Here is a 72,089-nt window from a genome sequence, read left to right as displayed (position 1 = left end):
CTCCATGTAGTCAGGTTTTTTTTCATTTTTCACATGGTTGATCTCTAATTTCACGCCATTGTGGTCGAGAAGATACTTGAACTAATTTCCATACTCTTAAATATGTTGAGGTTAGTTTTGTGCCCCAGTAGGTGGTCAATCCTTGAGAATGTTCTGTGTACACTTGAAAAGAATATATGTTCTGATTTTTTGGGATGTAATGTCCTGCAAATGTCAATTAAAAAGCCTAACTTGTTATTCTGTCACTTAGTATCTCTTTTGCTTATTGATTTTCTGACTTATCGATTAATGTGAGTGGGTTGTTAAAGTCTCCTATTACCATTTTCCCATTAATTTAATTTTTCCTCTTATGTCTGTTAGTATTTTTTGTATGTACTTGAGTGTTCCTATATTAGGGGCATATATATTGATGAATGTAATATTCTCTTCTTAAAAAGATGCTTTAATTATTGACTAGTGTTCTTCTTTGTCCTTCTTCATGGCCTTTGCTTTAAAATCTATTTGCTCTAAAAAGAGTATTGCAACTCCTGCTTCCCTGTCTTGTCCATTGTCATGAACTCTCTTTTCCCATCCCTTCACTTTCAATTTATATGTGTCCTTTATCCTAAGATCTCTCTTGTAGGACACATATTGTAGGGTCTTGTTTTTTTTAATCCAGTCTGCCACTCTATGTCTTTTGATTAGAGCATTCAGTCCATTGACATTTAAGGTAATCATTGATAAATTTGTATTTTTTGCATTTTAAACCTTATTTTCTATATGATTCTATGTTTTTCCTTTGTTTTCCTTTCCCTTTTTTTGGTTGATTTCCTTTTATTTTACACTTGTGTCATCTTCCTTTTAGTTTTTGGGCATATATTGTTTGATTTGTGGTTGTTTTTCAAATATGTTAACCCCTTCCACTATCTGCTTGCTTTAGACTGACATTCATGTAGAGTCAAACACATTCTAAAAAAAGTTTAGATTTTCTTACTTTCCTTCCCCACATTTTATGACTTTGATACTTTTTTTAACATATTATATTTATCCTTTTGCTGTTCCTTGCGTTTATCATTGCCTTTGCAAATAGTTTTTTTTTCCCCCTTTTTAGATCCAAATACTGGCTTATCTATTTACTTTCCCATTGTGATATCCTCCATCCTATTTATTCTTACTTCTTTTTTATTTAGAGGAGCCCTTTCAGTATTGCTTTTAGAATGGGTTTAGTAGCACTGTATTCTTTTAGTTTTTGTTGGAGAAGTTCTTTATTTATCCCTCTATTTTAAATTATATTCTTGCTGGGTAGAGAGAATTCTAGACTGTAAATTTTTCCCTTTTAGAACTTTGAATACACCTTGCCACTCTCTTCTGGCTTGTAGTGTTTATATAGAAAGATCAGCTGATAGCCTTATGGGGACTCTCTTATAATTAACTCCTTGTTTTTCTCCTGCTTTATTTAGAATCCTCTCTTTAACTTTTGCATGTTTATTATAATATGTCTTGGTGTGGGCCTGTTTGGGTTCAACTTGTTTGGGGCCCTCTGTGCTTCCTGTATCTTGCTATCTGTTTCCTTTAGATTTATAAAGTTTTCAGACATAATTTCTTCAATTATATTTTAAATCCCTTTTCTTTTTCTTCTTCTTCTGGAATATCTATTGATTGGCCCACTTTATATTATCTTATAGATCTCTTATATTGCTTTCATGTTTTCTCATTTGTTTTTCTGTCTGCTTTCCTGATTGGGTGATTTCTATTATTCTGTCTTCCAAATCACTTATTCTTTCCCTTGCATTATTCATTCTGTTCTTCAGAGTCTTTAACTCAGATTTTCTGCAAATGAATTTTCTAATTTTTCTTTGCCCCTCCTTATATTTTCTAGTTCCTTTCTAAAGTAATCTGCATTACTGTTCACATCTGCTCTTAATTCCTGCATATTCACTCTTAATGCCTTTGATATTTTCACTGTCTCCATTTTGAACTTGGTGTCTGTTATACTGCAGAGGTCTGTTTTATTGTTTGCTGCCTCAGGTGAGTTCTCCTGCTCTTTAAACTTAGAATGGTCCCTGAGTTTCTTTATTTTGCTTATATTTTTCTTATTCTGTGAGTTTAAGGAAAACAACTACTGTAGTCTTGGAGGGCTATTTATGTGTGACAGTGCTGTGCTGCTGGGTATTTTGTGAGGGCTTATTTTTTAATTTTGGCGTGAGAGGTGCTTTTGGTTTGGATGCTTGCTGTCTCTTTCCTCAGTGTGTGCAGGCTGTTATTCCCTTGATAGGGTGCTGCATATGCTTCCAGGGAGATAAGGGCAGTGGATGGGGCTAGTAGCCAGTGCCTGGTTGCTGGGCCCTTGACAGTGCTGAAGACTCATGGGAAGGTGGCACAGGCTGCACATAGTTGCAGGGCCCTGCCAAGTGACAGTGCCCTCAGACAGGTTTAGGTGGTGCCTAGAGCATTTGGCAGAGGCAGTGGCAGTGGCAGGGCATGTGATTCCCAGAGGAGTGATAGCAACATCAGTTGGTACTTGATTGCAATGCCCTCCTCTGTGCCAGCCTCTGAAGTGACTGGGCTGGCAGGTGGTGCCTATTCACGGACCCCTAATGGTGCTGGGCCAAACCTACCTCTGGAGACAGAAATGACTGTGGTGGTTTGCCCTGCCTCCTGTAGAGGTGCTCCATTGCTTTTAGCCTGTGCAAGAGGTGCCTCATTATCTGTAGTCCTGCCTTTCAAGAGTTTGTGAATGCACAGAGAAAGATATTCCTATGGCTATCTGCCCCTCCTCCTCTCAACCTCCCCAACAATGGCATGTTGCTTCTCCTGTGGGTCCAGATCTCCTCCTAGGTTCTTTTTTTGGCTCTGGCACTCAACTCCCCAGACTTTGACACACCACGCCCTAACCCCTCAAGCTCACTCCACAGAGCAAACCCTAGTCCTCTCCCTGGGACTGATCTCCAAGCCTGAGTTCTCAGCATCCAGCCCTCTCCCAAGCCTCTCAGTCTGCAGTGTCCTGCAAGGTGGTACGGTGGTCTGTGAAGCTGTCTCTCTGTTTTGCCCTCCTCAGTCCTGCTGCAGTGCTTTTCTCTGAGGCTTTGAGGTCCCTCCATCTCTGCTGATCTCCCCACCAGTTAGGTGGTTTCCTAGGATTGGGTTCCTTTCTCATTTGTGGCTTCCTCTCAGGTGTGCTAGTCCCATCCTTATTCTTTTCTGTCTCTCTCTCCTTTTTTTTTCCTTTTGTTCTATCCAGTTATGTGGAGTGTTTCTTGCCTTTTTTGGAGGTTTAAAGTCTTCTGCCAGTGTTCAGTAGATGTTCTGTTTGAACCATTCTACATTTGTATTTTTTTATGTTGTGTTTGTGGGAGAATGTGACTGCCAAGTCTTACTCCTCTACCATCTCGATCCCACCTCACAATTGCTTTTTAAATTCATTTTTTCTTTGTTTTCATGTCTTTTCTTTGTTCATTTTGTTTTTATTTATTTGTATTCAGGCTGTGTAAGTAGGGAAGTCTAGCAATCTCTGAAGATGATGTGACAATCTCAAATTTATGCTTGAGCAATCTCCCATCATTTAACAAGATTCTCAGATTATTTATATGCATATTCAAATTTCAGTTACATATATTTTTGAAATGAGTAAAGTGACAAAATGACCTTAGAAGATTTAAAGACTGACATTCTGATTTTACAGTTTAATTTATTGATTTGGACCTATATAAGGCATCTCAGTATTAAAGAATTGACAGTCAGGTCAAGGAATTAGCTACATTAATTTTACCATTTACTTTCTCTTAATTGAGATAATGGTTAAATGACTGGTATCCAATTTTCTCCCATGGTGTTTTGAGTTTTATAATATACTTTTCAGAGATTATTCTAAAAGAGTTATTATTTTTATGATTAACATACTTTCATGCTACAGATATTATTTCAGTGTTTTAAATATTATATACTCCTGGGTGTCTCTGGATAAAAATTTCAAAATAGTACAAGTTAACAAATTTTTTGTGTTTTCTAACATATTTGGGGAAGAATGCAGTTAAAGATAAGAAACCTCTATTTTCAGTGTTACATAGGCACACTATTGCAGAGACCACACTTCAGAACAAATTGCAAAAAATACCATGATTTAGGAATATACAAGTCTAACAAAAGCATAACATGATTTCTTTTTTTTATAAAAGGTTAATACATAATATTAATATCTTGAATTTAACAGATTCATCATCATCTATTTTTATGAAAACTAAAACCAAACCAAAATCTTACTTTATGTATGACAAAATTATAATCCATTGCACTTGGAAGTTTTAATCTTTCTACTACCCACTGTTTTCTCTTCTGAAATATTTTCAAACTCTAAAACTTCTTGTCTTTTTACTTCATTGCAAAGTATCAAGTGTTTCATTTCTCAATCATCAAGGTGAATAATACTAGGGCGTGCACCGAGCTTAGGACACTAAATTTCAATTCAGAACTTTCTTTAAATTAAATATGTAAGTCAACCAAAAGAACCACCAGTTCACCTAAAAACTTTTCAGAGGAAGTCAAATGATTTAAAAAAAATAGCAGGAGAGAATCAATTTTAGTACAGTAATGTGGACTATCCTTTGATATCAGTTTCCCAAACTGACACAGACTTATCTAATTCACCTCAGACCTATCAACCAACTAGTTCTAGTCTTTCACTTTTCTCATAATTTAATCATAAGTTGAATTAATAAAAGTAGGTTAATCTTATGACTGACAGTTAAAATGGATTTCTTTTAAGATTATCTTCATACAGCCTTTTAGAATTAGATATAAATCAATGATTTAAATATAGGAAAAATTAACAAAGTGGGAAGCCTAAAAAAAGAAAGAAAATGGCCAGGAAGTAAAAACAATTCAGTACAGAATAGGTACTATTATGTCATATTAAATTTTGGAAGTGCTTTTTGAAATTATAATTTACATTTTAATATTATACACTTTCAAAGAAATAATGTCAATTTTATTATATCGGAATGTATTTAGTACATACTTAAATACAGTTTTCCCAATGCTGGCATGACTGGTTCAAAGAATTCTTGAGACTTCCTAAATATACAAAGAGGGATTTGAAAGGCCATTCTTAGGACTTCTATTACTTATATAAATCATAATGGAAAACATCTCCTAATTTTCAAGCATTAATTAACCAAGGCCTCAAATATCAACTTCTCTTAAAAGCGTATAAACAGTAAGTATTCTAGTATTGAAGGTTATGTAACTTACATGTAACACAGAGAACTCAGAGCAGATATTCATATTTGAGTCTTACTGCCCTGTTAAATTTCTTTAGTGTGGGTATCCCTTGTCCTATCTTTGAATAAAAACTCATGTAGGTTCTTAAAAATTTTCAACTCACTCTCAAATAATAGGTCACTTTGAATGACAAAATGTAGTCTATGTTCAGTAGTTAGAAGTGAACTTTTGAGTGTTCTTTCTGGCCAAGGTAGAGTAAGAGAAACCAAATTTACCTTGACACCTGAATCAAAAAAGCAACTGGGAAAAATATATAAAACAATGGTTTTTAAGACACTGTGAATCAAGCAATGAAGGACAGCAATATTTGAGAGAAAGGAACAGATGAGGTGAGAGGAAAAAATAAAGTTCAATTCATACTAACACTATACACAAAGATTAACTCATTTGAATCATGATTTAAATGTAAAAAATAAAACTATAAAGCTTCCGGGGGAAAAAAAAAAAAGATGAAAATCTTTGTGCCCTTGACTTAGACAAAGATTTCTTGGATACAATACCAAAACCTGGATCAAAAAAACATCAAATTGATTATTTGAATTTTATCACAATTAAAAACTTCTTTTCTTAAAAAGGCACTTTTCACTCTTTCAAAGGTGAAAAGAGTGGTGTTTAAAAGTTAAAGGAGTGGCTTTTAACTGTTAAAAGAGTGAAAAGATAAGCCAAAGAAAGACAATACTTATGATTCACGTAGCTGACAAAAGACTTATGTACAGAATATATATACTACTCTCAAAAATCAATAAGAAACTTAAAAAGAAATGAGCAGTAATTGGTACAACCACTATGGAAAACAGTATGGAGGTTCCTCAGAAAACTAAATATGGAACTACCATATGATCCAGCAATCCTACTCCTGGGTATATATCCAAACAAAACTATAACTCAAAAAGATACATGTACTCCTATGTTCATTGCATCACCACTCACAATAGCCAGGACGTGAAAATAACCTAAATGTACAGTGACACAGGAATGGATTAAGATGTGGTACATACATACTATGGAATACTACTCAGCCTTAAAAGAGAATGAAATAATGCAACTTGCAGCAACATGGATGCAACTAGAGACTATCATACTAAGTGAAGTAAGTGAGAAAGAGGAGGACATATCACTTATACGTGGAATCTAAAATACGGCACAAATGAACCTATCCACAAAACAGAAACAGACTTATAGACATAGAGAACAGACTTGTGGTTGCTAAGGGGGAGGTGGAGGGAGTGGGATGGACTGGGAGTTTGAGGTTAGTAGATGCAAACTATTACACATAAAATGGATAAGCAATGAAGTCTTGCTGTATAGTGCAGGGAACTACATCCAATCACTTGTGATAGAATATGATGGAAGATAATATGAGAAAAAGGATGTGTATATATATATGACTGGGTCAATTTGCTGTACAGCAGAATTTTACAGAACATTGTAAATAACTATAATTTAAAAACTTAAAAAACAAAATAAAATAAAATATGGTATAAGGAACCTATCTACAAAACAGAAAAAGACTCACAGACATGGAAACCAGACTTGTGATTGCCAAGGGAGAGGGAGGAAGTAGGATGACTGGGAGTTTGGGGTTAATAGATGCAAACCATTACATATAGAATGGATAGACAATAAGGTCCTGCTGTATAGCACAGAGAACTACATCAAATAGACCATGATGGAAAATAGCATATATATTAAAAAAGAATGTATACATATATACACATATATATGTGTGTATGTGTGTGTGTGTGTGTGTGTATATATATACATGAGTCACTTTGCTGTACAGCTGAAATTGGTACATTGTAAATCAACATAATAAAATGGAAAAAATAAAGTTTTGCAGTGAAGACCTGCAAAATAATATATCACAAGAAGCAAAAAAAGAAATGAGTAAAGATTTGAATATACATTTACTCCACCATGCAAGATATACAGATGGCAAATAAAATCATGAAAAACACTATGATAAAGAAGATTTAAGGATATAGGTTCAGTTCATGAAAAGATGGTCAACATCTTGACTAGGAAACTGCAACTAAAACCACAGTCAGATACCACCATACACATATTTGAACAGACAGCATTTAAAAGACAGACAATAGCAAGTGCTACGAATGAGGTAGAGCAACTGGAATTCTCAAACACCACCAGTAGGAATGTAAAATGGTAAAACCACTTTGGAAAACAGTTTGGCAGTTTACTAAAAAGTTAAACATAAACTTTCCATATGATCCAGCCATTTCACTTTTAAATATTTCCCCAAGAAACGTGAATGCGGTGACTTGTACACAGATTTTCTGGGCATCTTTATCTGCAATAATTCCAAAGTGAAAACAATCTAAATATACATCAGCAGGCTAATGGATAAATAAATTATGCTATAGTCATACAATGTAATACTATTTAGCAACAAAATGAGTAAACTGAGGATACATGTGATAACATGGACAAGTCTCAATCACATTGAGTGAAAAAAGACTAAACAAAAACAGAGTTCATACTGTATTATTATATTATTTATATTTCTAGAAAGTGCAAACTAATCTGAAGTGACCAAAAGCAGAGCAGTGTTTGCCTGAAATAGAAAGGGAGAGAGAGAGAAAATGGAGGGATACAAAGAGGCATGAGAAAACTTTTCAGCATTATGGATATGTTCAATATCTTGAGTATAGTGATGGTTTCATGGGTGTGCACATATGTTAATAAATTATAGACTTTCCACATATACACCTGATTGGATGTTAATTTTTTTGGCACACCCCCTCAAAATTCTGCAGAATGTGGAATTTCCTGCGCCAGGAATTGAACCAGCACCACAGCAGGGTTTCAAGCTGCTGCAATGATGATCCTTAACCTGCTGTGCCAAAAGAGAACTCCAGACTAGATGTCAGATATATCTCAATAAGACTGCTGAAACCAAAAGTGACAATTTTAGGATGTGTTTCTGGTTTCAAGTCACAATGTTCTAAACACTCCATTTCTTTCAAACATATTCGACACTGTAATCTTAATTTAAGGAAATATGCTTCATCTTGCAACAAATAGCTAGCTAGGGTTGACTGCCTTTGAGGAAAAGGATGTAGGGAGCTTCTTTTTTTCTCACTCAATAGCTATCTTTCGGGATAGGACTGGGAAGAGATATATTAAAAGTTAGGGTTTGATTACCACTATCATGTAATGGATTGGTGATCTCTGGGTCTGATAGAAATTTAAAGCTAACTTTTTCACTCAATGACATTTCTGTAGGTTCTCTTGAGTTGAAATGTCCAATATGGTATTTGTCCCATATGAAGCTACTGTGTACTTGAAATGTCTATACTATGAGAATAAATACACACTGATTTCAAAGGCACAGAATGAAAAAATAATGCAAACTATCTCACTGATATTTTTTTATGTTGACTATATTCTTGGAATAAAATATATTAAATATCTTAAATTATATTTTCAATGGAAAAATAGAAAATAACCTTAATTAGGAGTTCCCGTCGCGGCTCAGTGGTTAACGAATCTGACTAGAAACCATGAGGTTGTGGGTTCAGTCCCTAGCCTCGCTCAGTGTGTTAAGGATCCAGTGTTGCTGTGAGCTGTGGTGTAGGTTGCAGACATGGCTCAAATCCTGTATTGCTGTGGCTCTGTCGTAGGCTGGTGTCTACAGCTCCGATTAGGCCCATAGTCTGGGAACCTCCATATGCCATGGGTGGGGCCCTAGAAAAGACAAAAAAAAGAAAAGAAAAAGAAAATAACCTAAATTAGTAAATGTTTTTAAGAGTAATTTCAGGAGTTCCCTTTGTGGCTCAGCAGTTAATGAACCCAACTAGTATACATGAGGACGCGGATTTGATCCCTGACCTTGCTCAGTGGGTTAAGGATACGGTGTTGCCATGAGCTGTGGTATAGGTCACAGACATGGCTTGAATACTGCATTGCTGTGGCTGTGGCGTAGGCTGGCAGCTGTAGCTCCAATTCGACCCCTAGCCTGGGAACTTCCATATGCCCCAGGTGCAACCCTAAAAAAAAAAAAGAATAATTTCACTTCATTCTTTTCTATTTTTAAAAATGTGGGTAATAGAAAGTTTAAAATTCCATACGTGGTTCACATTATAATGGACAGTGCTGCTGAAGAGCATCCCCTCTTAAGCTTCCTGATATAACTTCCTTGGAATTGGCAGTGTTCTTCCTTTAGCTGATTACTTCAGATACACTCTGGGCTAATGTCCCAATGATACACCCCCATCATTACACGTACTGCCAGAGTCCCTTCACACTGGAAGGCAAAAACTACACTGACATTCCCTCTGTGGATTTCTCAACTGGAACTTGTGATGGATACTGTGATACACTGCTCAGAGTCCCCTTCAGGAAAGAAAGATTTAATCCCCCTCTTAGTGGGAGGGTTACTCTCAGCTACTCGCCCTCTTTGCAGATATTTTAACTATTGTCACATTTCCTTCCATGGGCAACCAGTGTCCAAAGATTGATTAACATAGGAATACAAGGGACCTGCCCTTTTACACTGTCTCAGGTAAACTCTGAAGAGCTATTCAGCCTTGCAGCTCAACTTTTCCCTCAGCCTTCCCTTCTATAGGTATTCATCCCACCTGTACTCACTGAAAACATTTTTCACAAGCTAGCTAAACTCTGTTCCAGAGTTTGCTTCCTGCGAAGGCAACAGGCAACAGTGCAGCATGTTAACTCAAGAAAAACAAATATAGATTCCTTCCACCAAAAAAAAAAAAAAAAGTGTCACTCCATTGACTCTAGTCCCTTCAGCTTAGTTTGTCCTGCCTTAAGCACCAGCTCATTAAACCTCTCAATTACCAAGGAAACACATCAAGCTCTCACAGTGATCTCACTGAAATCCTTCTCATTAGGCTTGAGGTTAAGGGCAGACATTCCTCTTCCAACTTAATGGGAAGGTGGGATTCATAGCACAACTCTCTCTAAATGAATTCTCTTAAAAAATTCTCTCATTATATCACTCTCCCGTCATTTATACTCTTGGTGAGTCAGTCGCACGTTCTTGGCTATGGCAATACGGCACTGTTTTTTTTTTTCTGATGCCTCAATATAAATTGAGGCGAGAAAGTAACAGAGAAGACAAGCATTCAGTTACTTGTATAAGATATGAGTTACCTATATTTGCCCTGCAAACACCAGAATAATATAAGCTCAGTAAAAAGATAACAAGATTAAGTGCTAATCAAAGTTAAGAAAATTTGTGCTAATTCAAATTATAGTTTTAAATGATTTTTCAATAACACAAAGATACTACCATTGATATTCAAAAATATTTCATATTTTCTTTTTATGGTGGAATGCATTCTTAAATTTCTAAATGAATAACATAAACATTGAGAAACAAATCATAAATAAATCCAGATGAAAAGACAAATATCTAACCTAAGTCTTTTCCTATATAGAAATAATATGTTAATGTGACACAATTTAACTATAGATTGTTTGGAAATCCAAATAAACAGAGCAGCTATGAGTTGTAATCAAATTCTAAATATTATACTAAGTATCAACCTAGTATAAAAGATAGAAATACTACCATCAACTTTAATAGTGTGTTCTACTTGCAAATAAGTTTTTATACTATTTTTATTAGATTTTTTTCTCACAAAATCCTGCAAAGTATATAGGACAAGTGTTACATCCATTAGCGGCTAAGAAGTTAAATAACTTGCCCAAGGTCGCATAATCTGTAAGTGGAGAATGAACTTGGAATTAAGATTTTTTTTCATTTACGTATGACTACCTATTTCATTCTACTTGAGGTAAAGCCTGTTTTTCTTATTAAACATTACCTCTTCTTCTCTCAATCATGGCTACATATAAATTTTATCACATCACTAGCATTCTTATCACACCACTAGCATGTGCTATCCATTGCACTACAGAGCCTGATTTAGAATATAATTTTATACTAACAGTAATTATTTTCTAATTGTTTATTATTGTCTAGGTACTTTTATTAAACAGGTTTGCAATTTTCCTATTTTCTTGATTGTGAGAGAGCTTAGCAAATTTAATAAAGTCTTTGGAATATTTTGTATGCTTTTTATGTCTATATAATTATGTACCTACATGTGTTGTAACTTCTTCATTCTTTCTTGGCCTACCATATAAGGAAGTATAACTTTTAAAATAAATACCAAAGCATATATCAAAGAATATCCTTAAGAAGCTTCGTTCTAAATCCTCTCCTTTCTAGCATTTGGGCTTATTTTCTGCTTCTCATTTGTTTCAACACCAGAGAGGTGCCATAATGAAATAGGAAAATTGGTACATAATTATGTGCCTTTAAAAGATAATTTTCATCTCCTATTACTCAATATATAAACTTTATTTTAAGTCATATTGAGGAATGGAATACACTTAATATTGTTTATATATATTTAAATGAAAAATATTTGTAAAAACTGGATTTTTTACTAAGCAACATTTTGACAACTAGTATTAAGACTGGCCCTTCAATTTTAATACTGCTACAAAGCTTTTGTGACATATTAGTATATTTCTCTGTCTTTCCTCAACATATAAAACATAAGATTTGTTCTTAGGTTTGAATTTTTTTAATTTTACTTCTTAATTAATTAAAAGACCACACTGATTTAAATTTCCTTATATTTGATTCAAATAAATCACTGTCTGAAATAACAGGTCACTTGGATAAGTGCTCCAATGAGAAGCAGAAAATAAGCCCAAATGCTAGAAAGGAGAGGATTTAGAACGAAGCTTCTTAAGGATATTCTTTGATATATGCTTTGGTATTTATTTTAAAAGTTATACTTCCTTATATGGTAGGCCAAGAAAGAATGAAGAAGTTACAATACATGTTGAATTTGTATCTAACATGGTTTGTGAGGTCAACCATAAAAACACTGCTGATTTTCTAGGCAAAGATGACATTTTCTGACTCCCTACCAGGAAAGCATTCACTTTAGATTCTTTTAAGACTGATGATGGATTTGCAGTAAGTGATCTACATTCTCTCACAAGGTCTTTCTTGAAAGTGTAGATATGGCTTAGGTCAAATGTTCTACATCCATGAAAAAAGAGGAAACTGACAAAATTAAATCTCCACTATTGGCCTCACGAGCATGTTTCATAGAAGCGAATCATAACCTTCAGAAATCATATTAGCATCTTCATAATACTAGTAGTAGTAATATTTTTAATATTTGGTGTACAAGTAGATCAATTTCCTAGTTCCACGATCTAGTCTATCCTTTATTTAATAAGTCTTTACTCAGTTACTATATAAGCTCCATGAAAGAAATAAATAATATGGACCCTGTTCTCCGGCAACTTACAATCCCATTACTAAGCTTTACATGAACACAAACAATTTCAAATAGTATTTAAAGAGCAGTGATATTTTTGCAACTATGCTTTTGAACTCTAAGTTCATTGATCTACTTCCACTGGCTATTGTAGAACAATGCCCCCAAATCCTTAGGTAACATGTACTACACAACATATATAAAGCTACTGACCAATAAACTTTCATAGCATATTTTTATGTCTTCCTTGGGATGAAACGCACAATCTTACTTCCAGAACTCCTATTTATATTTCAGGTTTTGTTTACATATGACTTCTGTTGAAATCACCCCAAAATCCTCTAAGCAGAATTAATTAAAATCTAGGCTTTGTTTCAACACCAGAGAGGTGCCATAATGAAATAGGAAAAGCACAGGCTTTAGTGTTGGATTTTTCTTACTGAGTCTCATCTTTAGCACTTACATGCTATGCAACTTTAGATAATCATTTACCCATAGGAGCCTCAGCTTCCTCTTGTATAAAATGGAACAACTTATATGTGGAATCTACAAAAATAATACAAATGAGTATATATGCAAAACAGAAGCAGAGCCACAGATATAGAAAACAAACTTGTGGTTACCAAAGGGGAGATGTAAGGGAGGAGGGATAAATTAGGACTATGAAATTAATGGGTATAAACTACTACATATAAAATAGATAGGCAGCAAGGATATATTGTATAGCACAGGGAATTATAGCCATTATCTTGTAATAACTTGTGATAGAGTATAATCTGCAAAAATAATGAATCATTACACCATATACCTGAAATAAGACAATATTGTAAGTCAACTATACTTTAGTAAAAAAATTGGTTAGTAATAGCTATCTTAGTGATTGAACATACATAAAACATAGTGCCTAGTACACGATAAAGTACACAAGAGTATAAAATACTACATAATTATAAAATATATAAAATACCTGAAATATAATATGTGGACAGTTGTACTATTTATTAATAACAATAATAACATTTAGATCTCTAGTTCCTTTATTAGCTTTTATCGGTATATTTATTATCCTTTGTTAATAGAATTAAAGATCAGAACTGTTTCTTCCTTGTTTCCTTGGTTCAGCCAGGTCTCTCACTTATAGTAGGTATTTAATTAATATCTGTAAAATTAAGGGGCCAATAAATGAATGGCACAAAAGCTGAAATGATGGTACGTTTTGGTATACTAAGTTGACTTGTTAAGATATAATGCAGTAATAACATTAAAAGAGTAATTGGTGGGGAACACAGGAATAGAGGTGAATTAGTAGCACTAGCTTATGGAAACTGGTGTCATGGGGAGCGAATATAGGTTTCATTAAGGGATAATAGTGGTTAAACTGCTTTCCTTGCTTAGTATTTTGTTGACTGTACCTGTTTTGTTCACCACTGTATAACAAACTTTAGCATATAATGTTACTCAATACATTTTAAATAAAAATTCAGATGCACTGTACAAGAGGTAGTTAAGTCCTGTCAAGGTGATAAGGCAGTACGAGGTAGTACAAACAAGGTACAGGACACACATCTGACCCTTGCCAAGTCCGAAGTACCCACTGAGATATAGCTAGGCCAACATCTTTTCCCTGCTCCTGCCCCTTCCTAGCTCTCACTAGATAAGGGAAGATTCAGTGTCCTAGCCATGCACAGGTAACCTTTATCTAAGAGGACTCGGATGTACAGAATTGAGTCTATGATTGATTGATATCCGGTAAGTTATTATCTACCTCATTCTTTCCATCTGTAAAATGGGGGTAATAACATCCTTGGCCTTGTAGAATTAATGTGAGGATTAAATGAATTCAACTATGCAAGACTGCATTCAGTAAGCATTTAGTACACAATAAGCATTAAAATGTTACCTACCACTACCACAATTAGTAAAGACCCATTCATGTCTATGAAAAGATAATGGTTTATTTGTTTTATTGTTGTTGTTGTTTCTGTTTGTTTTTGCTTTTTTTTTTTTTTTTTTTTTTTTTTTTTTTTTTTTTTTTGACGGCACCCAGGGCATACAGAAGTTCCCAGCCCAGGGACTGAACCCATGTCACCATAGTGACAATACCAGATCCTTAACCAGCTATGCCACCAGAGTACTCAAAAAAAAAAAAAAATCCCTTTTTATTTCTACCTCTAGAACTAGAAAGTTAATACCTAATCTTATGACTAGAGTTACTCAAAAATCAGGGTACAGGAATTCCACTTTGTCTTAGTCACTAACTTGTTAAGGGGCTTTGATTAGGTCATTTAGCCTCTCTGGGTTTGGGATTTCTCATCTGTAGAGTAAATGCTTCAATTAAGTGGTTTCCTCAGTTTCTTCTAACACTGGTTATAACCCAATGTGCTGTTAAGGGTAAGCGATATATGAAGATCAGTCCAGTCAGTGCAAGGTGCTGACCTTTTCTGAGAGCAGTGGTCTAAGGAGGGATGAGATAGAAATGAGAGTGCAGGAAATTAAGAAAAGGGAAGATGGAAAGTGTTAAGTAGAAAGCATCAAACAATTTGACCATAGCAATGAGCTAGAAAGACTTAACAGCATGGGATAGCAAGCCAAGCTAAAAAATTATAACACAGAGGACATATACCTATATTTGAAGACAAAAGGAAGATACTAAACTTCAAAAAGGTTAAAATGCATACCATTCATATCTGTTAATTTTCTAAAATTAGTTTAATTATTACTTATTTTTCTATCATTTTCACCAACTAAGGATTTTTTTTTTTTGCTCTAGAAGTAGCTCTTAATGACCAGTCAACAAGCAGTGAATTTTGTTGCCAACCTAAGAAAGTTAACTTAAAACTAAATGTGAAATTTATTGCTGTTTCCAATGCCATTTCTTTTATTCCACAGAACCATAATACGACCAGAAGAATTGTTATCAAAGTAAACACAACCCATGTTCTTCTCACTCTCTGTACTGCTCTGCACTTTAAACATAATGATACGCTTGTTCATTTTAGCTGAACTAAAGATGCTATAATTACTGAGGCATAAAATAAGAAAGGAAACTAAAGACTGAGTCAAAGGAAGGAAAATGGAGGTAATAGTTTAAAAATGAGGATACACATGCAACCATACTCTGGCTGAGACAAATGTGTTTTAACCAAGGGGAAAACTCTAAAAAAAGAATTAGTAAGATTGGAATCCTATGTTTTACTATTATAGGTAGGTCCAGAATCTCTAACAAAACAAACAGTTGGCATATAATACCTTCAAGATAATTCAAAAGCATTAGAGAATAAATATAAAAGGACATGTTTCAATTATATTAAAATATATCCCTGAATATCGTTTGTTACAGATATTGTTTTATGACAATAACATTGACAATTACTAACATTTGTATCCATTCTAACAGACTGAATTTACTTTCATATATTATCACATATCAAGAGGGATGGATTAACATGAACCTTACTATATGCTAGGCATTTCGCTAATTGGCACAAATCACATAATTTAATCCTCATGAAAAAATCTACAAAGTAATATTATCTCTACTTTAAAGACAATAAAACTAAGATTCAGAAAGATCAAGCCACTTTCCCAAAGTCGTATAATTAGTGGAATAACAGAGATTCAAACTCAGGTTTGTCACTATTGAAAAATATAACTTTAGGGAGAGAACAAGAGAAAACACACTAGAGAAGAACCGTTAAAAATTCAAATTCAGGGCATTTTAGTGATGTGAGAAACAAAAAAATCATGGGCAAAAAATAGAAAACTGAAAGGAAATATTTCAAATTATAGGAATTTAGAAGAAAAAGAACCACATTATTTTAAATCAAGGCTCTTTTGGTTAATTTATATTCATTTATGCATTTGATGCTACAAACTAGAGGGCTCTCAAGTTTAAGCTGTATGAGAATTACCAGGAAGCTTTTACAAGAGACTTCTGAATATCTCCCCAAGAGGTTCAGATATAGTGCCTCTGGGGAAGAGGCCTGAGAATTTGCATTTCAAACAAGTTTCCAGGTGATTCTCATGCTGCTAGTACAGGTATCTTACTTTGAGAAATTACAGTGTAAGCTATTTAACTGGAATGTCCAGTTAAAATAGGATACTTAAAAGCTCCATGATATTATCTAAAGCAGGGGTGACACTGGAAAATAAATCATTCAAAAAATAAATTTAAAAATAAATTATATATAGAATTTAAAAAAATGAAATGTTCTGAAACCTATCTTTAATATCTATTCAATATTGTTCAGAAAGCCTTTTCGTGTAATTTATTTTTAAAGTTGAAAATCAAGCAGAATAAAGAATATGGGATCATGTTACAGAATTTTCTTTCTTTTAATTTGCAAGTACAGTAGACTGAAGCATTAAAGAGAAGTGATGATGCTCACTGATTACAGGGATTAGAGAAAATACTTTACATGAAAAAATAGAAAAAATTGCCATTGGTCAATGGCAACACAACTGTCACTCATTAGAGCCATGTGGGAGTAGTCCTTTACATAGAAAATTAGGTCATACTGCTTGAAATACCTTCATATAACATGTAAATTATAAAATTCCTGGTTTAGTTATGCCTGTTTGAGGCCAGTCTTAAAAGAAAAAGAGCCTTAACTAATTTAAAAGAATAGAAAACATTCAATGTTGGCTCTCAGGCCAAAATGGAGTTAAATCAGAAATCAGTAACAGAAAAATAATTAGAAAATCCCAACACATGTGGAGATTAAACAACACACTTCTAAGTAACACATGAGTCAAAGAAGAACTATCAAGATAAACTAACTAAATGAAAATGAAAACACAAAATTTGTGGGATGCCGAGAAATCAGAACTTACAGGGAAATTTACAGTGTTGAATGTGTATTTTAGAAATGAAGAAAGACCTAAAATCAACAAGCTAAGTGTTAATGTTAGAAACTAGAAAGAGTGAATTAAATGTAAGGTAAGCAGGATAAAAGAAATAACAAGAATTAGAGCAGAAATCAATTAAAACCAGACTGTAGACAGACTAGTTATGAAAAAAGAGAAAGAACACAAATTTCTAATATCAGAAATTTAGTAGGGCTGTCACTACTGATCTAATGCAAAATAAATACTTTGCACAACCTTATGCCCACAAATTTGATAACTGAGATGAAATGGACCAATTATTTGAAAGATAAAAGCTGAAATTATACAATCTGAATACTTTATACCTATTAAATTAATTGAATAAATAACTTTTTTTCCCTCAAAAAAGAAAGCACTTGGCCCAGATAGGTTCAACAATGAATTCTAACATTTAGAGATACTATATCAATTCTCTACAGTCTATTTCAGAGGATGGAAGCAGAGAGAAAAATCCTTCATTCTATGAGGGAAGCATTACTCTAACACTGAAACCAGACAAATGCATTACAAGAATAGAAAACTACAGATCAATATTTCTGTGAGCATAGATGCAAAAATTCTCAACAAAATACTAGCAAATCGAATCCAAAATGTATTAAAAAGAAATATAAACATAACCAAATGTGATTTAGCTCAATTAAGCAATGCTGGTTCAACATTTGAAATCAATTAATGTAATACATCACATCAATAGGCTGAAAAAGAAAAATCACATGATCATTTAACATGCAGAAAAAAACTTGAAAAATCTAATACTCATTCATAATAAAAACTCCCAGGAAACTACAAATATAAGAGAACTTCCTCACCTTGATAAAGAATATCTACAAAAACTATAAAACTAACATCATACTTAATGGTGAGAAATGTGAAGTGTTCCCACTAAATCAGCAACAAGGCAAGGATGTTCCCCTTCACCATTCCTTTCCAATACTGCACTGTAAGTTCTAGTTACTGCAATAAAACAAGGAAATAAAAGGTATACACGCTGAGAAGAAAGAAATTAAATTATTTTTGTTCACAGATGACACAAATATCTATATAGATAAAAAAATTTAATGGAAAAAAGTAATCCTAGAATAAATAAGTGATTATATAAAGGTTGCAGATACAAGGTAAATACGCAAAAGTCAATTACTTCCCATACGCCAGCAATGAAAAACATAATTTGAAATTTAACATACAATACCATTCATTGGGAGTTCCCTGATGGCACAGTGGGTTAAGGATCCAGTGCTATCATTACTGTAGCTCAAGTCACTGCTGTGGCATGGGTTCAATCCCAGGCCCAGGAACATAGGCATGCCATGGGTGTGGCCAAGATATAAATAAATTAAATAAAATACCATTTATATTAGTGTTCCCCAAAATGAAATACTTAAGGATAAATGTAACAAAATAAGTACAAGAATTGTATGAAGAAAATTACAATGATTCTGATGAAGAAAATCAAAGAAAAACTAAATAAATAGAGAGATGCTCCATGTTCATGGACAGTAAAACTCAGTATTGTCAAGATGTCAATTCTCCCCAATTTGATGTATAAATTTAACACAATCTCAACCATAATCCCAGCAAGCTATTTGTAGATATCAACAGAATGTTTGCAAAGTTTATATGGAGAAGTTAAAGACTCAGTATAGCCAATACAATACTGAATGAGAAGAACCAATTTGGAAGACTAACACTACTTGACATCAAGACCTACAATAATGCTACGGTAATCAAGAGAGTATGATATTGATGAAAGAATAGGCAAACAGATCAATGGAATAGAATGGAGATCCAGAAATATATCCATATAAATATAGTTAACCAATCTTTGATAAAGGAGTAAAAGCAAAAGAATGAACAAAAAGTGCCTTTTCAATAAATGTAGCTGGAACAATAGGACTTCTGCATGCAAAAATACAATGAGTTTAGACTCAGATCACACACACTTAACAAAAATTATAAAACACAAAACTATAAAACCCATAGAAAATAACACAGAAGAAAATCTGAATGACTTTGGGTATAACAATTCTTTTTGAGTTAAAACATCAAAGGCAAAATCCATGAAAGAAATAATTGATATGCTGAATTTCAGTACAATTAAAAACCTCTGCTCTGTGAAAGAAATGTCAAGAGAATGAGAAGAAAAGCCACAGGATGGGAGAAGATATTTGAAAACTACATATCTTATAAAGGACTGCTCTCCAAATTATACAAAGAACTCTTAAAACTAAGAAATAAGAAAACAAACAACCCAAGTAAAAAATAAGGCAAAGACTTCAAAGACACCTGACCAAAGAAGATAGACAGATGGCACACAAACATATTTTAAACATCTTTTTAAGATTCTCCACATCATATGTCACCAGAAAAATGCAAATTGAAACAGCAATGATATACTACTACATATCCATTAGAATGGCCAGAATCAAAACTGATAATATCAAATGTTGGTGAGGATGTGGAGCAACGGGAACTCTCATTCATTGTTGGTAGGAAAGCAAAACTGTATATACACTTTGGAAGACCATTTGGTAGTTTCTCACAAAACTAAACATAGTCTTACCATAAAATGCACCAATTGCACTCCTTGTTATTCAAAGGAGTTGAAAACACATGTCGACAAAAAACCTGTATGTGGATGCTTAGAGCAGCTTTATTCATAATTGCCAAAATGTGGAAGCAACCAAGATGGACTTCAGTAGGCAAATGGATAAACTATGGTACCTGAGGAAAAAAGAATATTAATCAGCACTAAAAAGAAATGAGATATCAAGCCATAAAAACATACAGAAGAACCTTAAATGTATATTACTAAGCAAAAAGTTAATCTGAAAAAGTTATAATAAACTGTATCATGCCAAACATATGGCAATCTTGAAAAGACAAAACTGAAGACAGTAGTAGCCAGGGGTTGGAGGACTGAGGAGAAAAGAGTAGGCAGAACACGGAGGAGTTTTAAAGCAGTAAACTACTCTGTATGATACCATACTGATGGATATGTCATTATATACTTGCCCCAAATCATACAAGTACTTTCATCCTTCTCAAGAGTAGACCCTAAAATAAACTATGGACTTGGGGTGGTTATGATGTGTAAATGTAGGTTTATTAGTTTTAACAAATGTGGCACTAGGGTGGGAGATACTAATAATGGGAGAGCTATTGTGTGGGAGCAGAAGGATGTAAGAAAATTATCCACCTTCTGCTTAGTTTTGCTATGAACCTAAAACTCATCTAAAAAATTCTTTTAAAAAAGTTAGAAAGAAGGAGAAAAAGAGGGAGAAGAAGGAGAAGGAGAAAATACGTTACTGAAGTCATCTAATATTTTCATCAATGTGTTAGCAGGCTCTAGTGGTCTCTGCTCAGAGATCTTTGGTATTTCTCTAAGATTCACCTTGTTTTTATCCTTCCTATCTCGGCTCTATAGCTAACCCTACATCTTATACTTATCAACTAATAAGATAGTTAATACTCTCCACCATAAAAGTCCAATCTTTCTGGCATTTTCTCTCAACTCTTCAGGGTTATTAAAATAAAACAAAATATACAAATGTGAAAATTGTTAAGGGAGTAAATCCTTAGAGCTTTCATTCAAGGAAAAGGGTATTTGTTTCTTTTTCTTTTATTTTGTATCTATATGCAATGATGGATGCTAATCAAATCAACTATAATCATTTCATGATATATGTAAGTCAAATCATTATTCAGTACAACTTAAATTTATACAGTGTGCTATGTCATTTCAATAAAACTGGAAGAAAACAAAGGAAATCATGAATGATTATCTCAAATTTCAGGGGAGTAGCCAGCTCTTGGGAGAGAGTGCAAGGGGTTATCAGTGCAGGAACATATGTGGCCTTCAAGGTTCTGGTAGTTTTCTCTGCTTCATCAAGTGGTGGGTTCAAATATGTCCACTTCATCACTAATTTTGAACTGTACATATTTACATTATGTATCCTTTGTAGTGCAATGTATGTCACAATAAAATGCTTTTAAGTAAACAAAAAAATAAAAAAACAAAAAGTAAAACAAAATTAATACATAACAAGAAATAAATAACCTCATCAGGCTAATTTTGATTTGTTGAAATTTCATAAATGGGCTTTGAGATAACTAAGACAACTAAATCCCTGAGTCTCCCCTTCAACCCTTATCCCCATGAAGACCACAGATAAAAATCCTAATTTGAGAACTTCATCTCAGGGTTACCCAAAAACTCTCTCCTTATGTACTCTGCCTGACTGCCTGTTTCTGCTTTTTTCAGTCCTAAAGAAATGGTCTTAGAGAGAACGTAAGTTCATTTTCTAAGTAAAGGTGGACTATTATTTGGAGTAGCTTTAAATCTACATAGCCATCTCTAAATGTGCAGATTACCTTAAGGGCTTATACCTAAATCATTCTTGGGTCAAGTCTTAATAGGGATTAGTCTTGAAGAGTGGAAAAGTAGCATGAAGGATTTAAGGGATGGGGTAAGAAAGAGTAATTAATAATTTTCAACTTTAACTCTGCATACCAAGTACTGGTAGGCATTTGAACTCTATCCAAATTGAAAAAATTGAGATCACAGCACTGTATGTCCAGAATACTGTAAAGTCCAAATCCCTGATTCCTAGAATCTGATTTTTCCACTAACTGGATAAGTCTAGAAAAATCCCAAAGACAATTCCTAAATGGAATGCTTAAAATCATTTACCACACTAATATCTGCTTTGTTATAAAACAGCTTTTCATTTGCAACTATATACCTAATGATTAGAATTATCTATCTCCCTCATCTCCCAAATTACAAAGAAAATATCTTTGGTAATTTTCCATTTACTTTTTTTTCAATAAGAAAATGGGCTTTTACATTTAATGTGTAATTCAACCTATTTAAAAAATAATTAGAAATACATAGATGATTTAATAGTATAACACTTTGGGCTTTTAAAGACAGTAGTTTGAATTGAAATATTAATCTCTGAATTATATTTGAAGGTCTATAGGCTTCACTATACAAAAACAAAAACTTTTTCGTTTCTTTCGTCAACATTTTCTTTGGGCATACTTAATCATGGAAAAGCTGTTTGCATGTCCACGAACTGTTTTTTCTCCTTTAAATGTGACATGTGACAAATGATATGAAATTAATGTCTTTGCATGAATTGCAAAATTATTTTTCTGCTAATATACTGCTTCAAAACCTTCTTTATCACTTGGCATTAAGTCTTCATTCCATTCAGACCAGTATAAATCTTCTGTAATCAACCTTCCTCTGACTATTTCTGGCTACAGAGCCACCCGACACAATTCTGTTTTTAATTTTGTTGATTCAGAGTTATATAATGTAGAAGTTTACTTTAATATTTATTTTCTGTGTATAAAGATGACAGATTCACTACATAGCATTTAAGACTACAAAACATTAAAAAGAAAAAAACATCAACCATAATCACCAAGTTAGAGGGAATTGTCATTTAGACTCTGGTGTTCTCTGTATCTAGCACTAGGTCTGTATTTACACCTACATCTATTTATAAACAGTTATGTCATATTTTGTATTCAAATTTGTATCTTGTGTTTATTACCTAATACTATTTTATCACTTAATAAAATAATTTTGCCCCATGACAATATCCCATTCTATTCTATAAATGGAACATATTTTACCTTACTATTCTGTATAGGAGGATTATGTTTGAAAGTTTTGCCTGGGAAAGGTTAAACATGTTTATCTATATGAGTCTCATTACTAAAAAAGACTTTTAAGTAAAAAAACTGCTAGGAGAGCACTGAAGAGAAAATCTATACACTATGTAATCCCATTAACTCTGGACTTAACTTATATTTTTATTGATGACTTGGATGAATATATCTATGGGGTATGTTGATCAACTGTGCAGATGGTATGAAACTAGGAATAATAAAAAACATGTTAGATGATGAAATTATAATCCAAAATGATCAGGCTGATTGAAATGATGGTCTAAATAAAAGGAGAGTACATTGTCAAAGGGATGAATATAAATTTCCATGCCTGAGTTAGAAACAAAAAAATTCAGTAGTATATGATATGGAATGTGCCTTAACAGAGAGTTCATGAAAAATAAAAATAACAAGCAAAGAGACAACAGTATAATGCAGCTGACAAAAAAAGCTAATGTAATTTTGAAATGTTTTACTAAAAATTCTATGACTAAATCCAGGAAACTGAAGGCTTGTTTTCTTCAAAATTGGACAGGATAAACATGGAGTTCATTCAGTTCTCTACGCTGTATCTTACAAAGGATATTTCAAATTGTCACCATCTAATAGAGGGCGCTCATGTTGCAGAAAGTCTCTCAATATAACATATAAAGAAAAGTTGAATATATATAGGGTACTTAGCAGGACAGAATAAATTAATTCTGTAAATTAATTCAAAAGCTGTATTAAAATATACAAAGGGATTTAGGAAAAATAATTTGACTTGTACTAGTAGATTTATTCTGTGTTCCATGAAAACAAAATTAGGACCTAAGTAGGTTCTGATATCAATTCCAATGCATGTGGGGACAGGGAGGTTCTCCATGCCAACAAACAATTCTGACGACAACAGCTGAGTATCATAAAACTCAGTTCAACTCTGACATTATCACCCTGAACACAGCATCTAATTCTGCAGGTTAAGGACTCAATCCTACAAGACTGCCCTCCACTTCACCGGCCAATTGCAAGCCCAGATTACCTATGCTTCTGACTGCACCAGCTACAATTATAGCTTTCAATGACCACCTTCAACTCAGAATGCCAATCACACAATCAGGCTGTTACTTATACCTCTGACAGACTCTCTATAAATCAGAGGTTCTCAGGATTCCCACACACCCTGGATTAGTTACTTTGCTAGAATAATTTACAGAACTCAAGAAACCCACTGACTCACTAGATTACCAATTTATTACTAAGTATATTAAAGAATAGGAATTTACAGAAAGAGGAAGAGGTATATAAGATCTTCTGTCCTTGTGGAGGTTGGGGGCCTGGCACTGTGGCATGTCAACACATTCTGGTTCCCAGATCAGGAAGCTCTCCAAACACCCTCCTTTTTGGGTTTTTATGGAGGCTTCAATATATGATTGATTCCACCTCTAGCCCCTCTCTCCTCCTAGAAATCAGAAGGTGAGATGAGGAAAGTTCCAACCCTCTATTCAAAGTTGGTTCTCCTGGCAAGCAGCCCACATCCTAAGGTGCTCTCCAAAAGCCACCTTCATTAACATAAACTGAGTTATGATTAATAAGACACTCATTTCACTTTCTATCACTGAAGTGTTTTTAGGAACTGAGAGCTAGAAAACAAATACGGTAATAAAAGATGCTCCTGGTGCTCTACTGCTCAGGAAATTCCAAGGGTTCTGGGAGCTGTGAGCCAGGAACTCTGGATGAAATCCAAATGTATATGAGAAACACATTTTGCTCATTTGAATATTATATATATAATTTATTTATTCAATATATTTCTAATATGTATATATTATATATAAAATATGTAAATACATAAAATATGTAAACATAAGTATTTGTATATTTTATAAATATGTAAATATTTTCTATATATTTATATAAGTATATATTTACATAAATATATATTATATAATATATTTACATAATTTATATAATTTACATAATATAAAATATATAGTATATATAAAATATATTTACATAAATATATATAAAATAAATGACAATAAAATCAGGACCAAGGAATGATAGCTACAAAAAGATTAATTTTTAGCTCAATGTGGCTCAATATGTAACAATATATAATAATGATAACAATATAAAGCATTTGAAAGTATCCAGAAATACAATGGGCTGCCTCCATTTATCTCATGAATTTAGGAATTTTCAGTCTCTGGAGCTGTTCAAGCAAAAAAGAGATAATTATATAATCATCTACATTCTTCCCCTGCAGAGTCTCATCTACTCACATAGCTGAAGTTGCTCTTATTGATGGTTCTAAATACTGACTTCAAGTGTGTATCCTATATCTGTATTCTAAATTCTAGTCACACAACTGCACCAACTTCCTTGTTGTCTCTACAACAGTGATTCTCAACTGGGTCCAATTTTGTCCCTGCCTCAGAGAACACCTCAAAAGTCTGGAGACATTTTTTGGTTGGCACAAATGAGAGGGATGTTGTTTCTAACTGTTGGGCAGAGGCCAGGGATATTGCCAAACATCCTACAATCCACAAGGCAGCCTCCCCACAATAAAGAATTATACAATCCCAAATGTTAATAGTACCAAGGTTAAGAAATACTGCTTTACATGTATGTCCACTGGTAGCAAACTGAGCATGATCAACTCAAAACTCATTATCTCCACTCCACTATCCTATTTTCCCTTAAAATTCCCTTAAAATCTTCTCTGAATAAAGCTTAGTTGCTATTCCCTATTAAGATTAATGGCATCATTAGCTACCCAATCACATGAGCTAAAAATCAGTCATCCTTAATTCCTCACTTTCTCTTGCTTGTTAATCTACTTCTAAAATGACTTCTATGAGTTCCCTCTGTGGCACAGTGGGTTAAGGATCCAAGTGCAATGACTCAGGCTGCTGTGGAGGTATAGATTCAATTTGGTCCCTGGCCCAGTTCAGTGGGTTAAGGATCCAGCATTGCCACAGCTGTGGCACAGGCCTCAGCTGCAGCTCTGATTTGATTCCTGGCCTGGTAACTTCCATATGCCACAGATGCAGCCAAATAAATAAATAAATAAATAAATAAATAAATAAATAAATATTAAAGCCTTTCTATATCATCTCCCCCCCTTCCATCACTGCTGCCACTGACTTCACTTGGTCTCAAATTTTTTCCCAAGATTTTTTTTCCAATTCACCCTTCATATTGTTGCCAGATTATCTTTCTTTTTTTTTTCTTTCCATTTTAGGGCTGCACAGGCAGCATATGAAAGTTCCCAGGCTAGGGGTCAAATCAGAGCTGTAGCTGCCAGCCTTCACCCCAGCCAAAGCAATACCAGATCTGAGACGCATCTGCGACTTACACCACAACTCACGGCAATGCCACATACTTAACCCACTGAGCCAGACCAGGGATTGAATCCGTATCCTCATGGATGCTGGTCAGGTTCATTACTGCTGAGCCACAGTGGGAACTCAACCAAGATTATCTTCTTAAAACACAAAAGCAATAGTCCTATTACCCCATGCAGAAACCTCAGGTAAACATCTAGTGTCCAATGAATAAAAGTTCAAACTCTGAATTGATATGGTGGTGCTAAAGAATCCGGTCCCAAGTTCTCTCAATAGTTTCATCTCATTCTACTATCTCCCCCCTTCCCCCGTGAATGATGATTGTAATACTTTTAATGCCATTTTAAATACAGAGATTCCATAGCTCTAATATTTTTCACTTATGGATGAAGGAGACAGCAGAATTCACATTAACTATGCCCCATTATTTTACTATCTTTATATGAGCATCTATTACCTTGTTTCTGATGAAGCTTTAATTTTGAGTAGACATTCCTAGAAAAAAATAATAATTATACAAACATGGATTTTTCTTATTTTTCTCAATGTGATATTCACAATCAAATCAGACAAACAATAGCCTTTTCTTATTGATGAAGTGTTTCATGTCTCACAAACCCAATACATTATCTCTTTGGCCATTGGTAACTTGCTCAATCTTACAGTACTGATGACGGCTAGGTGACTCTCCACTTTTGTTTTCCAGAAATATTTCAACATAAGAACAGTGAAAAAAATTAAATATATCTGCTAAGCTGAAAAAAATTATTCTAAACAATGGAATGGCAGATATGCAAAATGTCTCAAATTGATTTATGAAATCAAAATTAAAGATCAGAAGAATTTATTGTAATGAAATACACCCAATTTTAATAAATAGGCATAAGATCCAGCAAGATGTAGGCTAGAGAGACTTCAGAGAGGGTTCAACTAAGAATTTCACAACATCGCATTACATGTGGCGATGAATTAGCGAGGGAAGTTATGATAAAGCTTCTTTTCAAGTGCTTTAAAATTGTAGAGATTCTCATCTCATCCTAAAAATCACTTCTCAAGCTCTTCTTTACCTCTCTAAGATTTTAAGATTATATATTACGGGCCAATTCAAAAAGACATCAAGCACTGGTTGCATTTAACCAGAAAAAGCCTATTAATGAACTAGGGGTGTCACTTCCTCTCAGTCAACTATCTAGCCTCCATTCAGCTCATTATTTAGTAACAGATCCATAAAATTAGTTGGCAAAACTGAAAACTTTTCTGCAGCTGAAGGTACAACAAGGAATTTAATATCTTTGATAATAATTTTAAAGAACTTGTCACGTAGTTTACTAATTCCTGAAGAAAAAAAGTGCACAGATTTAGAGAACACTGGTATTAGATATTAGAAATGTTTCCCTTAATATACTCTTTAGAAATTAATATCAAATACCCAAAATAAAAAAAAAAGAAAATGTTCTAAAACCTTTGGAATCATTATAGAGAGTTAATAGTAAATGTCTCCTATAAAGACCTTTTTAAAAGTTAGTGTTTCTAATTAGTATTAAAAATAATGAAAATACAGGTTAAAAGTAATTCACTCATGAACTCTTGAGAATCCTCTCTGAATGAATTGAGAACCTTGTCCCCCAGGAGTTCTGCATGGAGTGCACAAGATCAATTTTATCAATTGCTATCCAGTATGAAAGGCTGGAAAAATCCAATGGTTGTGAAGGTAGAACCTAATCCTAAAATATTGCACTTGGAAAAACTCAAATCAAAAATTCAAATTGGATTTCTTAATTTAGGTAGTGTACGTGTGCTTACGATAGATACACAGGCATCAATGATCCAGTGCATTCACTTTCAAAATCTACTTAATTTAAAGCACATTCCACCTACCTCAGTAAACTTTTATTTAATGTCTGCCATTTCCATTCAGTCAAATTGTATTATTTTTGCTTTTGATTTCAAATTCCTTTAATGTGTTTTGTATTTCAAATGACCGATCTAGGAAAAGGAAGCTTTCAAGCCCTGAGTTGTTTTTAATCCTGACAGTTTACAGCCATGCTATGCTCTCCCCTGGGGTGGAAGGGTGGGAGGCGGAAGGCTTAGTCTACTTTCAACTAATATCTGACAACTGCCAAATTTCTATGTCTCATCTTAAACTTTTCATTCTCCCTTCAGCTTCATTTTTCTTGTTGCCTATATCTCTGCTTTCCATTTAATATATATCATCAAAATCACCAGGGAACTTGTTAAAAACAAAGATAATGACCCATCTCAGACTCTGAATCTCCCAGATTCATGTCTGGGAATTTGGATTGTTAACAAGCCTTTGGCCAGTCCTCAACTCCCAGGGGGTTCCCAAGTTCTCTCAGTACTTTATGACTTAACAGCCTCAAGGCTAACTTCAAACCCTAGGATATAGGCTTTAGACCTCAGTTTCCATATAGTTTTCAAACTAATCATCACAAAAACCTCTGCAGTGAAAATTACTGTTTCTGTTTTACTCAAGAGGAAACTGAGGCTCAAAGTATCATGTTGTGCTATAAGCACTGCTGGCATGCTGTGTAGACTGTTATGGTAGGACGAAAAAGATAAAGGACCTAGAAGTGAAACTTACATTTGAATCCTGGTAGTGCCACTAAAGCAGCCTGATATTGTCATTTGACTTCATTCAGTCCCAGTTAATCACAGCAAAGTGGTGATTACAATGCTGACCTTTGTAAGTCATAGCATACCATGGTGACTTAAGAAGTATTAATTAATTTCTATCTGCAGTTCTATTTTCCATTTTATCTCCTTAAGCTTGAGCCCATTTAAAAAAAAAAAGAGAGAGAAAAAACTCTCTTGGCTTGTTCACTTCTGAGTAGAAATGCATTACCACTTTTTAATAACATTATTAGATGTTAATTAGTCATGTAAATATGATTATTTAGGAGGTACATCTGTTATGTAAAGCACCACATCAAGCCTATTTAAATAGGCTAAAACTGAAAATAATAGGAGAATTTCCAAAATTAGGAGACTATTATTAAACAAAAACAAAATTATTAAATAAAATTATGAGTCCAGCCACACAGTAAAATAATGTGTGGGCATCATAGAATTTTTAAAGAACTGACAAAATAATAGACACAAAATAAGATGTGAACTATATTTATTGTATGATTTCATACTAAAATAGGTGATACAAATGCATGTGTGTATATAAATATAAGTATTTGCAATTTTGTCAAAAAATAGAAAGGAAATATGTCAAAGTAGTAATAGCAGTTATCTCCGGATTGAGTAATTATGGACTACTTCTATTTTCTTCATCTTAGTTTGTGTGTATTTTATACATTTTCCACAAAATTATGTATATATTTTGTAAAGAGAAAAAGTAAACATCATTAAAGTGAAATTTAAAAATAAATTATTTATAAAGAAAGCAAATAAAGAATGCTGAAAAGTATTAAAATGGGGCAAGGTATCATTTGTTTCTTTTTATTCTGACATCTATAACAAGAATATATACATTCCTTACAAGGGTTTCTTTAGCCTCTATTATACTCGATACTGTAAAATACTCAATAAAAGACAGATCCTCTCAGATTATACACATTAGTTTTTCTCTGACCATATTTAGCTTCCATGAGAATTCTACAAACGAAATATCTGCAACAGAAGTCTCTGAAGTTAGGGAACAAACTGTTTATAACTGTGTGGGGCAAGTTTTCATTTACATGGGAATCAGCCTTCCCAAATAAAATGGCAGTATCCCATCTCAGCATTTAGTACAAGTCTACTCTCACAGGCCCTGTTCTTGGCCTTTAATTTTCATTATCCCTCTCTCTGTGGCCTTGGGCAAGTAATTTAACCTTTCTGTGCCTCCATTTTTAATATAAAATACAATGATAATACTGACTTGACAAGCCTTTATATTATTAATACAGTTAATATTTAGAAAGACCAGCAAAAAATGATCATAACATGATGATAATAATAATAAGAGGTATTATTTTTAACCTTAACAACTAGCTTTAAGAGGCAGGTATAAAACTGCCCCAGACTGTAGATTAGGATATCAGACTAAGAGTTTAGTTACTTCTCACTTTATATGAAACACTAGTCAAATGCAAATTTTACTGACATAAAAACCCATACATAGTCATTAAACCATTGTTCAACAGACAATATCCCATAAATATTCACCAACCTGTTTTAAGCCAGATACAGACACTGAGCAATATTGGACAAGGCTCAGCTCTTGCCTTTGGTAAGAAGGGGAAGCAGGTCTTCAGGCATTAAGTGTGATGGCAAGGATGAGGATGTGAGGCCATAATAGCAGAGAGAAAGGTGCTAAATGTATTCTAGAGAGGTCAGACAAAGCTATCTGGAGGAAGCAACACTCAGCAGAGATCTGAAGAATGAGTCAGAGTTAGGCAGCAAGCTGGTGAGGAGCAACAATCAGTTGGCATTTGTTCCCTGGAGTTCTGTGCTAGAACTCCAGAGCTGCCAACATTAACTTCACGCCAGGTGACAAATGATCTGAGTGTCCACAGCTGCAGCTGCTGCTTTATGCCCTTTCCTTCCTACTTCCATCGTTAATGAGCCTAAGACCAGAAAAGAATACATCTTAGTAACTAAGAGCTCTTCTGTTAGCTTTTGGTCCAGAGATACAATTGAAGTTCTTCACTTCTGTTAACAATACAGTCACAGATCCTTGTAACTTTCCTCCAGCACTTGCTAAAATAGAAGTTTGCTAACTCTCATTTTTTTATACATCTTGGTGGCAGGTTGTTGTATGCTTATAAATATACTCATAAAAAATACATGATTTCCCCCCAGGAACAGCTCTAAAGAATGTCAATGCCCCTAAGGTTCCTTAAGGTTAATTCTTACTGTTAGGAACTCTTCTGATTTGCCCTAACTTTGAGCAGTTATGACTTTGGAATATTCTACCTGCAGTTACACAACCCCCAGAGATACAGATATGCCAGAAGGTATCTATTTCAGATGTAAATAGCTTTACCAAGTAATGGCAAGTTTTGTATCTATATAGATATCTCCATATTTAAAATATTATATTTTTTCAAAGATGTCTCATTTCAGGCAGTTGATTTTAGGAGAAGGAACTTTCTTTTTCACTCTGGTATGTCAGATATAACATTCCCAGTATTCAGAATTTCTAGAAAAATTTCTATTTTGCCCCTTAGAAGTCACTGCTATATGACTACAACTGCTTATTTGAATTTGTGTGGGAAGAAAAGAATTTCAAATTTATTTAATTATCAATAAACAAACTTCAGTGCTGCTTGTGGTGGGCAGTGTGAAATAGGGAAATTCAAAGGAAGCACAGAATTTATTTCTTTCCTTTAAGGAGTTTTCAGTATGGTTGGAAAAGCTAAAAATCATGTTAAACTTATTTGGTTACAGCAACTCCAGAAAATTGTGATATCAGGAAACCAGAGGAAGAAAACTTTTTCTCTATATTAAGAAGGAAGGGCATAATATGGGATTTGGTAGTAGAAATTTTCCATTGTTTGTATGTATTTTGTATTTGTGTTTTTTGAACACCTAGCCTTCTAAAGAATAAAGTCCCCAATATGTTTTCCAAGGTATTGTATTTGTACCTTTGAAAATAATCACTTAAAGAAAATCATGTGCTCTTCTAAAACAAGTTTTTAAAAACATAAGTTAGAGAATCTTCACAAAACTAGTTCCAACATGTAAAGAAATGTCTATTTCAATTGTTACAAGAAACACAACAGCTTTAAGTCAACCACTAGGGGGAAAATCCTGCAGTACACACTGCAGTATATTTCTCTGAAACTGAATATCTAGCTTTATTTGAAAAAGATACACTTCCCCTAGTCCAGTAATCTCCAGGCCAACCCATGCCCCACAGCTTAAAATAAGGTAAAAGTCTTGCATCACTATATCTTACTACCTCTTCTCACTTGGGCTAAAAATTAAACGGTAACAGCACATTCAGCAGGATGGAGACCAGGACTGGTGTGGAAATTTGTCTTTCTGACACTGATGAGAAAAAAGCCTGACTCTGCGCAGATTAGCTCAAAGTAAAACAAATCCTGCATCCTCAGCTTAACGACACTTACAAATACTATCAACATGTACTTTTAAATTGAAGTATTCCACTCTTGCATATTTTTGGCAAAATTATATAAAAGCAAATTAAGATACATAAATTGTCATTGCAGAAGTAAGGTCTGTCTTGGGACAAAAGGGGAAACTTTAGGTCTTTATTTTTTAATGCTGTTAGTTTGATGGCATTGTTTATTCAGCCTTTTTAAAGACACCATGCATTCATTTATAATTTAGTTGAGTGAATAACATTTAGAAGTTCCTTTAAAATTTTTATTTTCATTTAGCGTCATCCTTTGAAATGACAAAAATTTTTCTTCACATATGCTTATCACTGTCCATAAAAGGTACAGATGTATTACACAGGGAAAAAGAAGAGACCACCTCTGTTCATGGAGGCTGGGAACCCAAGGACCCTGCCTCAGTGCCCCCCAAAACCATGGAACAAATAGTTAAGAATCTCTCAAAACATCACTCTGCACTCCCAGAATTATAAAGAGGCTCTATAGAGTGTGACCTAAACTAAGTTACAGACAACCAAATATTTGATGTTCATCTAAGAAGATAAATTTTTATTAGAGGGTGTAAAAGCATTTCTCAAACTCAACTGCTTCCCTAAATTAACGTGTGCTTTACATCCACTATATGTCTACTGAAGAGATATAAGAATGAACTGGTGAGTTCTGCCCTAAATAGTTATATAGTTTAGAGTTATCTTAATAACACTTTAAAAAATACAATACTACTCATATAAGAGGTTAAATACAGAATAAGATTAAACATCAACAGTGGCTATTCTAGGGAACTTGCTTTGCATTACCTAAGCCATAAAAGGAATCAGCTACAACAATAGCTCCAAACATTTAATAAATTTTGAGGAAGTTAATCATTACTATATATTAGGAAATCTATAATTAAACAATACAGATTCCTAGCCTTATCTTCATTTTAATATTCATTCATTCATACAGTAGATACATATTTTTCAAATTTCTATGTTCTACAGATATAATATGGAAAAAGACATGTCTTGGAACTCATATTCCAATATGGTAGTTACACAACAAATTAATTATAAAATTATTGTAAAATATCATACTGGCGCTCACTATTTATGCACAGCACTCAATGTTTCCAAAAGAGTACTGAATGCCTTTATTTTTACTGGCATCTGGGCACAAACTAATGATAAAATCCAAAATTTCCAGCCTGATGTTCAAGGCCAACTCCAATACTGACTCACCCACCTATAAAATACGATCTCTCATTGCTCACATCTGAGACAAATGAAGAAGGCAGTACCCAACATAAACTAAATGTCTGACTGAACATTATCATCTTCGTCCACCCAAACTGTTCTTTCAACCCATCCCTTGAGAGGCATACTTTTCAATATGAAGTCTCTATTAAAGCCCCTAAGTCAGATTTCTCCCTCCAGCAAAAACTGATGAGAACATTATAAATCAACTATAATAAATTTTTAAAATAAATGCTATACACCTTGTGCATGCTTCTAGCATTTATTTTGATTTGTATTTTACTGAATACCCATATTCAAAAATATGCCCATCCTAGTCATTTGACTGGCAACTTTTTGAGGGCAGGAACTGCTTCTAATTTTTTTTGGCATCTCAAACTTTATTTAGCATATTATTTTACATGGTTAGCTCTCAATTCATATTTCTCATGTTAAATTATTTTATAATTGTTTTTTGTGAAATGGCAGGACATAAAATTTGGTATCTGCTTCGTGTTACATATCAGTTACAAGGGAAAATGTACAAGTTTATGAGTAGTCTAACAGTTTTGGAGTAATAATGCTAAGAATAAGACCTCAGTCTGTTACTTTAATTTAGTCCTGAACTTCTGAATCTTTCAATTTTTTTTCTGGCTAGCTTCTAATACAAACTCCTAGTCAGAACTCTCAGGTTTCCAGAGTTCTTGTAGATTCTAGTTATAGTTATCTCAAATCCAGGAAACCTATATTTATATATCTATGCATCCTATTTCCATATAATCAGATATTTTGTCAGCTAATGTTTTATATTCAAAATATAAAAACTGACCTCTCCTCAGAATTTAAAACCACATAAAACTAAGTGCACAACTGAGTGAAATTTGCAAAATTTAAACAGTGAAACAAGTACATTCTTTAAGTTCAATTTTTTCAATAGCTAATCTTCATACTAAGTTATCTAGATAGAAGCAATATGTGTGAAGAGGCAAAAATCCACCTAATATCCAACACATGCATTTTTAAAACTGTGCAATACTTCTGCATCTAAGTCACATGGACATGTTATTATCTACACATATGAAACACACATTTACATGGCATATTAGACCATAAAAAATATACATACAAATTTTCATCATTAGTGTTTTCATAGCTATACAACATTCTTTCTGGCACACAGACGTGGAAATCATTCATATTTTACAGGTGTGTTTATGTCTACACCTGTGACCTACAGGTAAAAGCAATTCCTTATTTAGTCCATGGTAGTTAAATATATACATATATATATATATAGAGAGAGAGAGAGAGGGGGAGAGAGAGAGAGAGAGAGAGACTATTATCTTTTAAAAGTCATATCTGGTAAAATTACATGGTAATATGGTCAGTTTTACTTTCTTCTTTTTTTTCCTCTAACAAAGAAATAGAAAAGAAAAGTATTTTGGTGCCATTGTCATGTATTTCTTTAGATTGTTACTTGGATCATATTTTGTCAATAAACACTGTTCTATAAAGCTTTTATTATATTATGTTGAAAAAAATGAAAGACTGTGACCCCAAGCCCCCATGATCCAGGGGAAAATGAAATGAGTGTATACACACAGGCACAATTCAGGACACAGAACATTTGGTACACAAAGAATAATCAGATGTGTTCCTACCCAGCACAATTCCATTCAGTAGTTTCTCTCTCACGTACCAGCTCAGCTGTCCAGGATCCGTGATGCTTTTAAATACTACAAAGCAATTTACACTCCAACTGCCGCCTGTTTAAGTTCTTCCTTTTGCGCTCAGAATCAGAAATACTTGGACAGTGAATGATACCCTGTTGCAGCTGCCTCCCGGAATTCTTCGGCAACCCACCTCTGAGCTGCGCTGGGTTAAACCCTGCTGCTCCAAGCTCATTCTCTCCAGTAGCTGTCAACTGGTCGGCAGCTGGGCAGAAAGAATGGGCACTAGGACGCCATCTGGAGGCGCCTTGAGGTATCTGCAGGAAACTTAAAATAACTAGGTGGAACAAGGATGTCAGCAAATTCTTTGTTAAATAAACATACAGTTTCTACTTACACTTTCCTGTGCATATTTTTTTAAAAAATAGAAAAACGTAAGAAAGTCTTATTCTGTTACCTATGAATATTCTATCTCTTTAGTACTTCACAGTAAGTAAAAACTTCAGTTTCATATATCTACAAATAAGAGTTTGCAAATTAATTTTCTGCTTCTTCTTGCTTCATTTCAAAGGAAAGTAACTAACACTGGTTACCATCAGAAGTTTCCAGGATTTTGGTATTTAACTCAAAGGCAGCTTTCCAAAAGAGAAATCTCTGCCTCTGAACTAACACAATGCGAGTGTGTTAAAAATGCTCTGCTATTTAAAAAATGATGAATCTTACCTCTGGAAATGTTTAGTGTATCCCTTATCACTACATTTTAGTGACTTGAGTATGATAACAAGGAAAACCAGTTTTGGTTTTAGTTCATGTGATAAGGTGTTCCTTACGACTTTAATATTTCAACAAAAGCTCCTTGAATTAATTTCCCCCTAAATATCTCCCTAAGCTTCTTTCCCTGAAAGAGGATAATCTGTATACCTGAATGAGATATAAGCTTAATTAATAGAATAGAGCAGTTAAAGTCTTATCTACTGTGATAGGCATTTAGAAGTGTGATTACTGGATGTTTCATTATTCTCTATAGATCAAAATTAATATGCATCACTATCCCCATCCCCCACCCAATCACTATTCCTGCTTCTACTACTCATCATGATTTTGGATTTCCCTTTCCCTTTAAAATTAAAATTTGACTTTGAAACTATTTAATAATGGACCATCTACAGTGATTTATATTTTTCCAGGCAAATGAGGGCCAGAGTTTGATTTTATACTCTATGAGGCCCCTTTGGAAAATTTCTTTCTTATCACTTCAATTTCAAATCAGTGTTTGAGAATTTCTGGCAGGATAAACATAGAAAAAAAATTGTTTCATCAATATTTCATCTCAATTTTTATTTCCATGTGTATGATAAATGAACATACTGGCTTTTCAAAGGCATACCATTAAACATATTCTTCAGAAAAGTGAGATTTTTCTTCTTTTAAATAAAGTATGTACCAAATATTCAAACCATAATTTTCATTAATTTGTAAAGTCTCTGAAAATTTGTATGCTGATGAGATTAAAAAGAATGTTAACGCTTATCCCTTTTACTACATAAAATCTGATACATGAACATTTAAACTTAACAAAGAGACAAATTAGGGGATAAACTATCCCACCATAAATGTTTTGAACTTATGAAATCATTCTTTAAGTAAAAACTCCCAGAACCCAAGAATGATTTTACTGAAAAAAATTCACATTCATAAACAGAAAAAAATGAGACATTAATGAGAGAAATAGATGTGTGAATTTCATAGCCAAAGATATTTTTATCCTCATCATAATCAAAAACTAAAAGTGATAGGAGTTGGATGCTACAGGCAAAAGAGATGATTATGTGGCTAGAGGCAGAAGAAAAGTATTATGATCATGTGCTGTTCCCTCAAAGAAGAACAAGATACAATATAGGAAAAGAGTAAGTCCCCAAATAGGAGTATACTGAAGGAGTAAATTATTTCTATTTCCACAATTTAGCATGTAAAACTCAAAGAAAGCAGAGATCCAAGTCAAAGTTCCACAGAGGAATCTAAAAACTAAAACAACATGAGGATTATAAGTATCTGTCTTTTACAATGAACTAGGATTAAGAATCTGTGTTCTTGTTCTATTGCTACATAACAAATTATGGCACATTTATCATCTCACAGTTTCTGTAGGTCAGCAGTCCAGGCATAACTTTGATGAGTCCCTCTGCTCAGAGTCTCACAAGACTGCAATATAGATATCACCTGGGCTGAATTCTTGTCTGGAGACTTGACTGGGGAAGAATGTGCTTCTAAATTCAATCAGGTTTTTGGCAGAATTCATTTCCTTGGGCCACCAAGAAAAGAGGCCTTCATTTTGGGAGGCATGAGTCCCTCCTGCAAGGACTTTCACCTGATTAAGTCAGACTGACCCAGAATAACCACCTTTTGGTGAACTCTGATTCAACTAATTTGTGACTTTAATTATATCTGCAAAATATCTTTACCTTTTCCACTTTCTATTGGGTCAAGTCACAAGTTGACAAGGCACAAGTTCCAACCCACACTAAAGAAGTGGGGGTTATGCCAGGGTATGACACATTAGGGGTCACTTTAGGGTATGTCAACAACAGGATCTATGTAAAGACACATGGGATTTCTTACTTATCATCCAAAAGCCTAACTGGAATAGCCTGGGAGAAAGGGAGAATAGGAGCATTTTGTTGCCTTTAGGATCAGTACAGAGACATGGACATATTTACCAAAGAAGTTTTATACATGCATGGTTATATCTAACAAAAAACATACAAAAGAAAAACTACAGAAATCATTTGCTTAAGAAGAGACTTTGAGGTAGAAGATCAGCTCACTGGATTGAGGAGTGACATTATTAGACTCATGAGCAGGGCTGGGGACAGTGAAGAGCACTGGTGCCAATGTGCCTGCCATGACTCTATGTACTAGAAGTATCTGTGTTGCCTGTCTACCTGCCCACAGCTCCTCACACCTAATCAGCCATATTCTGAAGTGGTTCGATCTTATCAGGCCAGGAGTATATGCCCAATTGAAAAAGAATATACCCAGAGACTGGCCAGAAACTTATGGTTTGTGTGACCTTCCTGGGGAAAAAAATAAATAAATAAATAAGCCTGTCCAATTAAATTTCAGGAATTTGAACTAAAGTAAAAGAGAGAAGTTTTCAGTTGGTGGAGATTGCCACAGCTGAAAGGCCACACAGCAATTATGAGCTGTGTGTTAGATGATGCAGAGAAAGCAGCTTAGCAGAGAGAAAAAAAAAATGGTGCAGACTCAAAAAGAAGTAGAGATTACAGAGATCATTCATTCACTTAATTCCTTTACACTTAAATGGAGTTCCCATTATGTACTAGGTGCTGTTTTAGGTGCCAAAAATACTACAATGACTAAGACAAAATTCTTGTTCGCATGAAGCTTATTCTTGTAGTGGGAGATAGATGGTAAATATGCATAAGCATATAAATTACATTCTTTAGGTGAGAAAACTGCATAAATAAAAATAAAGCAGGTCATGATGTTTAAATGTAATGGGGGAATTGCTACCTGGAGTAGTAAGGTCAAGGATATCTATTTTATCATATATCCTTTGAATGGAAATCTGAATGTAGTGATGGTGCCAGTCAAGCTGATATTTGTGAAAGGGTGTTGTGGGCAGAGTGCATGGCAGGTGTTAAAAGCTCTGATATAAGTATATGCTTGGTTAGTCAAAGGAACAGCAAGAGAGGAAAATCATCTAACAGTGGGAACAAGGAAGAAACAATAGGATATGAAGTCAGATATGGAGAATGCAAGAAGATCACACAGGGCTTGTGAACTTGTGTCAGAATGCTAGCTTTTACTTTAAGAGATGGGAAGCCACTAGAGGGTTACTAGAAGATAATATCGACCTTACATTTTTAAGAATCATTCTTGCTATTGTACAGAACTTATAGGAAGTGAGGGAGATGACAAGGAGACTGTTTGGATACTGAGATAGACAAAGTGTGGCCTAATTTCCAATTATGTTTCCCTTGAGTTCTGGTTGTACTTGTTTCAGTCCTCGAATTTCCATGAGATTACACTGTAACTCCTTTTAACAACTAAAGGATGTTGAAAGTATTCAAGATTTGGATATTTTTATTTTTTATATATTTTGGCATAAGAACTAAAAGGTAATTAGTATTCTAAAAAAAAAAGTTACCTTTCGATAAATAAGAGAAAGTGCTTGCACATGGGGAGGTTTTATCAGCCTATTAAACTGTTGAACAGAGTTATTTTTCCAGGGCATTGGCTTAAGCCGAGAAAAAGGTCAGTTCCTAAAGATTATCTATCTGATCCTTTGTGACATGAGTGTTTCAGGAGTTTTTAACACAATGGATATTATTACCCAATATCAATAAAAGGGTACTTAGGATAAATTTTTCAATTTTAATATCTTATGGATAACTATTTTGTTATATTATAAAATCTTTGAAACTAGGTATGCTTCCCATTTAGAAATAAAACAATTTTAGAGACAAAACAATTGAAAGATTTTAAAGGAATCTATCAATTTCCAACATTGTACCCTCCTAACTTATACACATACAGAAATACACACAAATAAATATCATGTATATGTGAGACATATTTTGGCTACTCTTCATGGCGTTTCAAATAAAATTTTACAAAATCAATCATAAAGTGTTTCAAAATGGGAGGGAAATGGCGAAGTTATTAACAAACACCCTGTCACTGTATTAATCACATGAGATATTTCACCACTACCCTTTAAATAAAAATACTCGATTGATTAGGAGTTCCTGCTGTGGTACAATGGGAATGGCAGCATCTTGGAAGCACTGGGACACAGGTTTGATCCCTGGCCCAGTACAGCGGGTTAAGGATCTGATGTTGCTGCAGCTATGGGTTCAGTCCCTGGCCCAGGAACTCTATATGCCAAGGGATGGCCAAAAAAAGAAAAAAAAAAAAATTAAACAATATTCAATTAAAACAAGAAATAAGGAAGTTAGTTTTAGGTCAGATTATCCTTTGAAAATATTAAGGGTGCAACATCACAATATATGCCTAAATATGAAAAATCATTAATTTTATTTATATTTTTAGTGAAGCTTTCTACAAGGTATTTTATGATTTGGGGGGAGGGGATAAATATGTAGCATCATAGGTTATACACTATTTGATAGTTCTGTCATTATTAAAACCAGTAAATGGTATCCACATTTAATTTTTTCTTTTTAAAATATGTGCTAAAAATAACATTTATAATAAACATTTTTTCACTCATCAAATTCTTAAAAACATTACCATCAGAAGAAATAAAATTAAGACCATTCGTCTGTGAAAGAAGAGAATTTTGTTAGATACGATGGGAAAAAATTGATATCATGGAATCACTTATTTATTTTTAGATACCCAAATGTGAATACACAGAGACACGAAACATCAGTTTTAATAGTCAAAAGACAGAGTGATATAAGAATCACTAAATAGTGATTGTTTAACAACAGAAATGTGAAGGGAGGTTTAGGTAGATTACAAAAGGTAAAAGAAGCTATATGCCTAAGTAACTCAGCAGAGTGATACAGGGGAGGCAGCCGAATTCATGGAAACATTTTTTTTTTTTAATTTAAGTCACTTTAGGAATTCCTACTATTTATATATATTCAGTTTTTCATAACATTCTTGTTCTATCCTTAAAAATTAAGGGTGTACATAAGATTTCCATTACCTGTGAATTTGAGCACATAACTCTATTAAAAGCCTTTTATCTTATGAGGAAATATTTTTAAACAGCCTTATATTGAAATCAGCCTCATTTCAAAATATTCATTTCATATTCATGCTCTCAAGTAGATTTCAAAAACTCAAAGACATGGGGAAATGTGATTTGACTTATAATCTTCTACATGCATTGTTTAAGCTCTCTACTTTCTTTAGTTGATGCCAAAACGAATCCTCTATGATGCTATAGTTGATTTTAAATGAGTAGATTAAGAGGACACATATAGAACTTCAACTGTGGCCCTATGGAGATTTTCATGAAAATTAGCGTAAGCACTATAATGCCTTCTCACATCTTGTCTCTTCAGTAGTTATCACAAATTCTATAGTTTCACGACATCAACTATCATATCAATTTAAATGACTCCTTCTCTAGCTTTAACTCATCTCCTGAGGATCAGTTCTGCATTTTTACCTGTCAGGTAAGTTTCTCTGAATAAACATAAATCTAACTCAAATAAGTAGGATATTAATTACCCTAGATTTTTAAACAAATTGTCAAGGGGTAACTAAGGCATAGTAATGGGAAGTAGAAGAAAAAAATTTTTTTTCAGTTTGCTTTAACATTTTTCTATTGATTAGATTTGTCCAAAACCAAAACAGCTTGTGCTGAAAAGTACTATGCTCCAATCATGGGCAATATTAAAGCATAGTTTGCACTGCATAATAACTTGGCAAGGGATAGTGAAGTAGGAATTTGAATATCACATAATTAGTCAGACTAGATAAACTTTCAAGTCCTGCTTAATTCCAAGATTCTATGAGGTTATAAAATTATCCCTTTATTATTATTATTATTTTTAGCCATGCCTGTGGCATGGGCATGTGGAAGTTCCAGGGCCAGGGCCAGAGACTGAACCTGCACCACAGCAGCAACTGAAGCCACTCCAATGACAATGCCCAGATCCTTAACCCATTATACCATGAGAGAACGCCATTATAAAATTATTCTTATACCCTTTATGATTTACTTTTTAAAAGCTTCCTTCACAGCTAAAACTTACCTGATTTTCCTCTTTCCACTACATATAACACCTACTGTTTACTTCCTGATGTATTTATTCAACAGTGTAATTCATTTCAACAAATATATTTGATTAATTTCAGTTTAATTTGGTCTCAAATAATTTTGTCTCTCAATAGCTTAATCTTAATATCTACAATCTGTTAATTTCAAATAATTTTTAGAAAATCTCTTATAAAAGGACACATTTTTTTATGCTTAATCCAGACTACAAATAAAAATCTGGAACGTTGTTCATATTGAATAGATTAACTTTGGGAGTCCTAAAATAGCTTACTTAAAAGATTAAAAGGTGTGTTTACTTCAAAAATAAACTGAGATTTCATTTAGTGGATACCTATAAAATGTTCCTAAATGTCCTAGTGAAACAGGATAGAAAAGATCAATGTCTAATTGAATATCTTGTGACTACTTCTATTTATAGATTGTTAGTTATAATAACAATGCAGGTAACACCTACAAATGTACATGGATGCACTAAATTCTATAAGATGCTTTCAAAAAAAACAGCAATGTTTTGGAACTTTTTCTACATGTTATATAAAATGTTCCGAACATGTTTCTTATATGGAGGTTTAGAAAGACCTATACAAATAAATATGTAGGTAAGTACATGAATTGTTCAATCCTTTGAATTTTTTTCTATAAATACTAATGAGCTCTAAAACATAACAAAATTAAAAATATTTAATTTCTGTTTAGTCATGCCTTTATTTGCCTAATTTTTTTGCAGGCTAAATTCCCATTAAAAAATAGTGTGCGTAGCTATATTTTCAATTGTTTTAACAGCAGTATAAAAGTTAATGAAATGAATGTTTAATGAACTTTTTGATAATTATCAAATGAGTAGTGCTGGCCTTAAAATTATTTGGAATGCACAAAGGGAAAAAAAGGAGTTCCTGTAACAGCTCAGTGGTTAATGAACCCAACCAGTATCCATGAGGACGCAGGTTTGATCCCTGGCCTCGCTCAATGGGTTAAGGATCTGGCAGCGTTGCTGTGAGCTGTGGTGTAGGTTGCAGACAGCTCAGATCCCACACTGCTGGGGCTTGGTCATTGACCCCTAGCCTGGGAACCTCCATATGTCACAAGCACAGCCCTAAAAAGACCAAGAGAAGGAAAAAATAAAAAGAGGTAGGCTTCAAGATGCCTGTGCAATAAAAACAAATGAATAGAATACATGGATGACTCAGGTATGCCATATATAATCATAAACTGCTCTACAATTTGCAACTTTCTTGGGTGAATGCTCCATTATACAACAAACTCTCTAGTACCACTTCAATTAGTTTTAAATCTTTCAAAAGATGTATTTATTTATTTCATTTAAATCAAAGTGAATAAAATATATGTTAGTCAAGAACAATACACTTACTTTGTTCAGTTAAATACCCTGTCCTTCTCTAGAAAATGGTACAGTAGTAAAAATGAAGCTAAGTACTATAAAGTTTTTGTAAATAAAAATATATGTTCGAATCAGCAATATAAACATTTAATTTTTATTGAACTGAAAAGTACATTCTATATATTACTTCTATATTTCTCCTTTATCTATTATGTATTATTAATAAAGAATAGTTTTTTCACAAGAGTTCTTCCTTTTCACAATGTAAATTATGTATGATTAAAATAAAACTATGGGCATGTAAATGCCTTCAGAGAATGCACTGAAAAGTTATAACATAAAATCACTCAAAGGCCCATCACAATCACTTACTCGACAACATTTTTATCTGGCCTGAAATATTTGTGTTCAAAGTACTCTTTTAACACTAACAGCCCATCCCAGCTATTCAATCTTCTGTTGCTCCCCAGTATCATCAAGCCATACCAACATCTGCTCAGAATAAGCATATTAACCTATTCAGAGTTTTCTTATCAACAAATAACCTTGAAAATCAAATAAAGTTTAGAAGTTCCAAAAAGTTAAAAAGATTCAGCTATTTTTGGAATGATGTTGACTGATGTCTTTCAGGGTTACTCTAATATCTTCCAGCCCTGAGGCTCTGGGGTGTGTGTGTGATTTCACACCTGCCCACATAGAATATGGTGTACTCAGGAGTGATTCTCCTCAAATTGAGCAAGCACCTGAAAAGGCCAGAAACATGTCTATGACTCATCAGCTTACTAATGTAGCATGGTTTCTCCTAAATCAGACTGATTTGTTATAGGGATGGACTTTTCCTGGATATATAGCGCTTTAAAACTGAATCTGAAGACCTAATAAGTAAAAAACCCAAGACAAATGTTCTTTCATATCCCTGTTTTCACATATGTACAATTCATATGGAAGCATTTACCATCCAAGAAAATACTGAGGAAAGGTTTGGAATTTATGCCAGTAGGAACAGATTTTGATATCATGATATTTTTGTCACTTCTTGGTTCCTGTAGATACCTTGTTAATCTATATAGTCTTAATGAAAACTGAGTGTTTTAGAGAACAAATTGAAACATTATAAATGTATTATATTTTTAAAAAACAATGTAAACTCACACTTTAGGTATAACCAATGGAGTTGCCATACTGAATTTGGCATATATATACATATACACATAATCCAAAAGTTCCACAGGCCCCTAGTTTTCATAATGACCAGTTCTATCCTCTTCTCTCTTTCAATGAAGGTAATATGGACATTAAACATTGAATTACAAGTCCACAATAAAGAGTAACAATGATATAGTATATAGAAAATCCATTAAATAAAGACTAATATCATATATTCAGGTCTGTTGCTCAATAATTTTCATATATAAATTAAAAGTATTGTCTCTTTGCAAGGGTTGAGTTAGAGTTCCTTTGAAAGCTTTTGAAAATAGGGCAAGTTCACTTTACATCTACAATTATAACAGCTACATAACTTCCCTTGTCTTGGACAATTTATTGCATTGACTTCAAGAAGAAATGGTAAAAGATACAGAGACGATTCCCCAGACTACCTCCTATTCAGTTTGGAAGCTAGTGGAAGAAAGCCCTCTCTCCAGCACAAGTCTCTGATGAACAAGATCTATTAAAAAGAACTGCGTTGGTTTACACTGCAGATTGAATGGAGCATTAAATGACTGCGTTAGCATGACTGCAGTGGGGGTAATGGTCACTTCCAGTGGGTATATAATGTTGTAATAATACTTTTACATAGGTGCAATAATTGTTCAAGTGTTCCTTGAACAATTTGTCTTGAAATGCTATCCTGCATCTCTGCATCAAATGCCCCCCACACCTCCTTCCACCCAAAATGTTTTTTTCCTCCCTTTCAGCAGGTGTAAACAGATGAGGAAATATGTATACTTTCAAATTATCACCTATGGATCATGACGGTGGGGGTACTACTACGAATAACTTGCCACCAGCTTTAGGAGGCTTTTAGCGATGCCGCCCACCAATACAGGTCAAATGGTCTTAATTTGATCACCCCCACCCTCTCTGGCCTGGGCTGTAATTTTCCAAACAGCCATCTCTCATTTACAAATAAAAGTTAAAATCAATTTACAGATACAGAATGCTAGTTTCCTGTCACTCAGTTCGATAGGGTTTTTATTTGTAGAGGTGCCAGATTGTGACCAATAAAGGGGGGGGGAGAGGGGGGAGAGAGAGAGAGAGAGAGAGAGAGAGAGAGAGAGAGAGAGAGAGAGAGAGAGAGAGAGAGAGAGAGAGAGAGAATGAGAATGAATATCATTTGCTTCCTTGCTTCCTAAGCAGGGATTTGCCTGAGATGCGCGGCTAGAGGACTGCGGCGGCTGATTTACACAGTTGGCGCGGAGGAGGGGCCGGGGGTGTCGGGGGGACAAGCTGGCGGAGGCTCTGGAGATGGGCTGATCTGGGGGCTCCCGAGCGCCGCTCCCTCTGTGCGCGATTTGGGGGCGGCTGATGGATTTGCATTCGGGTTCCAGCCCGGCGTTTCGTATATTGCGTCCTAACGCCCGACCTGCCGCTCCCAGTTTGGGTGCAGACGTTGGTAAGTAACGTGTAATCCGATTTCAGTTATTTCCTAGGCCATTAAAGTGGCACTTTTAAAGCAGGTCAGTCTTAGAAGATGCCGCTGCCAAGAGCGTCTCCTTGGCCTGAAACGTTCCGCGGTCCCCTTCCCCGCCCCCCACCCTCTCCCGCTCGAGAAGTGAGGGTGTTTGAACCGTGAGCTGTCAGGGGGCTCACTCTCTGCCAACAGGATCGCTTCACCTTGGTGCTTTGCCCGAGATTCACCAAATCCAAGTCGAATTTGGTGTGTACAGCCATACTGTTGTATTTGTATCCCATCTCTTTTTCTCTCTTCCCCCCCCCCGCCCCCACCTTCGTTGTCTGGCCAGTGCTGGGATCTGAGATCTGGGATCTGGTCACCCCCTTCCAGCCTCCTTCCCGCTCCTCCCCACCCTCTTCTTTTCTCATCTTCACACCACCTACCCCCACTCCCACCTACCCCAAAGGGTCAAGAGCAAAGACACCCGGAGAAGGTAAGGCTAGTCCCAGCTCCTCGTGTGCAAGGAGGCCTCGGGAAGGGATTTCGCTGTGAGCGACAACCTTTCAGGAAGCGAGAAAGAAAAAAAAAAAAAAAAAAAGACTGAGCCAGGGCTCTCGGGGACCGCGAAGCTCGCCACTGAATCAGGAGCATTGAGATCTTAAGTCAAAGAACCCAGTCCTGGGACACTCACGCTGCCTGCCTGACACCGATGGCATATAGAGCTGTGGTTGTGAGCTGCCTGTCACTTGCATTGCCGCGCTAGGTGTGCGCCTGGCTCTCCCATTGGTATGCAGCGACCATTTCCCTGCGAGTCTCAAAGGTGGAAACACTTAAAAGGATTACAAGCGTGATTTGGTGGCCTTTCTTGAAACTTGGTGGCCTGAGGAGGAGAAACTGCAGGCTACGGCATGATGGATACAATTCAGCCTCCCAGAGAGTTTACGCCTCCCGCTGAGAAGCCCCTCGGAGTAAACCTCGGAGATCGAGAGCGCTCTGCACTGATAGGTACTAGCCGCCATCCTTTCCTACTTTGCCTAATTGAATACACCAGTATTCTCGCGTATAAGGGTGTTCGCTGTAGAGCATATAGTTTGGTCGCGGTGGCTTCTGTGCGCTCACAGGTGCTAGAGGGTTGTATTTTTTAACTGGATCATTTAGCGGTAAGGACAATGATAGAAAGAGTGATACCAGAGACTTACATACCCTCGGACCCCTTTTCTAGGGGGAGTAAATGGTAAGTAACTCCAACAATTAGACCAGGTGGCGGAGCGAAGGGCCCCTCCCCCAGCAGAACACTCGTGTTGTAAAAGATAGAAGGAAAATGGCTTGAGCTTTTAATCATTTTCTATTTCTAAACAGACCCATTGTGCGTTTCGCTTGGCGACAGCAGATTTAAAAAGGACCTCTGGAAGGCTCAGGGCTTTTCAGAAAATGAATGATGCAGCATTTTAATTATTTGTTCTAGGGAAGATCGTTTCGCTTCCATATTGGAATATTTTATCTTAGATATGGAGAGATTAGTGGGCTCGGAGATCCAACAAAGAGGAGGGGGAGGTGGAAGAGGGCACAGTGGGGAGAAAGGGCTTCTTGTCCTCCCTGTGGACAAACAAATGATGCCGGGCGCTCGCAGCAGGAAGCGATCTAAACCTGGGCTCCAGGGCCCTTCATTTCCTAACTTTTAAAGCTTTTCCTATCGCTGAGACACGCTACACTGAAATAAGAAAAAGAAAAATGGTTAAACAACCTTCAGGGCATGTCCCAAATCAAGAATTTAGGGGGTTGTAGTTCAAGCGAGAATAGAGAATGATTGCAGTAACGGGCATTTACCGTCGCTGGGAAGCTCAGGGAAGCCTCTGGTTTACCCATTGATTCTATCCCATCTTCGGTTCGGATAAGATCCCTGGAACAGTCACCGCCTCTGCTACAGAAGGTGGGGTGGAGGTTGGAGTTCGCAGCTGGTTAAGGAGATGGGATTGGTCTCATTCTGAGCTCTGGCTGTGGGTTTTGGTCTGCTTCTCGGTTGAGACCAGAGAAACAGGGTGGGTCTAGAAGGTTAAGGGTGTAGAATGTTAAGAGAATTCGGCCCGCCTGCTTACTTACTCTCTGATAGCTAATAAGGGGAGGACTCAGGTGCGGTCATTTCTAATGCAAAATATTATGCAAATATCCTATGACTGACTTAAGCAACGTTTTGAGTTAGGCGACATATATATTTAAAATAATAAGAAACTGATACTTATAAGCTGTGTTTTATTTGCTTTTGTAAAAAGTGCTTTGGGTGAAAGCCATATCTACGGATTAACTTTGAGCCCTTGGACAAGTGAGATTCAGTCCAGTTCTTTAGCGACCAGAAAGTCCCTCCCTTGCACATGAGTGGATGACTGGATTGATATGTGTTGGGGGGGGGAGGTGCGGACAGCGAGAAGGCACAGTTCTCGCTAATTAAACTCTTTTGCTGCACAGTTGCCACTCTCCTGTTTCCCCAATAAGGTTCATTTCCTCCAATAGGTAGGACTGTAGAACCATCAGATGAGCCTTTAAAAACTCCTGTTTAGAGGATTCTTGTGAGCAGCCTCTCTTCACTGAAATACATTCCCTTAATCACCTCCAACCTCACGACTCTCTACCATCTTCCCTAAAATATCATGGAGAAATTTGGTGGTTAAAAAAAGACAGAAAAAAAGAAAGGCTCTAAACCCTGAAATGCTGCCCCCTATCCCAACGAGGTCTTCCCTGGTGGAAGAAGTGAAATGTGTCATTGTTACCCAAGTGGTCTACATATCCTTCCAGAGCATTGGCTTGTCTCTGATCTTTAAAAGGTAGAAACAAACACATGACTGTTGAACCCAGGGGAAATCGAAGGCTTTGAGCTGCAGTATAAATAAATAAATAAATAAATAAATAAATAAATAGGGATTCCTGGTGCAAAGAGATCGAAGCAAAATGCAGGAGAAACTCTGTCCAAGTCGCTCAAGCTGCCTGAGCTGTTAGGACACCCAAGCAGAATCAGCTAGAATCGGCTCTTCTACCTTGGAAACCTGAATTTCCCTTTATCCCTGTCTTTGGAGGGAAGTGTGTCTGTGCTGTGAAAAGGATAATTCCTAAGGACAGTTTTACTTTTCAAACTGTCCACACTAGAAAGCGGAAATTTGGGAACTAGAGGAGCAAACTAGTCAGGCAATAGTTTCCTTGAGAGTTAAAATAAATTAAAAATAAATAAATGCCCACATCCCTCCCCCACCCAGTCCCAACCACAGGAATATTTCCCCTTGGTTGATCTTCTCTTCCTTCTTGTTTTCTATTTTGACAAATTTGCCATCTTGACCCCTCCACTTCTTTTCTTTCCCCTTAAACACACACACACACACACACACACACACACACGCACATACAAACAAGCTGTATAGTCAAGGCTTCCTAGTGCTCAAGCGCGACCCCATGCTAAGCTCGTTCCTCTTCTTGGAGCTCATTTTCGTGACGTGGAAAGCTGGATTCATGGTTACAGCACAAATTGGGGGGAAAAAAAAGCCAGCGCATGAGAAGTCCAAGACATTGCGCCGTGATTGAGCCTGCCTTCCTTCCTCCCTGCCTTCCTCCCGCCCTTCCTCCAAGTGCCCAATGATGTGCTTCGGGTACCCAGAGAGAGCAGCTACGACGACGGCGGCGACGGCGGCGGCGGCGGCGGCAGTGGCGGCAGCGGCAGCGAAGCTGGAAGCCTGCAGCAGCCCCTTCTCCTCCCTCCTCTATAGAGTCTGCCAAGCGGCAGTTCTGCATTCTAAAGAAGCCCATTGAAAGGCCCATTGCATTCCCAGCACGTCTCAAGCTTGCTGCCTTTTATCCCCCCCCCCCCCCCCGCCCCCGCCTCCGCCTTGGTCTCCCCCCCTTACCCATCCCCCCTACTTGCTTCAGCTTCAGCAAAAGGAAGGAAGGGAGAGGGAGAATCTTTAAACCCAAGCTCCCCCCACCCCCCATGTTCAATGCTTAAAAAAAAAAAAAAAAAAAAAAAACCTGCAAAATAGGTAAGTCAAAGACATCTAGAGCCTTTCCTATATAAATCTCCTGGACCTCAAAAAGAAAAAAAACATTTTTTTTTTAAAGAATGGTGAAAAAGAAAGAATTTAAGTAGATTTTAATACTTTATAAGGGAGACAGGGAAAGCACTGATACTGCAACATAGCCTCATCTGTCTTCTTTTTTCATTTGTTTCCAAAAATTGAGTATTGCATGCCTAAGGCAAATTTCTCTTTGCTTTTTTTTAAATGGGTTCGCCTTTCCTTACAGCTGTGTACATTATGCGCAAGTTGAATGTAGAGATTTATTCTTTTCACTCTCCCTATAAATTATATAATTTTGTTTTAAGTTAGAAGGTTGACAAAATATTTCCTTAATGTACGTATATATGTATGGAAAGAAATATATATGCTAAAAATTCTGGTTTATTTTTATTGACTCAAAACAATTCAATTTTGACTGACATATCAGTAGCTCAGAAACAGCAATCTAATAAAACTGCATTATTATAATTCATTTATGTACGCAGTTTCATATACTGAGGGTATTAGGCAAGGAAAGAGAGCCATCGAGGAAGGCTCTATATTGTTAGAATAGTGTCTGTATTTGTTTCTTCTGATTGAAAAAGAATGTCTTTCTTTGAAATGTATTTCATGTGATAGATCATTTATCAGCAGGAAGGAATCAAGGTTTCCACCCTTTCTTGCCTTTAAATATTCAACTCTTCTTTAACCAACTACTTGCCATTCTAGCTTTTTGCAGGGTACCTCAGTTGATCTTGAAGGCATAGATATACATTCCAAACTAAGCTCTGCAAGTGTTTTAGCAGACACTCCCAGGCTCAGCCTCCTTTAGCTGTCACTATCTTTAGCTCTGACAACTGCATGAGCTTGTTCTTTAGAAAGGCTAATCACTCCTAGAAGATTTAAATAGCAAAATGATATACATATGTAGAAATCATTTAACTAAAGGAGATGTTAATAATCTCTGCTTGGGCAAAAGGGGTTGGGGCATAGAGTGTTAGTGAGCATGCCCTATAATTAAGCATACTGTGCTCACTTCTTAATAGAAATCTTAGGTTTTTCTGAGATACCAGTCATCTTATACAACCCAATAGCTGATATTGGTCAATGGGCTCAAAATTTATCATACTCTTTAATAACTTTGGGGTATGCCATTTTTTTTTAATAGTAGAAACCCACAGTTTAAAGAACATTTTTTTTTTTCTATCAGAGTTCCAATCAGATCCATAATAGGCACCTCTGATATCAATGTGAATTTTAACAAGCAAATAGGTCTAATGGCCAAATGACTATCATGATTAGTGAACCTGCCTATCCCTAAAAGGAATCACCATATGCCAGTTTCCTTGCTTGCTATAAGAAGCAGTGAAGGCCGCTTTTGATTGTATGATACAGCCTTTACCAAGTATGGCTTGATTCAGGAAAACGTCATCACATGGTAAAATATTTCAGAGTCTCCTAATTATAAAATATAGGACATATTAAGAATGTTGATAGGCAATTTTGAGTGTCATTTCAACAACTGCTAAAGTTTTTATATATCACTCTTAAAAAGCCCCACATGTAGGAGTCAATTAGAATAGTGTATATGACTAAAAGCTAAAAATCTACATCTTTATTTCTGTTGCAGTTTTGTAATCAACCACGAACGATGAAACCTTCTATAGCTGAGATGCTTCACAGAGGGAGGATGTTGTGGATAATTCTTCTAAGCACAATTGCTCTAGGATGGACTACCCCGATTCCCCTGATAGAGGACTCAGAGGAAATAGATGAGCCCTGTTTTGATCCATGCTACTGTGAAGTTAAAGAAAGCCTCTTTCATATACATTGTGACAGCAAAGGATTTACAAATATTAGTCAGATTACTGAGTTCTGGTCAAGACCTTTTAAACTGTATCTACAGAGGAATTCAATGAGGAAATTGTACACCAACAGTTTTCTTCATTTGAATAATGCTGTGTCCATTAACCTTGGGAACAATGCATTGCAGGATATTCAAACAGGAGCTTTCAACGGTCTTAAGATTTTAAAGAGGCTCTATCTACACGAGAACAAACTAGATGTCTTCAGAAATGAAACCTTCCTTGGCTTGGAAAGTCTGGAATATCTGCAGGCAGATTACAATGTCATTAAACGTATTGAGAGTGGGGCATTTCGAAACCTAAGTAAATTGAGAGTTCTGATTTTAAATGATAATCTCATCCCCATGCTTCCAACCAATTTATTTAAGGCTGTCTCCTTAACCCACTTGGACCTACGTGGAAACAGATTAAAAGTTCTTTTTTACCGAGGAATGCTAGACCACATTGGCAGAAGCCTGATGGAGCTCCAGCTGGAAGAAAACCCCTGGAACTGTACATGTGAAATTGTGCAACTGAAGAGTTGGCTAGAACGCATTCCTTACACTGCCCTGGTGGGAGACATCACTTGCGAGACTCCTTTCCATTTCCATGGAAAGGACCTTCGAGAAATCAGGAAGACAGAACTCTGTCCCTTGTTGTCTGACTCTGAGGTGGAGGCTAGTTTGGGGATTCCCCACTTATCATCTGGCAAGGAGAATGCATGGCCAACTAAGCCTTCCTCGATGCTGTCCTCTGTACATTTTACTGCTTCTTCTGTTGAATACAAGTCCTCAAATAAACAGCCCAAGCCCACCAAACAGCCTCGAACACCAAGGCCACCCTCTACATCCCAAGCTTTATACCCTGGTCCAAACCAACCTCCCATTGCTCCTTACCAGACAAGACCACCTATCCCCATTATATGCCCTACTGGGTGTACCTGTAATTTGCACATCAATGACCTTGGCCTGACTGTCAATTGCAAAGAGCGAGGATTTAATAACATCTCTGAACTTCTTCCAAGGCCACTGAATGCCAAGAAACTGTATCTGAGTAGCAATTTGATTCAGAAAATATACCGTTCTGATTTTTGGAATTTCTCTTCCTTGGATCTCTTACATCTGGGAAACAATCGTATTTCTTATGTCCAGGATGGGGCCTTCATCAACTTACCCAACCTAAAGAGCCTCTTTCTCAATGGCAACGACATCGAGAAGCTTACGCCAGGCATGTTCCGAGGCCTACAGAGTCTGCACTACTTGTATTTCGAGTTCAATGTCATCCGAGAAATCCAGCCTGCAGCCTTCAGCCTCATGCCCAACTTGAAGCTGCTATTCCTCAACAATAACTTGCTGAGGACCCTGCCAACAGATGCCTTTGCAGGCACGTCCCTGGCTCGGCTCAACCTGAGGAAGAATTACTTCCTCTACCTTCCTGTGGCTGGTGTCCTAGAACACTTGAATGCCATCGTCCAGATAGACCTCAATGAGAATCCTTGGGACTGTACCTGTGACCTGGTTCCCTTCAAACAGTGGATTGAAACCATCAGCTCAGTCAGTGTGGTGGGTGATGTGCTATGCAGGAGCCCTGAGAACCTCACTCACCGTGATGTACGTACTATTGAGCTAGAAGTTCTCTGCCCAGAGATGCTACACATTGCACCAGCTGGAGCATCTCCAGCTCAGCCTAGAGATTCTCACCTTGCTGAGGGGCCAACAAGTGAATCACCTTATGAGTTCTCTCCCCCTGGGGGCCCTGTGCCACTTTCTGTGTTGATTCTCAGCCTGCTGGTTCTATTTTTTTCAGCAGTCTTTGTTGCTGCAGGCCTCTTTGCCTATGTCCTCCGAAGGCGCCGGAAGAAGCTGCCCTTCAGAAGCAAGCGGCAAGAAGGTGTGGACCTTACTGGCATCCAGATGCAATGCCACCGGCTTTTTGAGGACGGTGGAGGTGGTGGAGGTGGAAGTGGAGGTGCGGGACGACCAACTATTTCTTCTCCAGAAAAGGCCCCTCCTGTGGGTCATGTATATGAGTATATCCCTCACCCTGTTACTCAGATGTGCAACAACCCCATCTACAAGCCTCGTGAGGAGGAGGAGGTGGCTGTTTCATCAGTTCAGGAGGTGGGGAGTGCAGAATGCGGAGCTCCTGGAACACAACCCCATGGAATGGGGGAGGTTCTCCTAGGAAGTGAGCAGTTTGCTGAGACACCCAAGGAGAACCATAGCAACTACCGGACCTTGCTACAAAAAGAAAAGGAGTGGGCCCTGGCAGTGTCCAGTTCTCAGCTCAATACCATAGTGACCATGAATCATCATCACCCTCACCCTCACCACCCAGCAGTTGGGGTTTCAGGGGTAGTTGCGGGAACTGGGGGAGACTTGGCTGGGTTCCGCCACCATGAGAAGAATGGTGGGGTGGTGCTGTTTCCTCCTGGGGGAAGCTGTGGTGGTAGCAGTATGCTACTAGACCGAGAGAGGCCACAACCAGCCCCCTGCACAGTGGGATTTGTGGACTGTCTCTATGGCACAGTGCCCAAATTAAAGGAACTGCATGTCCACCCTCCTGGCATGCAATACCCAGACTTACAGCAGGATGCCAGGCTTAAAGAAACCCTTCTCTTCTCAGCTGGAAAGGGCTTCACAGACCACCAAACCCAAAAAAGTGATTACCTCGAGTTAAGGGCCAAACTTCAAACCAAGCCGGATTACCTCGAAGTCCTGGAGAAGACAACATATAGGTTCTAACAGAAAAAGAAAAATAAATTAGTGCTTTTTTCAAAAGAAAAGAAAAATAAAAGAAATATATCCCCTGCTCCCTTTACAAGTGTCCCAACAACTCCATTCTCACAAACTTCCCTACCCTGAACAGAACTGAAACCGCATGATAACTAGAAAATACAGATGTATGCTCTCCCCACTCAGATGTGATTTGGAGGAAGGGCCATACTCAGATCATTAATCAATGAAGTGCCTTCGCAGACTTTTGCCAGCAAATGTTACCATTATTTTTTTATACTGAAACTTGAGACTTTGACTGTGCCATGTATAAGGTATATATTGGGGATCGTTGTATTGATCCTAATTAAGTAAAATTCAATGTGTCTTTTTATTTTCAGTAACTTTTTTTTTTTAGTTATAGTTTTTTTTGACAGGGAGGGGGGAAAACAAATTGTCATTTGTGGCTTTCTTTCCTCTTCCCACCATGGCACAGATTCTGTACATGTATTAACAATGCAGTTTGCTGCATGCCTGGAAACTGCAAGACGGGGAGGGAGGGGGTGGGTCTTGCTGGAATGTTCTCACCCACTCGTTTTTCTCTCATACATATACCCACACACAAATCACAAATCCCTGTACACAGTTAGGTCCCTACACCTGCAGCTTCTTCCTTCTGGTGCAGGTGTATATGCGCATGTGTGCGTACACACACACACACACACACACACACACACACACCCCATTCATTCAACCCAATCTAATTAGTTTGGGTTTGATCTGTTCTTCTCTCCTCTCCATAGCTCCACCTTCCCTTCACCCCTAGTGTACAGATCACAACATCTCTCCTACCATCCTGGGAAAAGTCATCTCCCAGGATGGGTCTTACTGAAGTGGAAGCCTGGTGGTTTAACAGCCAGAGGCACACACCTAGGGATGAGCAACTTCTTTATGATATTTCATCCTGATGCCAAGATTTTTTGGAGAACACCTGCACTTTCTTATTATAAATATATATATATAATATAAAAATCATAAAAAAGCAACTGGGTATATATCACTAACAGCTTTGTAGGAAGCACTTTTAATGTTTTCTCTCTCACACACAAAGATTAAAAAGAAATGTGCATATATTTATTCTGTAATTTCAGTGACTATAAATTGTAAAGGTAATGTTTAATCATTGTATAGTGATTATGCGTCTGGTATAGCTTTCCTAATAAAAAGTTTTTGAAAAACATAATACATTATATATAGAGGATACAAAGCTTGAACCTTAAACTCCAGCTATGCCATGCCTTTCGTGCTCCCATTTTTTTAAGAAAAATCTTTCTTTTTACTTCTTATACAGAAAGCTAGTTTATTAACAAGTTTGATGCACTGTGATGTTGATAAATCTTATAACCCACCATGCCCATCACATACAGGATACAATACAATTGGGACATAAAAATATCTGATTTATATAGTTCACTTCTTTCTCTTGAATTATGAATTTTAAACTTATTACCCCAATGATGCATCATTTTTCCTAGGCAGTTTGCAATTGGGAGAAAATGAAATAACTATATTGCTAAGAATACAAGATTAATTAGGAAGAGATGATCAAGGATCCATGAATCTTACTAAAGTTAAAGACATGAAGGAAAAGGAAAGTGAAATTGCTATTCTTTTTTAAAATGTGCACTAAAATTACCTGGATACACACACACACACAATACAAACCAATCAAAATATAAGGCCTTGGAGCTAATTTTACTGTCAGAATTGTCTTATCTGTGAAAGCTGTCACTGTTACATTTTAGCGCTTGTTTTTTCCAAACACTTACTGCATGAAACATGCTTGAACCAAGATAGGAGGCTGAGTTTTTCTTTCTGTGTGACACTACTTGATGTAGCAAAATTAATCTGACAATAATTCAAGTTATGATCCATTTACATGTGAGTGAAACCAAAGAAAATTGGATTTTTAAGGTGCCGGTAACTTGTTTGTGGAGGAAACTAACCTGATGCAAAGAAACCTGAGAGCTTTGAGGCAGGCACTTATCTCATCAGGCCAGCAGAGGACAGCAGAGCTTCAGAGATTCACAGACCCTATAGCTGCAGAATTGTGCAGTGAAGTCAGTGTTCTCTGCAAGTGTTTCCTCAAGCTGCCCTTAGTAGAAATTATCATTATGTGTTGAATGTAATTCGCTATAAGTCACTGATGCCTTACATCACATTTTTTCCATAAAAAAAGGAGACTAGCAGCTTCTAAAGCTGTGTGACTGATATAAAATGAAAGCATTGTACTTAAAAAGAAAAAAAAACCCTAGAAATGTCTAGAATAACATATTTATATATCTCTTGATTAATTACAAATGGATAACAACATACATATGCATAAAATAAAAAACACAAGTATATCAATATAAAACGCAATTTTTCAGGGCTACCTTGCATTTGCTACCTTGTACCTAAAACTTTTGTCCTCCATTATATGAAGTGTTTTTGGAATTAGTTCAGATGAGAAAAAGCCCATGGACATGATTCACTATTTCTCTACATACAATACTGAAATGCAGTTCTTCCTATGCAAGAAGATCAGATCCATTATTAAATAGGTGTCACTCTTCTTTTTTGTTTCTTTTCTATTTACTTTCCCATAAGTCACTTTATCATAGCTATCTCACTTTCCTTGTTCTTTCTAATCATCTCTCCTTTCTTCACCTAAAGTCTTTTTTAAGGCATCAAAAGTCAGTATTAACCTTTGTGTTTTAGTATCTGATTTATGAAGTCTTTTTAAAACTACTTATCATCTCCACATTCCTCTTAATCAAATATTTTGATGAATAGTAGAAAGTATGTGTATAATAAAAGTTCATGTGCAAAGCTATAATATATACTTCTAACAGTTATCATCATTTCCTTAATAACCGTGTACACCTTCATAACAGGGCATATTATACAAATCAGGTTAAAGTACAATCCCTAACAATGCCAGAGCTTTCAACATTTGAAAAATGATTGTCCATAAATCATATCAAATTACAATATAACTTGATAATTATCATGTTTATATTTTATTTATTGTTTACCTTACACATAGATAGTAATTTTACCTTTGAATTAGGAATAAGTTTATTTAGTGAAAATAAATTTATACAGGGATGGAATTTTCTATCAATGGAGATAATTTTTTGCTTCCATGGAGATTTCTAACCCCTTAGCTAGGCCACTTATTTTAGCTTTGCATTAGAAATGCTACGTTAGCTTTAGTTTATAATACCATATATGTTTTCTTAAAGTACCAATTAATATAGATTCTATGATTAGTATTTGTTCTATTTTTTGTTGCAGTAAAATGATTATTTAAAAAAAGATAGATTACTAATTCACTTTATAGTGATGGTCACTTAGACTGAAGCGGACCCAGATCTGATTATATTTCCTATTATTCCTTGCTATTTTATTACAATTTAAAATAATAATATTTGAAACTAATAAAATGTATTGTAATGTCACATTATGAGATGTGGAGTGGAAAATAATTAAAAGTGAAATATTAGTTTGATTCAGTACTAATTTTAACATATTTTTCTTATACAGTATTATGTGAATGCTTTTATGTTTTTATTTAAAAAGCTAAATTATTTTATCTAATTGAAAAATACTAAGAAATATAAGGATGAAGACCACCACATTTTAAATAAAAAGTTTAGAGAGAGAGACCAAAAGGGAAGTTTAATTATTGAGCTTGAAAAGGTTTTTTTAAAACTAGGAATATTAACTTTAAATCCTTGCTATCTGCAAAGAATATTTGTGTGAATTATGAAGATTGATAATGTAGCTACAGAACATAAGACTGATTTAACCACAGCAACACATTATTTTGATTAATTTAGTATAAATTCATTGTTCATACAATCCTATCCTTTTGCAATTATGTTGTCTAGGCCAAAAAATGTTGCATTTTCATAAAATGACTATGACAAAGGAATCATTAACAAAATGCTTCACAAATTGCAAGACATATGACTATAGAGTCAAGATAATACTAGAGAAAATGGTATTAAAAAGATTTCATCTTGATTTGAGCTAGTTTAATTTGAGCTTAGACACTGATAACTTATTATACTTAGCTCAAAATTCTCAACTGTGAAAAATCAGAACATAAATATCGCAAATTTCACCACAGAAGTATTCTGTTTAATAAATATATTATAGGCCTTTTAAAAGTAACAGGAGCAATAACACATGTGTAATTGAGCAATCATGTGTGTGTATATATATAGATATAATACTATTATATGTGTATATACACTGTATATACATGTATATAGTTTATATATGCTGAATTATACTTACATGTCAATTATGGATTTTTTTCCTTTCATGTATAATTTCAGTTTTATGCATTTCTCTTCCTTGCTTCTGTCTAGCTGCTGTCCAAGTGAAGCTGGACGAAGTTATGAGTCTTCACTTTGGGAATATCACATGTAAAATGTAACTCTGTAATTAATATTTCTGAATTTAAAAGCTTTTTATCTTCCAATTTGTTTCATTTTATTATTTAAGTCATAGGAGACAAATCTCAAACTGTGATTTAAGTCCTCACAGTAAAGACACTAACCTTTTATAAATATGCAAAATAAGTCAAATGAAAAACAAGTGCTCCTTTTTCATTTTTTATTTCTAGAATAAATTTTACAGGTGAAAACAATTTCAGTAGCTTTATTAATTTAATAAGACCTTTGTAATTTATCTAGGCATGTAGAAAAAGTGAAACTTGACAGTAAATATAAGAGAAGTTAAAGACCTATTTAAGACATTCATCATCCTACTTCTTTTAAATATCCTTCATTTAAAATGTATAACACTAGTAATAATGATAAGAAACAGAAATGATCATTTTTCGTAAGATTTTACAAAATCTGAATTGAAAGGGAAGATTTTCCATAGCAAGAAAGCAGGTGTACACCAGGGACTGCTAGTTGTAAAGAGGTAATAGTTTGACTAGCTCATTTAATTCTGATATTTGCTCCTGAAAATAATATACATATTTTTAAGAATATGTATTATTGCTTTCTATTGCCTTGATTAGGTGATTTCACATCATTTAAAAATTTTAATAGAAAATAATACATGTGGTGAACCTCAAAGATATATAGCCAGTAAAGTATTATAATAAATTTATGGTTGACTCAAATCCTCTAATATCTTTAAACATTACAACACAGGTGAACACTAGTAAAAAGCAGGCTTTCCTCATTAACACCCAATGACAAAAAGGCCCAGCATACCTAATTAAACATTTCTTTAGTGTATCAGTTCATTCACTTGTTAATAAGATGAACAGTTCAGTGAATTGATAGTTTACAGTGGACTTAACTGTATCAAAAACAAGCAAGTTTCATCAAAATGAATATGCTAGTGACCAGTAAAAACAAAACTTAATACTTTATTTTAAATCGATTCTAATAATTAGCAGGCTATTCTCTTGATGAAGAAAAGAAAACATATTGCCAATAATATATTATATGGGAATACAGGGCATTTGTGTTTTGACACATCTTACTAGAAACTTCTAGGTTTACAGAGCTTCTTTGAAGGATGGAAGACTACATAATGATTTCTAGTAGAATTAAAACAAGGGCATAAATTGCCTAGCCTGGGGAGTGACACAGTTAGCTTTGCAAAAAATATGCTGCAACAAAAATGTCTCATTTGATTATTCGGAGGAATGGAAAGTTTTCTTCTCCCTCCTGGTCTTATTCCTTTCACTATTTCTGATAGTCCTACTTTTCTGTCTCTGCTTCTGAATCAGTACCAAGATATGACCAAAGACACTTTCATTGAGCTCAAATTAGGTGCCAAGGCAAGATCAGGGAATGAAGTCTCTGTATCCAATGACAAAATGCCCAATTCACTTATCTTGTACCTAAAGCTGAGAAAATAATTCAACATATCCCACTTCACTGTGAAATCATTTGTAAGTCCAGTGAAAAAAGTCAGAACCTATAATAATAAAATTAAAAGTACTTCTGGAGATCCAGAGAGAATCAGCAAATGCTTTAAAAATATGGTACCTATCTTTAAAATCTCAAAGTCTTGTTTTTCCTCCTCTGAAATACCCTTTGTCCTTGCTGTGGCATCCAAAATATTGGTTTAATCAAAATTAAAATACATATGTAAAACATCCATATTAAGACCATCTCCTCCTTCCCAAGTCCACACATTTTCAGTAGTTTTTCTTTATTTACAGTGTAAACTTTCTGACTACTAAGCTGTTACTGCACTTAGAATTCTAAGGGTTTTTTTCCCACAGAATTGTGGGAAACAATTTATCTTAAAATGTCTCTCTTTTTTATTTTTTGTAGTCTGTGGTAACTAATTTTATAATAAAAAAAGTCTGTTAATATGTAAACCATTAACCATACTGTAATTTTGAAGGAAAAAAAAATCTATCAAACTAGATAATTTTATATTATTAAATTGAGTTGGGATTTTTTTTTCCTACTTGTGCCCTTCTTTACCACATTTGGAATCAAAAGTGAAATTTAATTAACAGTTTATTACATCCTTTATTTCTCTAGCTGTCAATAAAAGGGAGGTGGGCACAGAAAATGTTAACAGGTATAAATAATCTGTCTGTCAAATAGCTAGGCTCGTGAATCTCTCATTTTTCCTTTAGTAAACATTGCTCAACAAGAAGGACAATGAACAGAGAAAGGGAAAAAAATGAAAATGCTTTCCCTTTTGAAGACCAATTGACAAGGCTTAATGGATAAAGTATGAACTAGACTTTCATATTAACCTTCTGGTATTCTATCTGTGGAAGAGATTAAAATCCATGGTAGTTTCACTATTTACTTTGATATGATTTCAAGCCACTTCAATTTCTATCTATTAAAATAGTCATTGGACATAAAATCAAATCTTAACAGTAAAACCAACCACAATTAAAAGTAAATTTTAATGCAAAAGAAGTCACAAGAATAAACTAAAGTAATAATGCAACTAAGACATTTAGCTTAATTCATGGTAGAAATGTGTAAAATGAAATAAAAGTCCTCTTTTTTTTTCTTTTTTTTTAATTAGTACTTTTCTTGTACAGATAACAATTCATTATGCCAGATTTAATTGGGGGGCCATGTTAACTTAGCTTTTTCTGAATCCTATATCAACATTTATTTAAGGAACACAACCCAGTTATTATTTATTTAAGAAATCTTATTTATTTAAAAACTTACTGTAATTTGTCATGAAATATATGTGACTATTCCACAACCAAATATATGTAGTTTAAAACATTTTTCATTTGCTGTAATACTGTTCTTTCCTATTGGTATTTATGATTTGAATTTTATCAGTATAAATGACATTGAAATTGCTCCTTAATTTGAATCATATACTCTTCTCTCTTTATAAATGTAGATAAGTGATAGCTGAACATTGCTCAAATGAATTCTGAATATATATTTATTCTGTATATATAAATATATACACATATATATGAATTTTATTAACTAACAACTTTATCAAATAAGTTTGCATAATGCATCACTGGATAGATGAAATTTTTAAAAATTTAAACTTACGGTTCAAAATGGGATAAGACATAGTGTGGAAATGCTGAATACATAAAATCCAGCTTCCAATGTTTTATTTGTTAAGTGAACCAGGCTTGAATTTGACAATAAATCAACTCTCTTCTCATATTAATTCAAACATGACTTCCCAGTTTTGAAATGAAACATTCACTACTCCCATTTCAAAAAAATAAGGTACAATTTCCATAAGTTATTGCATACTAAACAAGGGCAGGAAGAGATATCAATTCTGGGGAACTTCATTGCATAGCTCACTTTTATTTCCACTGTAAGTGGAATCACAGAATGATAAAAAAAAAAAAATCACACACACACATATGACAAACAGAAAATGAAGAGAGAGAGAAGACAGTGTGTAATCATTTGGAAAAAGCTCCTGAGGTAATTCTGTTATGTTCACTCATCAACCCCCACTTTGAGAACTACTGTTCTCAGCAAGTTTCATCCAGGCAAATTCTTTATCTTTCAGTATATGTACTTTGCTAATTTCCATGTTCGTACAAATCACTGTGGTTATTCTTTTATTTTGTGAGAATACACATCTCTCATGGGCCTCAAAACTGTTTCAAATTTTCTTTACCAGTAGGCTTTTACTGATACAGTAAACTAAATTTTGATATTCTCTCAAATAGGTGCACAAACTATTTACTCTATGATGACTTAAGACAAAATAATGTTGGAATATTTCACCCTAAGTGTCCTTCAGTCACTTTGCCTGTCTGTGCCAAGAATTTTGGCTTTTCAATTATATTGTAAGCACTTGAGAATACAGACTGTCTTCAAGGTCTTCTTTAGTCCAGAGTCTAGGGCCATATTTTGCACAGCTATGGAAAATACATTCTGATCAAACTTCTGAGTTTCATGGATCCTATCTTGTTTCTAGAATAGCCACAATACTACCTTTCTTCCCATTATTTCTAACATACAACTTTAATAACAATGAACCATATGTAAGTATCTGTTGACTAAATGAATGAACAGAGTTTTAAAATATGTTTGGCCTGGAGTTCTCGTCATGGCTCAGTGGTTAACGAATATGACTAGGAACCGTGAGGTTGAGGGTTCGATCCCTGGCCTTGCTCAGTGGGTTGAGGATCTGGCGTTGCCATGAGCTGTGGTGTAGGTTGCAGACGTGGCTCAGATCCCACGTTGCTGTGGCTATGGCGTAGGCCAGTGGCTGCAGCTCCAATTGGACCCCTAGCCTGGGGACCTCCATGTGCCGCGGGAGCCGCCCAAGAGATGGCGAAGAGACAAAAAAGAAAAAAAAAAGAAAAAATTAATTAAGCAACTCTTTAAAAAAAATATGTTTGGCCTATGCATTCTTGCAACAGCTGATAGCCATTTGGTTATGTAACCCAGAGAAATGATGAAAAGAAATGGAGGGGGCTGGAGTGTGGAAGAGGTGGTGAGAAGTGTAACAGTATGGGAGATGTAATAACTTTTTATACTTTTCTTGTTTCTATTAGTAAGATATACATTGACCACAAGAAAATAAGACTGAGGAAACCGAGTAGTATGTGTATGTCTCTGGGGAGAAAATAACAACAAGAAAGGAAGGAAGGACAAAAGGAAGAAATGAAAGAAGAAAAGCAGGAAGGAAGGGAAGAAGGGGGAAGGAAGGGAGGAGCTATAAAACTTAATCTCCTCAATAGCAGCCAAAACAGAGAAAGGAGCTTGCCCAGTATAGTATGGAGACATGACATTAGTGAAGCTTGTGCTCAGCTGCTTATAATGTTTATAAATAAGAGCAATAATTTAGTAGGTTTTGTTGATGTCTTCTTTGCTAGAATTACTTAACTGAAGATTCTACAACTTTACTGAAAATTTCACTGGAATGTTAATGCAGCTGAGGGTATTTAATAAAACAGGGCATACATACAAGTATTACATGTACCACCTTCCTTAAAAGAGATGTGCAATTTAAAATTTTTACTTCTTCTATACAAGCCAAACATACAAGATTTCACACTCAGAGTAACAAAATATCCCTATTCATGTATTCCAGTCTCTGATTTTGTTGTGAACAACAAGTAAAAGGTGAGGTAAAATTAGATGATGAATAAAGATATGCATGGATCATGACATGAATGAATATATATATTTCTACCTTGCAAGATCCAAATATTAATTCATAGCTAACCACATTTTCACTTAGGTAACATGAGATTTTAAAAAGAGAAAAAAATCATCTGTGATCTTATTAATGTTCGAATCTTGAAATGAGTGCTACTGTGATCATAGTCGCCTCTATCTTACCAAAAGATATAATAAAGTAATCAATGACAGTTTAGTTGATGGTAAATTTCACACAATAAACAACATGTAAGACTAAGACATACTTTTAAAATAATTCACAGGCATTTATTTCATTTATTTTCATTAAAGCTATGGATATTCCTATAGGAATTCAGAGTTCTTTTGGGGTATCTGAAAGCTTGCTACTGTGGTGCTATACCTTAGCTATCTTGGATGTTTGACTTTGAATTTAAATTGTATATTCTTATTGGCATTTTATGTTGGTCTTGAAATATACTTGTGCTTAAACTCTAATTCTATTAGGAAAAAAAATGATTCTAAATTGTACACATATCTTTTAACACACTGAGAGTATAATTCAAGTATTTTAGAAGTTATTGTGCAAAGAACTGCAGAATATCAAACCATCAAAGCAAATAAATGGCATGTAGTCCACCATACCTTAGAAGATGTACACAAGAATATCTTGCTTATTAACATAATCAGGGATATAGAGACAATAAATTCTTCAAACATAAAGTAAGCATATATAAAATTAAAATCTAAAATATGATATCTAGTACTATATAATATTGGGGATTTTAAAGTAAAATAGTCATATGTATAGATATGTGTACTGACATTCCACATACTTTATTACTATTTCCATTAATAAAACTGTTATAAATATATATATAAAGTTAATACACAACTTAAAAAAGCTATGAACATGAGACATAAATTCAGCTTCATAACTTGAACCACTGTAAACATTAGTAAACATATCAACTTGAATTTTTCTGAATAACCAGCTGTGTAAAAACATTATATTGTATTAAGGGCATATATAATTAATAACTCCCAGAGAAAGCTTTCCCATGCCTTAAAAATGCTCACAAATTGTAAGTTTCATTGGAGCCTTTTTTTTTTTTTTCCTTCTTACTGCTTCACTTGCAGCATATGGAAGTTTCCAGGCTAGGGGTCACATCAAAGCTGTAGCTACAGGCATACACCACAGCAACACCGGATCTGAGTCACATCTGTGACCTACTCTGCAGCTTGTGGCAACACTGGATCCTTAACCAACTGAGTAAGGCCAGGGATTGAACCTGCATCCTCACAGAGTCAATGTGAGGTCTTTAACCCACCTAGCCTTAGCCACAACAGGAACTCCCTCAGTGGAGATTTATAGCATGCTGATATCTGAGAAACATAAAAAGCCTTTCCATTGCCTATTAAAAAGTATTTTTATTTGTTTAATAGTTCTGAAACTGCAATATGATCAGGTCTGTTTCAAATAGTTGAGAAAAAGTTGGGGATCTATCATGATGATATGTAGATTCTGTTCTGAGTCAATATTATTTCACTATGGATTATGCTCTTATCCTAAAAGATGAAAATGTCAAAACAAATGAAAATATATATTAAAAAAAACAAGAACTATGAATCTTTGTTAAACAAGTACCATATGAAGTTAAAGTTCCTTTGCTTCCTGCTATTAGAAGCTGAAGTGACAACTGGATAAGAAAAGACTACTGTAGTTTGCAATCTTATCCTTTTGTCCAGGTTTCTCTACTAAAGGTACCCTGGTTCAGCAGCAAGCTAAGTCTAATGAGAATCCCAAAGATAACTAGATATAATAGGTCTCACCGCTAAATTCCTTTCCCCCTATGAAAACAGAACTCAGGATACTGGAGCTCCTTGACCTAATACTAAAATGAGTAAGCTAAAATAATGTGTCTTGAAAATTCATTTTGTTTTTTAAATAGTTTTAGTTTCCCACTACACTCTAGAATGTGGGGTGGGGCTAAACTTTAAAGTATGTCTTCATGATCCAGATATTGCTTCATAAGGAAGGGGGGAATGAAGCTCCATATTCAGAATATGGACTTCTACTAATGACCATTTTGGTGGTGCATCCTTTGGAATGTCCATCCCTGCCTGCCATCACGGTGAAGGCAATTGTGATTACTGTAATAACCTCACAAGAAGACTTTTTCTCATACCTTGAAAAAAATCTCAGACATGGCACCGAACTGAAAAACATAAAAAAACTTTTTCACACTTTCAGGCCTATTAGTATAGTTGTTATTGATAATGATTTCTATGATTTTGAATCAGACTGAATTTATACCATGCATGGGATATATGCAAAGCTGAAGACACTGACTTCTCTGTGAAAGTGCTGAATTCATGGTTCATATAAAGAATGCAGTAATAAAATACTTAAGAGATATTAAATTCCGTCAGATCTGGGTGAGAATATCTGTGCAGCTATTAACACCTACATAATCTCAGACAGGCTGTTTTAATCTTTCTGAGCTGCTTAAACTCTTTTGTTACATGGCCAGATTTATATTATTAAAAGATCATTATAGCAGTTGTGAAGAATGGACCAAAGAGATCTAGACAGAAGCTAAGAAAAAAAGGTTTCTAAAAATATTTTTATCTGCAATAATTTTAGAGGTACAGAAAAGTTGCAAAGATAGTAAAGAGAGTTCCTTGTGTATCATTCAATCAGGCTTCCCTAGAGTTAACAGCTCACATACCAATGATGCATTTGTCAAAACTGAAAAAGCTAATGTGGGTATAACACCCTTAGCTAGACTACAGTATTTATTTAGATTTCAACAGATTTTTTTGTTAATTTTCTTCGGGTTTTCTTCTGTTCTAGAATACAATTCAGGATATCCTACTGTATTTAATACTACTGCTTTTACCTTCTTAATTTTATTTTTTTCCATATTCCAACCTAAAGATACTGGTGGCCTGTACTAAAGCTTATAGCAGTGAAGATGGAAGGAAGCAGATCTGATACATATACTGAAGTTATAAACAAGAGGGGGGGGATTATTAATAGATACAAGTCATGAAGCAAAGGGAAAAAACAAGGATGACTTACACCTTCTGGCTTAAAGAACTTAGTGGATGGTGGTGAATTTATGGAGACAGGATGACTGAGGGGAGGATGGAATTGAAAATATGTTTAGAAGGAAAACTATGAGTTTCATGTTAGATTTGTTAAAATGTATTAGCAATAACGTATATAAAACATTTAATTCAATGGCTGCCACACAGTGTGTGTTCATTAAATGATGGCCACTATGCAATTATCATCATAATCATTATCATCAATATTATCATCAGGAAGGAATTTCAATATTGCTTCAGGTTGCAAAGAAATTTCTATGATGATGCCAGTGAGAGAGGCTTTCCTATTTGGTTCCACATTTTCTCTATAGAGTGGTTTCAATGGGAGTGTAAGCTGAAAATGCCAGGCCTTGTTTAGGGCTACAGACGGATGTGCACATAATATTCCCATTCTTCTCTAACCTGAATTGGGGTCCTAACTAGGGACCCTATAGTATAAGAGGCTCCACTCTAAAATGCCAAGCTGAGAGGGTATACACAACTTGAACAAAGGCATACTGGCATAAAAGGGCACAGAATGTTAAGAAAATGGAAGAGATTTGGTGAGTTGAAGGGAATGGTTAAAGATGAGCCTAGTAAGGCAAACTGGGGCCATCCATCATGAGAAGGGTATTTTAAATGCATAGTAAAAAGTCTGGAATTTTCCCCAGTCGAGGGGAGAGTATATAATGTAGTAATATGAAGATTCTTCCCAGTGGGAAAACTACGTGAATGTAATAATGGAATTATAATGTTAAAAATCCTTATAAGCAACATGATCTCCTATGTTTAGTCCATCTCTAACCACAGCAACTTTTTAGAATAGTAAGTATGGGTATTTTGTGGATAAGAATGAATTTAGCAAAAAGAGTCACTTTTGGTTTTGATAGAAATAGTAGATTCCTACGCTAGGAAAGGCCCAGGGCTGCTGTAAAGGTTCAATTATGATGTACCTTACCTCTGTCCATCTTAAGCCATTCTCTTCAAGTCAGAGAGTGCTAAGTAAGACAAATGTGCCAAAAATGAGGGACTGCCCTTGATCTCCTCTGCTGGATGTTAAAATATTTTAGAGCCTGAAATAAATTTTATCCAAAGCAAGTAACTGAAGGAAATTCTGGCTGAGCGAAAAATTTAGCCATCTTCAGGGTCAGAACCAACTATATCTCATCATAACACTATAGGATACTTACTCTGTGCTATACATAGCCAAATGACCCAGACTTTACAGATTAGCTGATTTTATAAGTATCGGCATGTAGTCTACCCTCTATACCAATGAAAAGCTATTCTGATTGGTACTATATGTTATGTTTAATCTTGTGGTAGGTTTATTTCACATGTGCTTCAAACATCAGTGAGGGACAAAAGAGTGGTTTCAATGTGTTACTAGATGTGAAAACAGGAAATTAGCTGTATACATTCTAAAATATTAAAAATTAAGAGTTATTCCACAATTCATTAAATGGCAAGTGGGTACAAGTCAATTGGTTGAAGAAAATCAAACAAATGAGCAGATTTCTTCATAACTGTGAATAAGCTTTCATACTCTATTCATATTTTCCCACTGCTGGCATTGCTGGGAATTAGTCACATTATCTAGAAGTATTTCATTATGCTGACCTATGTCCTGAGACTCAGATTCTTCAGAGTGAATAGTACAGAAAGTACTAGAGGTGACTTCACTTACACTTCTACTTATGTTCTTATATTTATTCTTGTCTATGAAGCCTTAACTATATCTTTTATTAGATGCACTTATATTTTATTCTTTGAGCACATATGCATGCTAAGCAGTAGAGAATAATAAAGAAGGTTGAAAGCATTAACCAACAAAGGAATGTTATTTAGAAAATGAATGTTTTCATTTATAGTTAGCATGGTAGAATCTAGGCCATGAATCCTATTAGTAGATTTATTCCTTTAACTGCAGCCCCGAGGATAGATAAAATGCCAATAAAGACTGACTTCACATACGTATATAAATGATGAGTGTGAATGCTTCTTCCTCATCCACAGTGTTATTTAATCTTGCTGGTGTTACTTGAAATAATGGTCTCAACTTTCCGCTTTGCTTTTCCAATGCAGACACTGTCACCATAGTGCTGAGTGAAGAAACGACTGTTTTCAGAATTTAAGTTTTGTTAGACTATAAAGAGGAGATGATCCTTCAATAATGTATGTAGTACCATTTTAAAATACCTTTGGAAACTCTCTGAATAAGCTTCCATAGGCTTCTTTCTTCAAGTAAGAGATGTAATTTTTAAAGGCTGAATTCTGAATGACTTTAACAATGCTGTCTGTGATACCAGTGCATGATTTTTCTCATTTATACTAAGTCTGGATTCTGTACCAGTAATTTTCCCTCTATTTGAATCTTTTCTTGTTTTAAGTGAAGAATTTAATTCTATCAGTTAAATTTTAAGTCTGCTTTTAAAAAAAGCAACAAAGCAGCAGAAATTTTATGAATAAAATGATATAACATGATGCCTCTTAAATGATGCTTAAAATGTGACTTTTAGGTGTGTTCTAGGAATGATGCAGTTACTTATCAAAAAGTTGGTAAGGTGATGACAAGAAGATAGAGTAATGTTTTTTGCATTGGGTTACTGAAGATCTGGCTTCAAAGCAAGCCACTGTGAATACAAAACTTTATTATCTTAAGGAAATGGCAGACTAATTTTGGGAGATGTGACTTACACATGTAAATTTATTTAAAGGTACTAAAAACTACTGGTATAGACAGAACATATTACAGGAATTAAGAAGGAGTTAATTACATTTTGACAATGTTTGATATCTTGGTATTTAATCTGATGTCCTCAACCCTAGGTCAACCCTGAGCAAGGACCTTTTAAAATGCTAAAGAACACAGCCCTAGCTTCATGTTCTTAGCACATTTCTGTTTCATCCTCTATTAGATCAAATCAACTGTTAAGTTTGTGGAAGAGCAAAGTCTGGAAATTACTTGAAGGAAAAGATTAACCATGATTCTACACTTAAAAGGCCTTAGCTGCAGAATCACTTAATGACAGTTGTAATTACTCAAACTATTGCAATTTTTCTAAAAGTGTTCTAGATTTAGAAAAATGCTGACTTGTTCAAACAACTGCATCTGAAATCATTACATTCCTTTTGCAAAAAAAAAAAAAAGAATCTCATATTATCGTGGTTTAAAAAATTCACTTAAGCATACTCGATGAATAAACTCCAGCTCCCTGAATTTGGTTGTACCACCATCTTTATCTCTGAAATGATTCATAATTATTGTTTCCATGCAGCTTTTTGTGAACAGCAGGAGAGGTCTCACACTGTTATGAGAGAATGGATGCGATTACAGTGGCTGTACAGTTGAAGATCAGGTCACGTTTTTTCCAGAATCTTCCAGGCTGCTATCGCTGCTTTCACCAGTCTGTACATATTCTACTAATTTCAATAAATAATTATTGATCTCTGCAATTAAATCTACAGGAGTCAACAATATTTTACTCCTTAGAACTTAAAAAGAGGCTCTTAGAGTAAAAATCATAACATAATACAATCAGTTCATAATGGAAAATGTTAGCCATCTACAGAATAATGCAGGCAATTATTTCAGTCAAGGAGTTTCTTATATAATCATATTTGGTCAGAAAGATTTCTCAGGAACCCATAGTGGGGAAAAGACAGCCTATTGATTGTATATCCCCAATATTTCTAGAATTGTTTCTTTCCATCTCTTAAGAAACCATTCTTTCAACTATCATAATTTATTCCTGAACTATGGCAATAGCTAATTATTCTAACCATTTTCACTCTTGACCCTTCCCCCATAAATACCTTAGCAATAGCAGCCAAATTGATAATTTAAAAATACAATTCTAATCAGTTTCTTCTTTGTTTAAAAACCCTTCAATAACTTCTTAGAAATTCCAAAATCTATAATATATTTAGGAATGCCCTGCATGGTCTCCACTTCCCAAATCCCCACCTCCACTTCCTTATTCACTAATACTCAAGTTATTTCCACCTGAGGACCTTGTCCTATGTCCCCACTGCCTAAAAGTATGTTCCTCTACTTCTCAGTAATGTCTGTGCTATAAATTCTTTAAGTATTACTTTAAAAAATCACTTCCACAGGAAAGCCTTCCCTAACTTCTGAAAACCGGGTCCTCTGTTTTGCAGTCTCATAAAACCAATTAATTTTTCTTCAGAATAATGAAGGCAGTTGTATTAGTTATTGTGTGATTATTTCTTTAATAACTGACTAACCTATAAGTTTAGTGAGGATAGAAACTACGTCTGCCATGTTAATGTGGTATCTTCACTGATTTACTTACTCAACGCTTGGAATGTGATCTATGTTCAATAGACAGTTTTCAATGAATTAATCAACAAATAAATGAAAACTAAACCTAATCAAGTTAGAGAAAGAACTATTAAAACCAAGGACTAAGAGAATGAAGTGAGCAAAAACTTGTCAATACTTCACCAACACTGTGTCAGGAATGTACGTGCCTCATGAGGAAACACCAAGGTTAAGTGTCCTGCTGTGAATTAGATGAATTATCCATTAAGATTATCCAGCTACTACCCTTGCTTGATTCTATGCTCACCAAACAATATTC

The 72,089-nt window shown here is 35.1% G+C and overlaps 1 protein-coding gene across 2 annotated transcripts; it reads left to right on the top strand.

Moving 5' to 3' along the window:
• Positions 1-45,877: 45,877 nt before the first annotated feature.
• SLITRK3 (SLIT and NTRK like family member 3) lies at positions 45,878-55,991 on the top strand. 2 transcript variants are annotated; one of them, XM_047755145.1, is made up of 2 exons: positions 45,878-46,156; positions 51,821-55,991. In XM_047755145.1, the coding sequence occupies exon 2, from the start codon at positions 51,842-51,844 to the stop codon at positions 54,776-54,778; it is 2,937 nt and encodes a 978-aa protein (XP_047611101.1). In that variant the 5' UTR covers positions 45,878-46,156; positions 51,821-51,841; the 3' UTR covers positions 54,779-55,991. The 2 variants fall into 2 exon arrangements, with proteins under 2 accessions (XP_047611101.1, XP_047611091.1); XM_047755135.1 differs by lacking the exon at positions 45,878-46,156 and adding an exon at positions 46,343-47,161.
• Positions 55,992-72,089: the final 16,098 nt, after the last annotated feature.

Source organism: Phacochoerus africanus, chromosome 1 (assembly GCF_016906955.1).
Source record: "Phacochoerus africanus isolate WHEZ1 chromosome 1, ROS_Pafr_v1, whole genome shotgun sequence".
NCBI classification, from domain to species: Eukaryota; Metazoa; Chordata; class Mammalia; order Artiodactyla; family Suidae; genus Phacochoerus; species Phacochoerus africanus.
Note: the sequence above shows the minus strand (reverse complement) of the source record. Positions and strands in the feature narration are given on the sequence as shown.

Bases quoted from the DNA above. Each gene is read 5' to 3' on its own strand.
- SLITRK3 (XM_047755145.1), top strand. From the start codon at position 51,842: ATGAAACCTTCTATAGCTGAGATGCTTCACAGAGGGAGGATGTTGTGG.